The sequence below is a fragment of the Pagrus pagrus genome (genome assembly GCF_965226575.1).
Source record: "Pagrus pagrus genome assembly, chromosome: 6".
Classification (NCBI taxonomy): domain Eukaryota; kingdom Metazoa; phylum Chordata; class Actinopteri; order Spariformes; family Sparidae; genus Pagrus; species Pagrus pagrus.
Genome location: NC_140190.1, coordinates 16,424,818 through 16,483,856, shown reverse-complemented (window position 1 = coordinate 16,483,856; position 59,039 = coordinate 16,424,818). Strand labels below are relative to the sequence as shown.

The following is a 59,039-nucleotide window of genomic DNA, read 5'->3' as shown; positions in this document are numbered from 1 at the left end:
CATACTGTTTCCTCTGTCTTCAAACTGGCATCTGTCGGTCTCAGGGACCGTGAGACCGTGTCAGGGGGATTACCCCCATCATCTAAGTTTGCGGTCCAGGCCGACTTCTGCAGCTCATAGCTCCACAGTTAACTGAGCTACTTGCTAATGGCAGCTTATTGCTACAGCCAGAGATAGCTACAGCAAAGAGTAGCACGTCCAGTATAGTGAGCAGCAGTTAGCAGTGATGCTGCCCCCTATAAGTTTGAAGCTACCTTTGAATTCTGACCATTTCTTACAAATGACACCTTTAAATGTAGATCAGTACTATTTCCTCAAAAACAAGAATATCGTTACTCCAGGTATCTCATCTCTAAAAAAAACAATAATGAATCACTCTTGCTTGCTGGTGTTTGGACTCTCCTTTGATATATGTATACTGTATGTTTTAATGCACGCTATCATGCGACATAGCAACTATGGCCACTCTCAAATGACAACAACATACCTCCTAAATGTAAACTTTTCATGAAGCTCTCAGCTTTGAGGTTTTTCAGAAAATCCAACGGGTTTTCAAACAGTTTATTTATAGAAAAGAAAATCTCCCAAACCATAAAAAAAGCACTTAATCCGCACAATTGCAGATACATGAATGTTGTGCTATTTCTGTGTGTAATTATATCTGCAAGCTTGAAACAGTATCTACAGTGTCTTGTGTCTCGGGTTAGCCTGTTAAGCTCTATAAGAATAGACTGCATGCTCAGTCTAATTAACACTGTCTGCTCCTGCACAGAATTGTCAGCTGGAGTTGGGAAATATTTTATTATTTGTGAGTGTTGATCCAGCTTTATGTCTGCCAAAACCTTTATAACTTAACAGATGACGAATAGGTGAGTTAAATCACTTTAAGGCAGGATAAATCCCTCTCAAAACGCCATTACTCCAAGAGGCCTTATTATAAAAATACGGTCTAGCCATTTTAAGTCGGTGCGAAATTGTAATCAATGTGGGTTTCAGAGGCAGCCTGTTTGTGCAGACGTTTTCATTTGACTCTCTCTCCACCGGATTAATGTCACTGCTTCTATTTTGGAGCGTCTGTGCAGCGAAGACCTGTGGCTTTGTCAAAGAGAGAGAAATGTGAGCACTGTGACAGGAGAGTGCTTTCAGACTTGCCAGGATTCGGCCACAGTAATAGCTGTTTACACAATGGAGTAATTACCCAGTAAATTGCAGGGGGAAGAAGGAGAGGAGAGGAGAGGAGAGGCGAGGAGAGAAGAGGAGAGGAGAGGAGAGGAGAGGAGAGGAGAGGAGCTTTCTGCTGCTGGCAGGCACACAATGCATTAGACAGTCAGAGAGTTGATTGTTCAGCGTTCAAGCCTTTGATGAGCTCGGGTTGTGTGTTAGCGCTGACACTCAAGCTCAAACATGCAAACACACATCTAATTATTTATTCTGCTATTTGCCTGCAGATTCAAATTCCAGGTTGCCCATAATGTTGACAAGGAGGCTTGTTTTCTCTACTGTTGGTGGAACCAGTCCGAGATCAGTGGTGAAGATTAGCTAAGTACATTTACTTTCAGTGCTGCACTTAAAGATATGATAAGAATTCTGTGTTCTCAAAACGATCAGACTTTTGTTATAGATTTTGTTGAGTTTTGTACTACTACTTCTGGGATAGTCGACGAACGAGTCTAAGCTAGAATGAAACATCAGTTAAACTTCAAAACGTTACCTCGTCTGTGAACATTTGTGCCTGAGTCACACCGGATAGAGTTTTGGTTGTTTAACGGTGTGCAAGCAACAGCCATCAATCTCGTGTTTGATGCAAGGTCAACTCCCACCGAATTTAGCACTCACCAGAGAGTTTCTCTCATGTCACATTTGCAGGTCGATGCTCCATACACGTTTTGTTCAGGATGATAATCTTCACAGATGAACACCACTTTTATGATTTATGAAGTGTAAATGGAATTGCCAGCAGTAAAAATCTACCACTAAGCATCTTAGTGTACACACTTTACAATGAATGAATTAGTCTACAAGTTGAGAAGCTAGAGTTAGTTTGTGTGCAAGTTAAGTCCGCCTGTAAAGACAGACTAGTGAGTAGTTGAGTGTCAGTGTTCGTCGTGATGTCGTTTCATTTCCCCGACAACCTCTGTAGTCTCATTCAGCCACTTGTTAGCAACCGCCTTTTTAAGATTCACAAGCGGGGTTTTTACTGATGTGTTTTATGTTGTAAAACAAAACATAAAGATCTCTTCAGCTTGTGGAAACCACAGACCTTATTTCAGACACCTTATCCTAAACCCATTCAAAAAAGCCATTGACTTTGAGTTGACAGAACTGGAAGTTTGAATATGCGAACTTCTGTCCAGGTTTTAGGACTTATTCCTGCAGTGGAGTACTATGAAGTGTTGCACTTGTCCTTTAAGGAAAAGATCTGTGTAATTGTTCCACCCTTGGCCTCGATTTCATGAATGTGTAGTTGCGTGCCTTTCCAACAAATGGCATTTTCAAGATGCCTCTCCCCACCCGTGTTTTTCTCCCCCTTACAAACAGAGGTGGGAGGACTCATCTGAAATATGCAGCCTGGTAGAATAGCCATTGTGATCTCCCATCACGTCACAAAGTCAACACGAGGACAGCTTCATTCACAGGGAAAGGACACAAAGGCTTCGTCCACTGGCCGTAGCCGATGAGCAACAACTGCGGGCAGAGCAGGACATTCCTGGCATACTTGGATTCATGTGGTACAAAAAGATACATTTCTCTTCCTCTTTGTCTCAGAGACAAAGAAAAGCCTTTTGTTTTTTGCAGGAACTGAGATTTTCTTTATATAATTGACACTTCCTGTGACTCATTAATAAAACATTTGGAGATGAATTCCCGGTGGGGTTGGAGTGAGGCTCAAGGAGGGGGTTGCTGGAGGTTGGGCTTGCATGTAGGGGTTTGATATGTTGCCGGAGGTAGCACATTTATGCACACACACAGACACACACACACTGCTACAAAACCCCCATTGCTTCTCCATTCAAAAGCCCCTTTCCACTCGGAGAGAGGGGGGAAAAAAACTTCAAAAGCATCATCCGCTGCTTGATGAGAGGTCCTCCGAGCTGGAGTGTGGCAGATGTAAACCCGCCCTTTGGCACATGCACACACTAACAGAAAGACACACCAAACAGAATTATGAAAATACTTGCATGTGTGTCTCTGTGTGTGTGTGTGTGTGCGCGCGTGTGTTTGAGACGACCCCTTCTGTTGCACCGTGTCCGGCTGACCACTTCGGATGAGATGTGACACTGAGGATGAATAATACAATAGAGAGATACTCGGACGTGTCAGCAGCATCTGTCTCTGTCTGGGGCTGACGTGTGTCGTCCTCCCTCCTCATTCAGAGCCGAGCGCGGGGGCTTATACAAAACTAATGAAGCAGACACACGTTGTATTAACACACGCACACTCATGCATGCACGAGCACATATAGAGACAGGCACAAAGTGCAGCTCTGATTGAACGAGGGCGATCTCAGATTCCTCAAATTCCCCCGAGAGCCTCACTCTGCTTTTGATCCACAAAAATCAGACTTGAGTCAAGAGGAAAGGTGGGTCACAAGGAAGACCAAAACACTGAATCTTTTATGACACGACTGCAGTGATTGTTGTGTAACTGAACTGAAGAAGTCAACGGCCTGACCGCTGTGCTCCCATTTGCTGACAGCTGCCCGTTCCCAGGGAGCCACGGTCCGAACAATGGTGCAGTCTGTCTTTGTTTGTGGTGGAACAGGTTTCTTGTGCAAGTCACAGTCGATCCGACTGCTTGTGTCACATTGTCATGTTATCCCACTTAATGCACGCTAACACTCTGCGAAGCATGTTTGACATGTTAATGGTCTGAGATAAGACCCCTGATTAAAAAAAGAAAAACACAGAGTGTGTGTGTGTTTGAGTGGGTGTATTTGCAGTATGTTGTGCATGTGTGTGAACGCCCAAGAGTGTTGCATTTGGTTGGCAAATAGTTACATAAGTTTCTTCCTCAGACGGGATGAGAACCACAGCCGATGACTGAAGGCTTTTAACAGTGAATGGAGTCAGAGGTGAATCAGAGGCAGTCGGCATTCAGTGTTATAGAAACAAACCGGGTTTAATATCCTCCAGCTGAACATCAGACCTGAGCCTTTTCTTTCAGCAGACATTGTACTGCTAATAAACTACATTCACTCAAACTTTGTTTTTGGTACATTTTTTATATCCTTACCGTTATACTGCTGCTCCTCCACACTTTAGAGGAAATATTGTGCATTTTGCTGCACTATATATAATAGATAAACTTAAAACTTCAACTTAAAATGCATCTAATTTAAGTGCAGTTTTGAATGAAGGACTTTTACTCACAATACAGTATTTTCACATTAGCTGTGTTTACATGGACACTAATATTCCACTCATAATCAGAATAAACGCCCACTCAGGATAAAAATGTCTCAATCAGAGAGACTGATCCGATCTTCATCAATCTGAATGAATTTTTAATCAGGTCAAGATCCTTTCCATGGAAAAATATTAGCGCCTGATAACAATTTAAATGCTCGCCTTCCAGTACATGGGGCTGAGGGAGGGATAGAAACATGGCTGTAGTTCTGGCACAGAACCAGAAAAGCAAATATTGTTCCAAGGATGCAGTGTAGGTCCATCTCAAACATGTCATTAACAAATGGAGCAAATGAGTGAAAAAAGCTTCTTATTCTACTTCTATATATTTTACAGTGGGCAGAACCACTTGCATATGTCATATTCTGATTAAATGCTTTGGGGCATGTAAACAATCGGATCACTGTCATTATTTAGTACACATGTAAACACAAGTTAATCTCTAATCAGAATGCTTTTCAATCAGACTGAAGAAATATTATCCACAGTAACAACAGCTAGTGTTGTATTTCGGGTATTAAAGGACCCGAGTAGTTTAATTTAACTGGCAACATAATGAGGAAACATTTTACTGAACGTACTGTATCTATAAATGTTTATGTGGAATGTATCCTGCAAAATATTCAATGACAATATCTTCGTTTTAAAGCGTGATTAACATTTCATGGTCATGTCGAGGCACTCAAGGCCCTTGCTTAAGGTTGGGTAATGGCAGTGGCCCTCATTAAATATTGAAAACATCAACAGTGACTTGAGGCATGAGACACGATGTGTTTACTTTATTAATATTTAACTGAAACCTCAATCCTCCTCCACCAAAGTGCTTTTGTTGTTGCCTAAATCAAACCATGTCCTTTGACCGTCCACTCAGACCACCATGTCTTTGAGCTGTCTCGAGTACAAAAACATACCACTTGCAAAATGGCCCAATCCAACAGCACTTCTGTTTCTTGGAAACTTGTTTCTTGGTATTTGGAAAACATTTTTTTTGTGTTTTCTTTACAAAAGAAATGGTTTCAGAGTTTGAAGGCCTTTTTCCATTTGATTTCTGGGCCAATATTCTTTCTTTTGTTAGGAAGAGGGATGCGTGTTGTGTGGTAAACCTCCCGTCTGGGTGGGCTTAGTTTACCCATTTGGACAACATGAAAGACTAAAGTTGTATGTCGTGTGCTGTGTTGGATCCACAGATCCAGTGCAGGTCCTGTGGATGATGGTTAAAACCTGACCAAAAGATCAAAAAATACCTTTTATCAAACAGTGGACATTGTAGAGATATAGATTTAAGTGCACTTTAGAACGAGTTTTAAATATCTGGTCTGCTTTTTATACATACATCAGTGTTTGTTGTCTCTGGTAATTCATAAAGACCTGTCTGTGTTTAATGGTACTACCATTGACTAGTTAAATAAAGGCGTTTTTTAAATTCAAATTCTCTCTTTCTGCACGCTGGCACACAAATCCACCCAGCTTTGTCTTATTCTGGTGTCTGGTGTTGCAGCAGTTAGTGGCCTTTTGGTCGTTTGGCAGCGTCTTTCCTTCTCCACTCCTCCTCCTCCTCCTCCCTCCCCCATCAGCAGCAGCCAGACAGCCATCCAACCCTGCCAGCTCTGGTGGGAGGCTGGCGACTGCTCCGTTCCAGCTACTAAATCAGAGAGGCTGTGTTTAGATCCCCCCTGTAGCGCTACACTTGTGATGAGCACTGCTGCGCCTTACTCTTGCAAGATAAAAGAGGGAAGTGCTGAAGAAGCGGTAGCTATTCTCACCCCTGTTTGCCCATTTAGAGTTTGGATCTTTCAGATTTTTTTGCAGCCTGTCTGTCCTTCATCAGCTCATATCACATCCAAGGAAAAGACGGTCGAGGACAAAGAGTTTTGCGGCGGTTGCGAAGTTGCAGAAGCACTCAAGGAAAACATAAACGAGCGCACACAGATACAGGACACAAAGCCATCTTATTTAGACAGAGAAAGCAACTTTTCTCTGCTTTTGATGATGTTGAAAGGGGTCGTGCTGGAGTGAAGTGCACCACCTCGGGCTACGTTCATCGAAAGGGACAACAAATCCTTACAGAGAGTTCCTCAAGATAATACAGGGAGGTTTAAGTGCAGCATCAACAAAAGTGCACCTGATATAGTGAGACCCTACAGCTCCCATTTACTCACTTTACATTCACATCACTCTGTGAGGTAAAGGGCCTCCTGCAGGCGTTTTGTTCCCTTTCACTCTATATTCGCATATGCGGAGATTTTCTTTCCACTTCCCATTTTCTTAAAAGCAGTGCACATACTCCCCGATGTTTGGCAACAACTCTGATGATGGTAAGAAACTTCTGCACAAAGCCCCTATTGGGTCTTTCCAGGCAGTAGCTACTTAAATTGCCCACATCTTCACATTCTGACATGGAGAGGGTTTTCCATGCACGCTGCCAGGAGGCTGTTTGTCTTGGCACCAACAGCGTTTGACTTTAGGTATAAAAAAACGTGTGTGTGCGTTTCAGGGAAGCTCTTTCTACTTGTTTGAGAATGCCACAGAGACCTCCCACACCGCATCAGCCTTGAACAATACTGCATCCTGAAATACAGATGGAAAATAAATGCTTAAAGCTGTGAACAATGTTCATTATTGTACAGATGGAGAATTACCTTGTAAAGCGGTGAATGGGTGCTTGTTTTTCTGATCAAAGAGCCGAGACTCCGACTACAGGCTTTATATTTAGTTTGTTAGAAGTGAACGAGGCTTGGTGGGCGACATTTGTAAAGGTATCGCTCAACACCTTGGGAAACATATGTATGTGCTTTTGGAGTTAGATAAAGATTGATACCACACTTACCTTACGCAAACTAAAGATAAAGCTACTGCTAGCCGCCAGTTAGCTTCGCTTGGCATGATAACTGGAAACAAGGGAACAACTAGCCTAGTTTGTGCAAAGTAAACGAAGGCAACACTGCCTGGTCAAGAAAAAGGCTTATCCAGCACATTATCCTTTTGGTGAACTTCGGAGGTGCTGGTGTGTTTGTTTTGTTCACCTCTGAGACAAAGCCAGGCTAGCTGTTTCCCCCTGTTTCCATTCTTTAAGCTAAGCTAACCAGCCCTGCCCTACAATGGCAAAGAGGAACTGCAGTGAAGTTGAAAAAAAGGGTTTAATGTTTTCAGGCTGGTCGACAAACTGCGCAACAGAGAGATTGTTTTTAATCATTAATTGTATTAATAATTAATTGTATGTCTTTTTAGGCTATTTATCGTAGACCCATACACCCAAAAATCATTGTCATCGAGCCTACATAGTGCTTAGAAATTGAGCTGGGGAAAAAGCACTACCACCAACAAAATACGTTCTTTTCAATTTATTGATTTATGTTAATACATTTGTTAAATGTGTCTTTCTTTTGCTATAAACTCTTTCCCACAATAGCCTAATATTTAGTAAAACAGTTGCCAAAAATCCAGTTCAAGTCAAGTGAAATGTATTTAAATGACGCCAGTTCACAACACAAGTTATTTCATTACACTTTTCAACTGACGCAGGTCTCGATTACAGTCTTTGATTCATTTCTTTACAGAGAAACCAACACTTCCTCTTGAACAAGCACTTGGCGACAGTGGCGAGACCAAACTGCCATTTACCCGGACTGATGGTGGGCGGCCATCTGCCTTGACCGGTTGGGTAGCCTTATCTATCTTCTCATCCAAGTCTTGAAAAGGAAGCAAATAATTGCATTTCCAACGACTCTACCTTTAACCTTAGACTAAACATAGTTTTGTAATCCAGTAATGATTTGTCTCCACGAAACTCAAAACGGCACGACTACATGAGTATCCGATGTGTTTGCTCTTCTCTGGAACAGGCTGATCTATCACAATGGTGGCATTCATCACTTCCTGATGCCGTGTTATCAGCACACAGGCTCCTGGGAATAAAACTGGAAAGACCAGACAGTCACCAGGCTACAGCTGACTCCAAAATGTAAATGCTGTGAGCACAATGGGCGAGTCAGCACAGAGCACACTTCCTTTATAATCCATCTCCCCCTTTCAATTCACCTGAGGCGTCTCTTCTGGCAGAACAATAGTCCTCCACCTGCTCTGATTTCTACTTGGCATAACCTTTCTGTGAGGAGGCCTTTTCACCGTTGCCCCCACACAGGGACTTCCTTTGTTGATGCGAGATGGAAGATCAGTTGAGCAAGTTTGGGGAACAATGACCCTTATTCATCCGGAGCAAAACTATGAAGCAGGCAGCATGAAATCAGTCAAAGTTTACATATCACACTTTACGACCCATGAGAAATATCTAGTGTCTGAGGAGACGAACTGTAAATATGTAACTACGGCGTTGTTGCAGGCCATAAACATTTACTGCCCTGCACTTTATCATCGATAAAGCTCCTACCCGAGAAAATCTAAACACCTTATCTTGAACAAGCTTTCCAGAAAATACCGCAGCCTGCCAAGGAGGTTATGTAAGCAGAGTTTGAAGCAGCCTTGGCTGAGAGACATGTTTTCCTGCCGCCTATCTTCCCGTAATCACCTTGGGTGTTAGCAAAGAGGACAGATAGGGTCCGCTTTGTGTCTTTTCAACAAGAGGATCTTTGTGTCAGCCAGGAGCGATGAAACAGCACTCAGATAAGCAGCCATGAAGCACATTCCTTCAAAACATCACTTGCAAAACCTGCGAGATGGAGGTTGGGGAGGATTTGGAGGATCTGGGTTACAAACACTGCAGATGTTGGTTATGGTGGTTCCCAACATGGGGGTCTGGAAATGTGCAGATTTTACAGGTTAGTAAAGGAGAAAAAGAAAACAAATCAAATCTCTGCTGCATTTTTTCAGGTATTTAATTTTTCCTTTATTTTATCCATGCAAGCGGTGTGGGTCTATGGCATTGTCAGTCAGATAATGGTCCACCACTCATCCCTGCAGCAATCTCTCTCGTGTTACCTGCTTAACACATTGTCAACATGAATATTTTTATTGTGCGCATGTTAGCATGCTGACATGAGCATTTAGCTAAAAGCACAGCAGTGCTAAGGCTTTGCAGAACTGCTAGCTAGCTGTAGATTCTTACCCAGCGCTCCAGTCAACGTCAGAGGTCGGACTTCCCTAGTCCGACATCCAACAGTCCAGGTGCACAATGCCACAAACAACAAAATGCTGTGTCTTTGGCATGTGGACACACAGTTGACTCTCAGCTGTGTGGCCTCCTTGGGTATATAAATGAAATACATGAGTAAAAGCGACACGTGGTAACAGACGCCATTATGCATTTTGTTTTACGGCACTATTATTGATTGAAATGTTCCACTCAGTAACCTAATACAAATACTGTAGTCTACAAATACATCCGACCCCCTTCCAGTGGTTGCTGCCGTTGTTGTGTGACATTCAGACAATGTAGATGTAGATGGTAGATGGATCGGCCCTGAGTTTACAAGTTGGTATTCCCACTTTGAGTGGCGTCCATTGTACATTTTCTAGTGGAAGGCTGGAAATTTTAGCGTTTGAGTTGTTTGGAACACATCGTCAGTAAAACAAATATTCTAAGAATAATAATAAGATGGCATATAATTACTCAGATAAGACAAAGAAATTGCAGGAAGACACATCTTCATTTTGAGGAGTCACAAGCCTTAAAAGTTGAGCTGAAGTTGAGTTGTTGCTCAGTTGCCAGGCTGAACTCTTCCAACCTGCTTGGTGCCAAAGTGCACACAAGCTGTTAAATGTGAGTGAACGAGCAAAAACAAACATGAACCAACTGCTGACACAGAGTCTATCAAACTAAAATTTGTCTCAGCGTTTTATGAGCCTGCAGGGAGGTTCGTCTGTCTCGGTGGAGCATCTATTTGTTTAACTTTGCGGTGAGAAGGGCCTCCGACACGGAGTAACAACAGCCAAGACTCCTGACTTCCTGCAAAACTGCATTACATAAAACGCCTCCGAGCTGCGAGGCGGTTGAGTTGAGGAGGGCCGGAGACTTGGGATGAGAGGGGAAGAGACAGGAGGGAGACATGAAATGGGCAGAGGAGTGGAAGGAACGAGACAGAAACAAAGACGGAGTAAAATGCAGCGTGCCTCCACGGGGGAAGCAGCCTGGAAAAATAATTGTTGAGAGGAGACAGAGGAAAGCCACTAATGACAGCAGACAATAAAAAACTGGCCACTACTGTAGCGTCTTCCCAGCCAGGATGACAATAACACAGGAACTAACAGCCCTGCTCTCAGCGAGGTCTAAGGGGGATTAAACGGCCACAACCGCAGCACCTGAAAATAGAGCCTTGTCTGGGGATAGACTGTTATTAAGTCGTCTAAACACAGGGTCAATATCGCTGTTGCTGCACCTCCTAGACACTGAGCAAAGGCGAGGGTGCGAGCTAATTGGGTGGTCAGGATTATTTTGACAAGCACTGAATAGAAATCTAAATAATGAGGCAGAATTATATGTTACACACGCATGTGGCTGTTGTTGAGGGAGGAAAAATTCTTGTAAATACAAATTCTCTCCAAACATTCACTGCATGCTTGACTCTTGGTGAAACAGCAATGATCCAAATATGCGGCAGACCAACCAATCAGTGTTTCCCGGCTGTGATTTTAAGACTCGAAAGACAAAAAAAACACACACATGAAAACCTCATTTTAAGACTTTTATTACTAATCTCTCTCTAAGGCAGCAGTTTGTGTCCATAGGTCCTTCTAACATCTCGCAGTGAATAAAATAAAACGGTACAAAAATCAGTTTTGCTGTGTGCTACAAACGTCATTAGACAGCTCTTGGTAAATAAAAGTTCACAGACAATAATAACAAGCATTACAAACATTCATTTTCCCCTTCAAGTATGCTACTATCCAAAGTGACTAGTGTAAAATTGGCAGAGGAAATAAAATATGTTCATAATTATTTACACATTACAGGTCCAACATGTGTGTATGAGTGTGTATGTGTTTAAGAAGAAACACGACTGGAAACGGGTCGGCAAGAAATGTTTCTGCTGTTTTTGGTGGAGAGCCTACACACACACACACACACACACACACACACACACACACTTACACAGAGACACACACACACACGCACAGTGATATGACTGACTGGCTTCCATGTTTTTCAGCACAGCAAAAAGTTTAAGCGTTTCAGTACAGCAAAGGGACATTTAAGACTAACAGGCAGCGTCCACCCCTCTTGTTGACGTTCAATAAAATTCTCGTACCTGGAGCAGAAGTAAAGTAATCATACACCAGTTTTCTTGTTGCCTGACATCTCTCAGGAGACACTTGGAACAACAGGAATGTGGACAGACGTGGAAAACAACTGGCAACTGGAGCTCTTTTTTTTTTTTTTTTTGTCAAAGCTTTCGACCACATCACATGGTCTTCGTAGAGACATGGAGTTTATTAGCGAAAAGTTGCCATGATTACGTCAACAGCACTTTTAGGACTTCTCAATCACATTTCCAATTTTTACTCAAACCCCTGGTTTTTGAATGCCCCCTTGTCCCTCAAAACAGAGTTAGTAGGGGGTACTAGTAAAACATCTCCCCTCATGAAATAGGACAACCCTTCAAGACGCTCATACGTTACCAGTTGTCGTCAACGTGAGCAGACATTTCCAATATAACTGTTGCAATCCTGGTATTATCACAATGCCAGTTGTCGTTTATCTGATGGAGATTGAAAAGCATGGATGCCCACAATTCATTCTCAACTTCACGCTACCGATCAAGTTATCAAATAAAAAGAGAAAACTGCCTATTTATAGGCGGGGAATGCAACATTGAAATATGTCAAAATGCAGGACTGTAATGCACAAATCAGCAACAACAATGAAACGTTAGCTAGCTCGCTATTTAGTTACCAAGACACCAGGAAACTTGTAGCAATTATTTTGTGCTTGTTATAAAGAAAAGGACCACAATACATTGAAGTGATCATAACCCTTAGTTTGATGTGTGCCTCTGAAAATCAATTTTCAGCAGCACACACACTTCGCCCCTCTATCCCAATAAGAATCGGGACACCCTGTCCCCGAGGGGGTAGGGCTAAGTGGTACAAGCAAGGCACAGCTGATTGTGAGTCTCATTCCCAGGTCATCAAATACCGAAGTCGGTGACTGGCATGACCCACCAACCCAAAGCCCAATTTGGGAATGAGACACATCAACCAACAATCTTTCTCCAGAATGACTTTGGTGTAACTATGCTGATGAAGACCATGAAATGTGGTTGAAAGCTCTGAGGGAAAAGAAGCTTGTCATTGGGATTGTTTGTGTTATTTGTGTTACCAAAGTCTGGAAACATTTTTTTGAAAGGGTTCCACCCACTGAAAACCTCCGAGTACGCTCACATGCAAATTAATATTCCATTGTTGTGTTAAAGAGATGATGTGCATGATGGATACAATATGATGCTACAGAATCCTGGGGAACTTCAACGCCTCATTTGACAAATGTGATCTGGACGTGTGGATGCAAAAAACAAACAGCAATTCCCCCCAAAAGAAATGATCAGACCTGAAGCAGGATGTGAGCTGGACTACAATGTGCCGTGAACACACTTCTTATAAACACTCCCTGGAGGATGTTTTCACAAGTAATAACACTTTGTGGACGACCACACAGCCAGCACAGCGTCATTTATCCTTCATACGAGAGCGCAGACAGGAACCCAGTCAGTCGAATGTGTCTTTGGTTTAACCGACCGAGACAAGCAGATGATTTAGTTTTCATGACTGCTACATAATCTTGGTGAAACATCACTCATGGGTTGCGGGAGAAAGACGACAGACAGTGCACCTCGACTTCAATGCTACGACGTCGACACACAGGAGGAGATTAAATATGCGTACCTTCATTTTCAGTTCACTTAAAAACAACAGCACTGACTGATGGTGGTTTCACTGAACTGCCACGAGACTATCAGAGCAAGGCGTACCGTATTGTACATACACACCCACGTGTGTATTTTAAGTGTATATACACATATCCACAAATAGGCTGACTTTTGCCTCTCGATTCATGTCAAATATCTCTGTTCCTAATACAAGAATGCGTGTACATACAGTATGTACAACAATATACATAATATACATAACAACCTGCTCAAACTCCAGCTAGTGATCGATAGCTTCAGTGACAAGCTTATTTGGAGAAAGACAAAAAGCTCTTCTGACATTTTTCCCTCCAGGGACACAGAACACATTAATGTGTCCACTACTTCATGACTTAATGGGTCCTCGCATGTATAGAGACAAAAAAACAAGATTGACACTTCCATATTTCTTCTGTGAAGAAAGATAACAGCTGATAGTCGTTTCTGCTGCAGGACCACGAGGCCCGTTACAGTACTGCTTTTCTGTCAGGCACAGAGATTAAAGACCCAGCTAATGAAATGTCATCAGGAATCAATAAAACAACCTGTCAATGAGACCTCAGGGCAGCAATTTAAACTGACGTCTTCGTAGATATCTCTAAGATATACCGGCCCAGCTAAAATGGACCCATCCCGAAAAATTCACAAACTGTCAAGTCCGCAAAATGAGGTCCAGAGACACGAGCTTTCAATAACACGACACATCAATCATGTGAACTTTGCATTTCCGGACATGTGATTAGGACTGAAGAATTATCTGGGAAACCACAAACTTTACATTGTTTCAATGTTCTGCACATTGTCCTGCGAGTCTGTGCATCTGTATACTGTAGATGAGGTTAAGGAGGAGGAATGATTATTATATAGACAGAAAACAGATTCAATACTGTGCTCCTTTATGCACATTAAGGACTCATAATTTTAACTCTTTATGTTTGGGAATAACAGAGTGTTTTATTCTACTGGGTCGACTAGTGCAAAATCAGTATGATGATGGATTTGAATATTTTTACTGCATACCAACTCTGTATTAAATGTTCATGTTGTGCTTATTATTCTCTCATGTTTCTCTTTTCCTTTCTCTGCTGAATCAGTTAAATGTTAATTCTACACTTAAAACAGCATTGAGCTGGACATGTCATGAATTGTACAGTACACTACAGTAACATACGTTTCTCACAGAAGTGTCTCTTAAAGCGATGGGCTTTGTGAAATGTAACCCAGAGTGAGACAAACTCAGCGAGGCCTTTCAGTCTTCAACATCCAGCATGCTGAACGGTGTACCGTTTAGCTCATTTTCTGGATGTCTACGGGGTCATGGCAGCTCTGCTAAAAATTGAGGAAATGTGCCTTTAAACTCCACGGTCTGAAGGCTAATTTAGGTACATATTGGAAAATTTCTAGGTTTGTTCCACCATGTTGGAAATGCCTCGAGCACTGCCTAAAATACTTGAATTGGGATCGGCGAGTGCACCAGTCGATGTCCCAATCTGACACCACGTTATTTATAAATGGGACCCTGCTGCTTCCCAGCAATGTCCCGGTCAACTGTGTGCAACTTAACAGAGTATTTACTTTTTTACTCGATAGCCAACATCCATGAATGGCCAGCAACTATATACAGGGTTAGTAGTATGCAGCTGTTAAAAAACAATGGTATACATACATCATCAGTCAGCTAACCGGCTTGTTATTAAATTAAACTGTATGCACTTGTGAAATTGTGTTTTGAAATATTATAATCCCAGTTAGGTTGTTTTTTTTAAAAAGAGCTACTGCTAAGAAATGCAATAAAAGACCTGAGGTAAACTAACCTCACATAACCTTAAACTGTATAAACAAGAAAGGCATCCCTGAGTTTGTCTCACTTTGCACAAGTTGGAAAAACAGCAGAATTTGTCCCAAGCTGAACTCTCCCTTAATTGACATGAAGCGCTGTTACACAACAGCCTGTCTGTTTCTAATGTGCTGACTAAAGTCAGGTTTCACAACCAGCTGCAACACTAGAAATATCCTCCACAAGTTCAGCCTCCTGTAACAAGCATGGTTAAGAAGAACAAGAACAACAAAATGAAATGAACCTTCACAATTTTGACAGCTGTACAACCAAACACGTTAAGTCCATAAAAGTTCATTCATTAGTCTGAAATGGACTATTTACACTGTGCAAATGAAACACCGAGCTGAGAGTGTTCATGTATTAAGAGTTGGATCATTTCAGAGTTCCTGTTGAATCATCTCTTGTGATTCCAGGTCCAGTAGAAGCAGACGGTTAGGACCAGGGGTGCCATCGCTGCACCTTTCACTTGTCACTAACCAGTCTGATCAAAGTCAACACTTTTCCTTCAAACGGCTCCTTTCAGTCAAATCCCCTTCAGCTCTCGTGGCTAATGTCTTTGGATTGGTATAACTTAATTTAAACCTTATGAGAAGCCTTTGTTTGCCAAAGGTTTCCTCTTAAAAACTTCCTCTTGAGTTAAGAAATTCAACTTAAAATTAAATTACAAAAAGAAAACTGTGGCAGCTTAAAAACAAAGATGGGATAGCAATATTAAATCAGAAATGTCCTCTTTCTTGAATGACATTGTTCCTTCAGCATTGGCCACTGTAGTGCTGACGAAGGCTCTGCTCTCTGCTCCCGACCGCTGCAACTTTGTACAGGTATTTTAATTATGTTACCTTTTTCGACCCTTAATAACTCTTTTGTGATGAGCAACCATCACATAATTCTTCAGCTGGTGTTTAGAAGAAGATGACGTCCTCCTTATTTAGGTCTTCCGTGTTGATCTTGTAGGGTGGCGGCATGCTGTGGCTGTGGCTGAGCCCGTGAACGTTTACCTGGACGTGGGCCTGGGCGTTCGGACTGAGGCCTTGTGGTGGCAGGTGTGCCTGGAATTGGAGGGAGCCGGCGCTCTGCGAGTGGGGAGGGATGGTGGGAGGCTGCATGGAGGGCTGAGGATGAGACTGTGCTGGAGGCATGGGGGGTTTCTGAACATTCGGAGGGTGGGAGGTGCTGATGGAGGAGGTGGACTGGGTGTCCGGTCCAGCGTTGTCTGGAGGACTGAGTTGATCTGCCAGAGACGTGCAAGAAAGGTTGTTAAGAGAACAAGGGATGTTCCAAAAATAGCATAAAAACCTGCCGGTAGATTAGTCATTAGTGCCTGTTAAATACAGCTGGGCTTACTCAGCCTAACTGCAATCTATCGCATGAAATCCTGCCAGTGTTTTTCTTTTGTGAGGGCATGGGATTAAAGTGTTAAAATGTCTCTGTTAGCAGTATAGCATGCCATTAATCACAGGGAAGCATGCGAAACTGATAGGTGTTTACACAGGGTGCGGTAAGCTTTAGAGAGGGATGTGATCGGGTGGGGTCCGGCTTGCCCAGGTGGAGAATGTGTGCGTCTCATGTTTGTGTCTGTGAGAACCGAGTTTAATAATGCAGCAGGCAGAGACAGATGAGAGGAGGCTGTGTTTGGGTTGGAAGTGTGTGTATGTGTGTGTAAAAGTACCTGCGTGGAGATGCAGGGAGTGAGGCAGAGGAGGGGCTGACAGCGGGAGCTGCTGGTGGGGGCTGATGGAGCGCTTGGCCTTGAGGGCGGTGTCGTCTCGGGCAGACAGCTTCAGCGGCAGCATCTGCTTCATATCCACTGAGGCTGTGGCGGAGGATGGGGAGGGGGGAGGGGGAGCGAAGAAAGCAAGAGACAAACGGAGACAGAAGGTGATTTAATTGTGAAATTAGATTTCACTGGTAAACTGGAGCAGCCGAGCCACTCTCAGGCCGCTATTTGATAAATCAGAGGGCTGACCCAATTTAGACAGCTAATGTGATCTTAATGAGCAACTTAAATCACGCTGATCAGGTCAAGCTCGTGTCAGGCACAGATGGCTTGCATGTCAATGACAGTGAGCAAGAAAAGATCATTTTACAACAGAGAAACGCGGCACTGTTATAACGTGGTGAGTGATCTGATTATTTAAGATTGTGATCGATCTTAAATACATTCACATTCTACTTTTGAGGCAAATATAGGGATTGCGTTATTTACCGCCTTCTTACTTATGTTTCCAAAATTCATGTGAACAAACCAGTAGAGCGATGAAGCCAAGTCAATGGCCGAATAAACAAATGACTTCACATGGCTTTTTTCTTATTGCAAAGAATGCACCATGAGGTACAGTTAGCGGCACGGTGGAAAAGGAGCTTGTGCCAAAAAAGAACTCTGTAACGCAATGTTTTGCTCTTATGTGCAAATGCGGAAAGTCGTAGGCTGTTTCATGTCCGGCCACAGTCGACAGGGCATTTCAAAATTGAGAAAATAGATTGCAATTGAGATTGTGGATCGGGATTGTGATTAAATAGATTGAAACCCAATTGTAAAACATCAACTGCAGGAGTACGAGAGGGGAGAAAACCTGAATACAACACTCATGAATACATTTTTAAAAAGAGTGATGATGCTTTACATCAGTTTGTGTTGGCATGTGATGCACAGTCGGCAGCTGCTTACACAAACATCAGAAAACTGTGTGCTTGTTGAATGACAGGACGGTGGAAAGAAAGACAGAAGTGTTACAGAAAAGTCACACACTCCACACACTCCACCTTCTCCACGTGCTGTGACACTCTCTTTGTTTCCTGTGTAAACACAGTGAGGACGGTGCTTTCCGCATTACAAGCTACTATTTACACTTTATGTAACACTACAGGACGATTACAGTCCGACAGGTTCTCTATTCAAAGATCAACTTGTATATTAAGTAAAGAAACCATTCATTTCATGGTTCTCAGTTTGTTGATTGTCCCATCTAACCCCTTACCAGTGCTGTCAGTGCGATGTGAGGCTTTGCCCATCTTGCCTCCTTTCCCTTTGCCGCTGAAGGCGGCCAGCTTAGTGGGGATCTGCTGCTGCACCCCCACCGGTTTGTGCAGCTGGTTGGTGGTGCTGAAGAGATGAAGGGGCACCTCCGTCTTCAGTGGTAGGGTGGATGAGCTCATCTCCCGCCGCAGCATCACTTCAGGACGCTCCGGATAGTCGGCCGGTGCGACGGACAGGCTGCCGCGCACCAGGGGCTTCGGAGGCAGGGGCAGGTCGGAGATACTGGTGGAGGTGGCGTGGCCAGAGGACATGAGGAGCTCCCCGTTCAGACTGCCGGACAGAGGAGCCACCTTGGGGAGGAGAAGGCTGGATGTTATTTGCTGAGAGGTGACTGAAGTCTCCTTCAGTTGTTGCAAACATCATCACATAAGACATAAAAAAATCAAGTTCAAAAAGGACGGTTTCCCAACTCTGTAATTATCCATATCTGTGGTTGGATGCAGTTTGGAATCTGAGTTGTGGAACTTGTCATGTGTGTAAGCAGCCTGCTCTGAGTTATGTATGAGAGTCTTTTAAGTATCTTTTTGAAGAAAAAAAAAACTTAAAACAACTTCTTAAGAGTACAGAAAACACACACGCACACACACACACGGATACAAACTATAAATCGTCTGTGTGCCGCCGTGCCTTTATAGACACACAATCTGTTGAGGAGCAGGGTATTTATGGGCTGAAGACGGAATCAGAAACACATGCGACTCTTTCTGCTGAGCACACACTATGGTAAGTTTGGTAACAGGCTTTTGATGTGTTCCAAGAGGCTCAAGGACAATGTGCGCACACACACAAAATGAGAAACATAAAACCCTTAATAGTCCCTGTGCACATAAAGGCGTGTCTAACACAACAGCAGCAGGGCTGTTAGACAAGCAGGGGAACAAGAAAATGGCTCTCATGACATCAGTGGATAAAAGACACTGACTGCATTGTCCGCTAATTACTAGACTGAAGGAAAGATGATCTACAGATCGAGCCAACGTGACCATCCAATCTGCATTCAGTGAGGCCGACAATGGAGCGGTGTAGTGTTTGTTTGCTTTAGTAATCCCATATGTGCTGCATTACATGATCTACAAAAAGCATCTTTTGTTTGTGCTAATAGAAAGACATGCACGACACGTTTCAGCCCTTCTCCAACAGTTTGACTCAATGTGTTGCAGAAGAATATGCATCACACAAGCAGTCACAACATAAAATGGAACCGGTCATAAAGTTTGAGTTTGGGTTGTTCAGAATCAGCTCTGCGTGCACATGAAGGAACACAAGAGTAACTGATGTTTTGGCTGATTACAGCCAGGAGACTAAGCTCAATGGACTGGAAATCCTCCTCAGCCTCATGATTTCAGATATAGATTGCTGAAATGAGTCTCAATCATAAAGATAGAAAGAAAATTACATCTGGAAGAAATTATTCTTTGAGAAAAGTCTTTATCATTCAAGTCTCATTCTTCTCCAATCTAAACAACTGTAAGGTCTGAATGAGCGAGTACTATATCACAGCTTTTTGTCCGTGCTGCTCGTTGTGCATCATCTGTGCATCACGTGTCTTTTCGTTAATCTAAATGACAAATTTTCTAAATACATTTAAAAAAACGTGGTCAATTAATGTATTCAATCGATCTGTTCATCAAAAAAGTTACTAGCAACTATTTTGATAACTGATTAATTGTTTCAGTCATTTAGAAAAGGAAAAATGTCAAATATTTGCTGTTTCCAGCTTCCTAAATGTGAGGATTTGCTGCTTTTCGTGGTCATTTATGAGAGTGAATAAAGAGTCTTTTTGTTTTGGAGTGTTGGTTGGACAAAAAAAGCTATCTGAAGACGTCACTTTGGGCTCTGATGAGCATTTTTCGCATGACAGTTTACAGACTAAACAATCAACTTAGTATAAAAAAAAATCAGCAGATTAAACAATCATGAAAAATAATTGTTCACTGCAGCCCTCGAAAGAACTAGTTTTACTAAATAGTCATGAGTGAATGAAGAGGATAAGAGATGTAGGAGTGGACCTACTGTAACTGCAGCTCAGTTCTATTAAGTTCCCATATGTGTTATATCAGACCTGTTTCACAACATTTCCCAGAGATGGTGTATGTTTCTTTGAATCAGCCTGACAGTTAAAGTATCCACGAAAAAGACATGAGGGTGAATAATACATATTCATTACTGATGAGGAATCATAGCTTGTGTATTTACACAGAACTAAAGTAAAAGGTTTCCAACAAATAACTAGTAGTTATTAATGGGGAACGATGGCTCTGACCGGTAATACAACATACTGGTTGTTCAGATGATAAATATCTACGCAAAGCATCACGACACAACTGTTTTATATCAGATACTTCAAAAAAAAGTTAAATATGGCCATAATTCAGTCCATCACCAAGCAAAAACACAAGTCTACCACAAGTTTTAACTGTAAAGTCTTTGACTACATGTCAGGCATCAGTCTGTAACTCTTCCGTTTGGTATGCAGTCCACATGCTGCATGATTGATTATAATTCAGAATACTTCCTGTGGAGATGGGGAACACATGATGACTGTGTTTTACAAGGCGTGAAGGGCAAACTCATCTGACTGTGACTGTATGTGTGAAAAAACTGTAGCTTCCCTCAGTTGTAACAGCAGCGCATGACAGCACGACCCGAGGCACAGAGGGGCCCTGCAGTGGGAAAAGTCTTCCCTAAATTCCCCTTTCTGCTTTCCCTCCATCAATTTTCCTCTTTCAGCACTCACTCATCTTGGCACACAGATGTTCCATTGTTCCCAGAACAAGGTGATCGGCTTTAAGCGGCAGTAACTGCAGGTTTCCAGGGCAGTAAAGCGTGCGGAAGCTACAGAGCACAAACAGGCCTGACTGACAGCACATAAACAATTAGCACTGGCTGCCTTCCAGAGGCCACTGTTAATGACAGGCTTGGACTAGCTAATTATACAGCCAGGTTCCTCTCATCCTGAAAACTGCCTAGATACTCCCACATCATACATATCTCCACTAACACTGCAAGTTGCCTTGTACACAATGCACACCAGTGGAAAGGAGATACCGGTTGTTAAATCTTACCTGGTCTAGATGATGTTTGGAGCAGTAACGTTATAAATATTGACTTAAGAATGAGTTTCTTTGGGCCATGTGCAGCCATGCGTGAGTTAAGCAAACCCTGTAGGCTTAATCCAGAAGTCAAATTGTGTCTAAGTAATAACCACAGGGTAGATACCATTTTTTATAACGCTTGGTGATGACTCAGATTTTTATACAATGACTCAGTGTCGGGTCCTCTGAGGCTAAACATCGCGCTGGAACTGAAACGAGCCATCGATTGACGGGACATTATTCAGCAACCATTCCCATTGTCATTTTAATCCTTTATTAAATAAAAACACCAAACGTCTCTGATTTCAGCTTTTCCAATGTGAAGATTTGTTTCTGTTTAACATAACTGTAAATAGAACATCTTTGGGTTTTGAATTGTGGGTTTGACAAAACAAGACATTTGAAGCCACATGGACTCTTACATGAAGAAATGGGTATTATTCACAATATCTTGGACATGCTTTTAGTGACATTTTTTTCGTCAAATAAAAAGCTGGTCTTCTTGCTGTTGGACTACTAAGGAATAGTAGCTGGCTTGCTTTGTCTTGTCTTGTTGCACTTCATTCGTTTCAGTTAGTTTTCAAGCAAAAACAACAGATGGTTTTTAGATTCTTAAATTTGATTTTTCCACGTTTTCTTAACGTTTGGGTAGATTGAATATGTTTGGATCAAAATGGTCGGTTGGACAAAACAATTTGATGAAATTTGTTGACATCACCTTCCAATCTTTACCGCAATTTTTGGATGTTATCACAAACTTAATGATCAATAAACTGCAGACGAATCAATAATGGTATTAATCGTTTGTTGTAGCTAGGGCTGCAGGATACAATTCAATGAATTGTTGGATTCATTGTGCAGCCCTAGTCGTAGTCCTCCTCCACATTAAAAGTCTGAAGACTTGATGCAAAGAAAAGTGTTTTTTCTCTCACAGAGCAAATGATAAGATCTGAGTAATTTGACAATGTTTTAGCTGTTGGAAGCTACAGAACAGCACACAGTGAGTGAACAGCAAACAGGTGGGATAGCTACAGAGACAGATGGCGTAGAAAGAAAATATCTGCCCTCGAGCTCGGTTTCTCTGTCAGAGCTTCTCAAAGCAACTGCTGCCAGCTGATTATAAAAGAAGAGAGTCACATGCATCTACAGGCATCTAGGTGTGTGCGTGAATGTGCACAGTGAGGGTGTTAACGGATAAAGAGTTGCTCCTTACGTTTTTTTTTTTCAGACAACAGCATCGTAAATCAGCCTCGAGGACTGAGGCCAAAGAAGGGAAGAGATAACTCAGAGGGGACGACACAGGTACAGGTCAATGTTTTCACACCGACCTTTAAATGTTTCCCTTGAGTTTTTCCGACCTTCACCTCTTTTTGAAATGTTCCCTGTCATGTTCACACAGTTACTTACACCAGGTAGCAATTCAATTTTACAGTTTTCTGCTCTTGAGCAAAAAACCAGGAGAAAGGGGCAGCTGTTTAACTGAGTGCTTCGCCTAAAGGCATCTCAGGACGTTATTGAGGGAAGAGCGATGGTTATTTATTGATGCATTTCCTCTTCAAGACTTTCCCTGCAGCCCGGGGACTAAACCTTTGACCTTGCAGCCAGTTCATACCCTTAAGGTTTTCCATCGACTCTTTCTGTATTGTGAAGGGCATTTCTCTTCTTGACTGTCAATCAAATCCCTTAAAACTCCAGTTCTGTGCTTGATTATAAACACACCATCTGACTTGACATTCTCCGGACTATTGAGCAATCAGACCCGAGGCTCTGTCCTGGGAGAGAGCCAATAGAAAGCCTGAGCCCAATGTGTTCCTTATCAGGGGCCGACTGATCAGATAACACATGAAAGAGACGCTCCTCTGAAGTCCGGACATGCTGCAACTAGCTCCGCTCTTGCGCAAACACTCACATATGTTCCGAAACACACACACAAACGCACGAGGAGGCATGTCTTCTAGTTTATGAGGTCTAATCATAGCTGTACGGGTTTGCTGATGAGTCTTAATGTTGGATGGTGGTGATTAAATGTCTGTTGATATCAGGCTGGCTGGGAGCCTGGAACAGATCCTGAGGTCACAGCTGATGAAAAGACCGTTTGATGTGTTTGACGCAGAGGGGGAACAAACCACGTCCAAATCTCCCATAACCGCAGCCAAGAAAGTCCCACAGCAGAGCCAGTGAGACAGAACTGCAGCCCATACATCGCTATGTGTACAAAATACACAAACACACTCCTTAGCTGCTTTATGACAAATATTATGGGTGTGATTTAATGGGGTGCCGAGTGCTGATAGGTCTAGATGTGGCCTGCTTCAAGCCCCATCTTGCCATCCATGTAACAAACAAACAAACCGTGCAGCAGTCTTCACCATCCCTGTTTGGGTGAAGGCCTCTGTAATTATCGGGTCGCTGCATTACTCATCAAGCAGATTAGGTCAATTCAGCCCGAGGCTCCTTTGCTTCACAACACCAGAGGCTGTGGTTTTCCAGGAGTCACTGTGAAGTGTTCTAGGTAGGCCTCACAGTCAAAGGCCTGTCTTCAGTAACCAGTAATGAGACGATAAACGCAATAACTCATGTCAGCTGGTTGTGTTGTGTACGTCTCGACTCAAGACTCCAGTTAACTGAAGGCTAAAGCATGTCGCTGAAAGGTGAAACCTCTGGGACGGTAGACAGGCAGCCAGATGTCTGAGGATGTAGTAGATGAACAATGTTTTGGGACAAGTCAGGGCTCTGTTATCTGTCAGTTACTCAGCTTGGTATGCAGGGTGAAGAGGCACTGACCAATCAGAGATAACTGTCAGACATAAAGCAGGTAGGAATGTCAGACAGCACAGAGCGACTGCAGACAGCCTCGAACAGAAAGACACATCTCTGTGTGAGCATCAGTATCAGTGCAGCACTGGTCGAAAGCTCATCAGGTGATTAATCCAACTACTTGGACAGCGATCCGGTTTGTACACATACTGATGGATTTTCTTTTCTTAGGAAGCAGGAAAGAAAGGAGAAGACACTGACTCACGTAGCAGAAACGTTTCGGTTTTCTTATACAGTACATAGCAGCATTAGTCAGAGTGACCAATCCCATCACAAGGTGTGTTTTACATCCTCCTGGCGATATAATTATGTGTGTGACTCAGGCAGTGGAGCTGACGTTCATGTTCAAGCTCCTCTCCTTTCTCGTTTCAGACGTTTTATCCAACAATTTTATCAAAATATCTCTTAAAAAAATGATCATGAAATAGATCAAATCCAAACTAACCATAAGTTCCACAATAATAATACAAACTATAACCGATGGAGTCAGTGGTAGAACAGCAACTTGCCTATTCTGCAAAGTAAAATGACTGTCTTTGTCAAAAGGAGTTTGGTGGCTTTGAAAAGAGTGATGCAATGGCTTCAGTTTCCCCGTCGGGGAGGGCTGTAAGGCGAGCAAGGTAAACTGGTGAAAATACTCTAAATATAGCTTGTTTTTTAAGTGGTCAAAATGTGTTTTTCTGCAGCCTCGGTTTTCAGCAGACAAAGGTTTAGTATTTCATGCAACCCCAGTTAAAAAAATCCGAACTATCCCCTTAAAAGGTTCATGAGCGGGGCATATGATGATTGAATGATTACGAATCAATTATGCCTTAAAACATTACCACAATATTGCAGGGTAGTTCAGCAAAAACTACTTATGGCAATAAGATACAATTTTGAAAAATACTTTTTAATTCATGATGAAATATGGATGCATTTTTTATCAATTTTCTTTTGTCAGGTCTTTCATTTCCTGTACTAACCAAAAAAAAAAAAGAAATTAGTCATGCTTTATCAAATAAAAAATTCTTAAATTATTTTACTCATAATACATATCTATATCTATATCTATATCTATATTGTGTTATAAAATTACATATACCACAAACTTCGATTTTCTCCATCTCACCCATTCCTAAGAATTAAAAACAACTCTTACACATTAGTCTCCATCTTCTTGTTTTGATATGCAGATAAAGTCTACAGTTACCTTCGCCTCCCTTCAGCTGGTCACAGAGAATGCAAATCGACCAACTGTGATGGTGGCACGCACCTTTAGAAAACACTAAAGGCTGATATTAAGTAACTTCACTGTAGCTCCTTGACAGATCTGTTAGCAGCGGGCATGAAATTACAGTCAGTGGATCTTTCTCAAAGCTCCTCTCCCATGAAACTCACAAACAATGACCCGCATTGTAATGCAAGGAGAGAAAGAGGGATACGAGTAAGGAAACACAGGCAGGAGAGAGGAGGAGAAGAGGTAGGAGAAAGACTGCTCCCTGCGTAGGTGGATTCCTGAGCCGAGTGGTTAGGGATGTATTCAGCTGTATGTTTATCATTATGCCCATCTATGAAACAGGCAGTGGGAGCGGAAATCAAGTTCGTTCAGCAGATGTGTCTTTCTTCTGTATATTATTTACTGGTAATGTGTGCAGATGTTAGAAAAATTAGACTGATGAACAATTACAAAACAGTTTGAGACTAACGTGAGATGAATGAGACAGACATTTAGTGCCTTGAAGTGAAGAAGACTGGCAAGATTGTAAGTGCGAACAATCTTGCAGCTCATGTATTAAATATGTTCGCTTCTTCAGTATTTCAGATGCTTCAGTACCTTAGAAGGGTGGGGACAGGATTCATGTCAAACAGAGTGCCACGGTAGGGAAGGGTTTGGAAAATGATGCAACTAAACAGCAAAAAGTGAAGCCAGAGCAAGACGGGAAAGCCCCTTCCTATTCTTTGTCTTGTGAGTAATGGTCACCGGCAGCATTTTTCCTGGTATCACCTCTTTACCTCACTGTCACCCAGCACCCCGCCCTTGTCCTCATTTTACAATTTATTACACTCAACTTTAAAGGTGCCGCAGTTTACTCTTTTATGACCTGCAATTTAGTGTCATAATTTTCAAAAGCATTTTTACATCTGCCAAGGAGGTTGTGTTTTCAGCTGTGTTTGTTTGTTGGTTGGTTTGACAACAAGATTACACAAAAACTACTGAATGGATTTCCACAGAACTTGGATGGAGGGCGTGTTTTTCAGCATTGTTGTTAACTTGCCAGGGGAATAATGCATGGACCTTGGTGAAAAAAAGCAGACGTATTTAAGTTTAGGTTGTAGCTATGAGTGAGTACAATTTGTTTAGCTCAAGCTTCATTTCTAGTTTCTGCTTGTACGTCCATTTGCTCCTTTAATTCTTAAAGCTAAAACATTTTGAGCAATTGAATTTTGTCCACCTGCAACAGCTAGTTGACTAGTCTTGTATATACAGTGAGCCTTTCCCCCAAACATAAGGCATACTGTGAGTGTGTATTTTGTTATGGCCATCATCGCCACCACAGGATCCCTCACCTCAATAGTCTTCCTCTTGATCTTCTTCTGGTGTTCCAGGCGTTCCTTTTCTTTCTCCACAGCTCTGGTGGACTCTCTCAGTCTCTCCAGGTCTTTCTGGTATGTCTCCCTCTGACTCTCCAGCTCCTTCCTCTCCTCTGCCAGATGCTCCTGCATCAAAAGAGCACGCCATGTTGAGTTGAAATGTTTTTAGAGGTACCTTGATATCTTAGAATATAACCTGTATTCGTTTAAATTACTTGTCAGTGGAGACTGTGTGAGAGCCAGGATGCTAATCATTGGCCTATCTTTTTGGATGTTCAGTGTTATTTCTGGTCAGAGATGCAGAATATTGGAAAGCACATTTATACGAGAAATACCATTCCAGTTTACAACACTTCAGGAAACTTGAATGAGATTATTTTTTGTAGTTGGTGAAATGTTCTCAATTATCCTCAAATTTTTTTTTATTTAAAAAAAAAAAAAAAAAAAATGAAATAACTTAAACGACTTCAATGAACTTGAAATACAATTTGAGGCCCTTTGTGTAGATGTCAAAAAACACTGCAGAACAGCTTTTTGTTTCATTACAAATGACACACAGAACAATGATGACAATCATTCCATGAAATATAAAAATATATAAAAATGAAGTATAAACCAGAGAAGCAAGGTCATCAAACCATCCTTCCACATATATATCAAGCCATTTAAATCTGTTCCACAGCCCTCAGGTGGGACAGAGAACTTCACCTCCAGTCGTCTGCACTCCTCCTCCCTCTGTCGGAGCCTGGCCTCGGTGGCCTCGTCTTGGTGGCGGTGCCGCTCCCTCTCCCTCTCCCAGCGGTGCTGCTCCTGCCGGTGCTGAGACTGCAGCTTGTGGAAGCTGGCCAGCTCCTCTCTCTGCAGGGCTAAAGTCCGCTGTTTCTCCTGCTCCAGGAGCACGTTCCCTCTGTGGCGGCCCGGCACGGAGGCCCGCTGCAGCTCAATGTGACTGTCCCACTGTGATATGATGGCCTGAAGACGGGGACAGGAGAAAAATAAATTAAGAATGTGTGTATTATTTTAACACAAACATACAGAATACACCTCATGTTTCTGTGAGACATCAGTGACAGTAATACCTGCAGACTGTAGAGCCTTTGGGAGAGCATCAGCACTCTGTCAAAGAACTATAATGGAGACAACGGGAAAAGTTAGACCATAATCAAATAAACACAAGCATCACCAAATCAACATTTTATTGAATTAGCAAACTTCTCATTGGTGCATCTTTCCAGTCCAGCTGGCATGGCAATGAATACCAACTCTGGCAGTGTTTTGTAGCACAAGGTGACAGACTTTACCTCAGCCTCGGGGAAGGAGTCGGACCAGATGCGGTTCCATCTGGGAGGAGAACAGCAGCTCTCATCAACCTGGGCAACAACAGTCAGACAGCGTGTCAGGAAATAACATGTGTCAGGCTACAGATCTTATTTTCTGCTACAATCCAAAATAAAAATAATATAAAAATGTTGTTGAGGGAACCAGGGTGATGCTAGATTTTGGATTAGCCGACGAAAATTCATCTTCCCTGTCACAGTCTACTGTGCAAAATCTGTATGAACCTTTTCATCGCACTGTTACTCAGGTATCCTCAAAACAAGTCGTATCTTATTAGTTATATTTCGCCTGCCCGATCATTCTCAAAGAGCAGGATTTTCTGGAACATAAGTTAGTTCATTATTTTATCAAAGTTTGATCTATTCAATTACAAAGTGACGAGAGCGAGGCTAAAGTAAACATCACAACATGGAAACCTTCCAGGTGACTTTGTCTTGTATTACAATTTACAGGAAATAACAGTCTGACTCATCCTACATATACTGTCTGTGTGTGTGTGTGTGTGTGTGTGTGTGTGTGTGTGTGTGTGTGTGTGTGTGTGTGTGTGCGTGCTTGTGTGTGTGTTGAGCCCCTACCGTCTGCTCCAGGGTGTGGCTGTCGCAGAGGTCTTTGAGCTGAGGGTCAGAGCTGGCTCTCTGGCTTCTGTCTCTGTTTCTGGACTCGCCAGAAAAGTTCTTCTTCACACTGCCATCTGGCACAGACACACCGACACAGACACCAACACACACACACACACACACACGGACAAACACACACAAATAATGAAATGCATACATAGAGATGTGGACAGTTACAAACATTGCACAGAAACAACACACACATATACATGTAAAACTGCACCCATAGCTGTCTTGAAATCCTTTTGTTTTAGTTAGAAAAACATACTCATAAATTCAAACAATTCAAGGAATAGTCAAGAACAGTCTTTTATTTATTTTTATTTAAAATTCATAAGTTATTAATGGGATAAAAGCCACTGAAATACAACTTCAAATCCATTAGCTGGCAGACTTCTTGAGGGCATGGATTGTGCTGGACTCACTCTTACTGAGGATGGTGGGGCTGCTGTGGCTGCTGTCATAGCCCCCAAAGGTGTCCGCTCGCTTTGGCAGAACCCCAGAACCGCTCCCTTCCTCCTGCCGTGAGGTCGGAGACGCCTCCCTGACTCCAGACTGCAGCAGGTTCTGGAGGTTCTCCACTGAAGTGAGAGAGTAAACAAGTTAAGGCTGGACTCAGTGAAAGGTTAAGGGGAAAAAGAGGAAATTGAATAATGCTGATGAATTATTAAAGAGCTGCAGTGAGCGGTACATGAACATAGAAATCTGTGTGTAAAATTCACACAATGCCATGCCATGCCACTGTATCCAGTATCATGCAGCATTGTCCTACCCTCAGTGATGGCTCCTTTGAGCAGGGCCTCCCCCTGCTGGAGTTCTGAGGCGTCTCCTCGTAACAGGAGTCTGGACCGGGAAGCTGCGTCCTCCGCACCTACCACGGACTCTGCCAGGTCTGCAAACAGCTGCAGCTTCTCAGTTAATGCCTGCGCAATCACTGCATCCTTCTGGCTCAAACGTTCTACAAGGGGAACCATGACATAGAAAAAAAGAAAGACTTCATTCCTTAAACAATGGACGTGCTCACCTCTGCATCTTACCGAATATTTTTGAGCTTTGCTGCAAAGACATAAAATCTTTATGTCCTAAAACAGCTTCAATCTAATGAAATGTAATGCAGAGAAACAATTACCCACAACTTAAAGCGTAACAGTTTCAAGGTCAATATGAGACATGAGCACCACCTTGTGGCCAACTATATCTAGTGTTCCTTATGTACGTATGCTGTTAACTCGATCTGCAGTTACCTTGAAATTCTTTGAACCTGAAGGCTCGAGCCTCTTCCTCCTCACTGAACAGCCTCTCTTCTGTGTGAGGACAACTAAGAGGGGACAGGACAAGAAGCCATTACAGAAGGGGAGACAGAGAAAGCAAACTGAGTAAGAGGTTGACACAGTTTATTTATAAAACATTCTACAAAATGTAAACAATAGCAAAACACGGTTGTGTATTTATCCCGGTGTGTATGCAGCTACCTCTCAACAGCTTGTCTTATTTGTGTCATCCAAATGTTTCGCTCCTCCTTGGAGGTGGTGTGGATCTCGTACATCTCTGGTTCATTGGAGGAGGCACAGATAAGAAACATGGCCTTCTCCTCATGGGCCACTTCCCTGACGATCAGCTTCTGAAGAGAGATCACTGACGGCTTGTTGTCCTGAGCGGATAACAAGAAGGAGAGGAAGAAAAAAAGAGCGGAGAAAGCTTTTTATTACTTGTTCTTAGTAGTACTTAGTTGTTAAATTTGATGAATGACATTGACGAGGCTACAGTAAATTCTGTTCCCACTCACATCTTATTGCACATTGCTCGAGTGTTACTTATAAAGACATATTTTTTGTGTTTAACAGTACCATACTGAGAGAAAAGTTCAATCAGTTAAGTCACTCACCACTGTAGCAAATACATATCTCTGATCCTTCTCTTGTAGCAAGAGCAAAACATCTGACAAGAGAACTGCAAGAATATCTGGAGGGACAAAAACAGAAAACAAAAAAATAAATGACACATTATTTCGACTTCTGTCTGTGAGCCGGAAAGATGGAACATGACAGTAGATGCATAAGTACGTCTTGTTTTATCGTGCAGTACCACCTTTGAGCCTGCCAGAAGCAGCTTTCCAGTTGACTGTGCCCTCATGCAGCATCCGTCTCCTGCCCTGTGCCAGATCTTCCCTGCGAAACACTCGGCCATCTTTGATTTTCCCCAGTGCCTTTGGCTCCATCTTGTTGTGTATGTCTCGGAGTCGAGAGTTCTTCTCGTGGAGATTAACCAGCGTGTCGACCTGAACGATGGTGTCTTTAATCAGACCCAGCGACCGAGTCAGGTCCTCATGCTCCTCTGTACCGGCTAGAGACGGAAAATACATTTGATGATTTAAAGATACAGCAACATGAAAAGATAATTAGATAAGAGTACTCTCTTTAAGAAAAATATATTTACCTTCAGTGTTTTGCAGAATGCGCTCCACCAGTACTGGGTACTTGGTAATGCGCTGTGTCACTAACAGGATACACTCCGTCACTCCTAACCTCCGTACAATGGACAGGTTGTTAATTTTCTGAGAAGAAAAAAAATACATTGTTTAATTCACATTTATCAGACTGTAAGTGGTCTTCACATACTCTACTGGAGAGGTACTGTGGATCAAATCTGATGTCATGAATCACAAGACTGCTCAAGCGTCTCACCCGTATGATGTTTTGGAACTTCTTGTTGTTGTGCAGCTGTTCTTTGTAGTAGCTGACAGCCTCAGTGTGGTGACTGCAGAAATCTCCATAGCAGTCTTTCATCCTCTCGCCTACTTCACCCGAAAACTGGAGGGCAGAAAAGATAATGGTCAATCGGACAGCTCTGTGGTTGTGTGCTGGCTAATACTGCGCCTCTGCTGCTTACATATAATTTGTGCATCATATTGTGCACCAGTGCTCAAGAAATCAGTGCTGGGTGTTTGTTAGGGCTGATGGATATGATACCTTTACAAGAAATTGCAGCCTCTTGTGATTTGGATATAGCACTTGCCATATTATGATACTCATATATTTCAATTAAATCTGCATCCCCAGTGTTTGTCTGAATGCATGTTCTTGTTGGACATGTTACGCATCTCCTCCCCACCTGTGCGATCAGAATGTCTGCCACTCTGTTGACAGTGTAGTTCCTATCACCGGGTGAGACAAGGTTTTCTCGCTGCCGCTCTTTTAGACGAGACAGGAAATGTGTGTGGAGCTCAAGGAGGTTTTCCAAGCGGGGGAACAGACAATCCAATCTGCCCGCGTCCATCTGGAGGTTCTCCTTCAACTCCCGGACGTACACATGCAGCATAATCTTCAGCGTTCGCACATGGTGCATCTCGGTCTGCATCAGCTCTGTGCAATGACATTAAGCTACATGTTTATGTTCTGACATGTAAAGCACATATATAAAATTCATCGCAGTGTTTTGGATTGGCTCACAAAGGGTGCCTCATTCCCTCCAAACCTTCCATAACCTATTTTTCTCATATTTCTTCCTTGTACATACACCTGACTAAGGTTGCTCCTTCAAATAGTCTGAAAATTTAAGAAGCACTTTTACACTTTGCAAATCAAAGTCTGTTTACTGCTTCAGAGGAGTACGACTCCAATTGCAAAAAAAGTTGTATAAAGCCTTTTGTGACTCCAGAGGGCGCTGCAGAAAATCTGATATATTGCCTTGAGTGATGTCATTTGAGTCTGTAGAAGATGGAGCAAAAAAAAAAATGTCCACCATGAGTCTGACAATGTTAATCAAGTGCGGTGCCATATCAGCGGAGTACACAGGTGTGACCGAAGATCTAAGAAATCACACTTACCGTATATCACATCCTGTCTCTTCACCATTTCTTTAGAGAGTTTCTTAACATGCTGCTGGTCAACTGCTAAACTCCACGACTCTGCCTCCAGGTCCAGAGCGTCAGACTCCAGATCAGCCCGCACTGCTGCATAGTGAGCGTCTGAGGAGAGGAGCAGAGGCATTACAAAAAACTACTACGGATATGGATGATAGTTTAACAAAGTTAGGGGCCTGTGCTTAGGTCAGAGGTTAAGTTCAGCAACAGCACCCATGGGAGAATACAGTCTTGGCTGTGCAGCTAAAGGTTGGTCTCATCAACAATAAGGAGAGGCTTACTCTTAAACTCCTTCAAAATGATTGATGACACAAAATGAACAGATGTTGTAAACTCAAGTCTTCTAATGGCTTTTACTGAATTTTGTATCATTCATAGATGAACTTAATGTTTCGTCTTTTTATGTTTTGGCAGGGCTGAAAATGATAGATGGATAAAGTGACAAGGCAATATGAACGAAGTAATCTTGACTCAACAATGCAATTTGTCCATCTTTTGTTTGTTAATCCCAAACTTTTTAAAGTCTTAAATATAAGGCTCTATCTGTCAAACTTTGGAAGAATCAGCCCATGATTATGAGACTACTGTGAGTGTATGAGATTAACAGTCTAGTCATAACAGCAAAATGCTCTGTAAGAGTCAAAGATCTGTGTATAAATAAAAGGAGATTTAGCTCAGAGGTGGTACAAAAGAATGAGGTCTAGTTATTTTTATCTATTCATTGCTTTCGTCTGAGCACATCTTAACCTGGGAGTTGCATAGTTTTGGAGATATCAGTCATAGAGATGTCTGGATTCTCTCCAATATAATGGAACTGGATGGCACTTGTGCTGCTCACAGCAAAAAAAAAAACAACATTGGAAAAACTCAACAGCAATGTCTCCAGAAATCATTAACCTGGTACTCAAGATTATCCACAGAACTTGTTGTGAGCAGTTTCATGTTCTTTCTGTATCACCGTGCCGAAGGAAACATTAGATGAGCTGCACCTTTAGCTAGCTTAGTTGGCCAATTGTCCTCGAGCAAACGCACACTTCCTTCTGCGAGGTGATTCAGTTTGTGAATGTAGTTTGGCACAAAGACAATAATTCCCACATGAAACTGTTCACATCAAGGTCTGTGGACTATTTCGAGTAACCGGGTCATGATTTCTGGAAGAGACATTGCTGTTGAGTTTTTCTTAAGTTATCTATTGGCGCTCTGGTTCCATTATATTCCAGAAAAAGCGGACATCTTTACAGCAAATATCTCCAAAACTCAGCGACTCACACCAAAACAATCTAGATGGATAAAAAGCACTACAGGTAAGAGGAAAAATATGTATTTTTGATAACTGTCCCTTTAAAAAAAAGTGTTTGTGGCCAAGATTCTGTACCGATATCATCATTATAGTGCCTATAATGGAAAGTACATACAAGACAGTAACCGTAATGTTGTGCTGCATGCTTTGGTTAAGTGTCCCTCAGACATCGTCAACTTATTTTTTATGCTCTTGCTTCAGTAATACACTGTAAAGCACCAGAGAGGGAAAATAAGCTGCTCCTGAGTGACAGAGTGTGTGTCTGTTAAACAATAAACCACAGAAAAGGTCAGCTGGGAGAAAAAGATGGTGCAGTCGCTTTTTGTATGTGGAAAGCTAGCACCTGGGTAGCCTGTCTCTCTCTCCCACACACTCTGGAGCTTAATGAGAAGGGTGAGGTCACCCCTGACTTCACAAAATACTCTCCACACTCTCCTCCCTGCATTTAAGAAAACTCCTCGAAAACAAACTATCACTCTGCACTCAGGCGAATGCTTAGATCATAGAGGACTGAAGAGGCTCAGAAAAAGTAGTTGAGTTTCAAGTTCCATCCACACCTCGGTCGGTCAACTCACCTTCAACGATGATGGACTCGGTGGTGGAGGGAGCGAGTGAAATGGCATCTTCGTTGCAGCGTTTGGAGCGGAGAGCATCGGTCTCATCCATCTCCCCGGGGAGGGATCTGAGGGACGACAACCACAGGTCCAAGGTGGCGTACATGCTGACACTAATACAACTTAATCCCACTTGGCTTTGCTAGTCGAAATAATCATCAATGTTCAAATTAGACAGAAAGAAAGAGTCCAACATTTTTCTTTCCGCTTTCCTACCGACTCCCTGTCTTCTGCTCGTTTACACCTTCCCTATGCCTTTGTCTCCCTCTCCCTCTCCCACTGCCTTACAATCTCCCTACACACTTTTCTTAGCGATGCAGCGGAAAAGTGGTCCACTTCTAAGACACGTCTAGTCTCGGTTGTTCTATTAGAAAAGACAGCTTGCCTTGATATGTCAACTATAAATACACACCTTACGATGGCATACAGAAAATAGTACTTCAGCAGCAAAGAAACTAAAAATAACCAGCATTAATATACAGCAAATGCTGTAAACATCTACAGTATCATAGATGTGAGAGAGCTCGTTTTTGTGGTGGTTCATAAGCAATCTTTTTAAAATGAAGTCACAAAGAAAGAGAGAAACCCAAAAAAGGCCTTCAGTGGAGGACTGAAAAAGTCAGAGATGCTCACCCTGAACTGTTGTGGTCACGGAGGCTGTAGCCAAGGCTGGAGGCAGGGGCTGCGGTAGAGCTAGTGGTTTGGGTGGCAGTCGGCTGAGTGCTAGGTCCCCACGGACTAATGGTCATGCCTGGGGTGCTGAGAAAACCTGGGTGGCCATCCAGGGCCTGTAATGAGGCTGGGCCCAAATGCTCTCTGTCCCGATCCTTCAGCGCTGTGGAGGACAGACGAGAGAGGAGTGAACGGTGGAAATGAGAAGATGCGGAGGAGGAACGTGAGGAGAAAGGAGGACAGGACAGAGAGAAAGGAGAAGATGACTGGTGAGGAAAAGAGGAGGAGGAGGTGGGTGGACGGGTGTTTGACTCCTGTCGACACCAGTGTCTTTTCTGCCCAGATCGTGGCAGGGATCGGAAGACTCGGCAGGTGATCAGGTCTCGGTGCATCAACACTCGAACGCCGACACGTCTGGACAGACCCCACGATAAGGCGGAGGAAGATGGGGAAGAGGACGAGGATGGTTTAGCAGTCGCGGAGCAACCGCTGGAGGTGCCTGTGGTTCGGGTAGCAGCTTTAGTAACAGCTAGCTCCATTGGAAATGTCTCAAACTAGCAGGAGTTGCAGAGGGAGGAATGCAGCAACCCAAAGTCCAAGGTAAGGTAGAATGGTCTCTGTTGCATTATAACTAGATATTAATAAAATTTAAGTGATGTGCCTCCGCTGGTGTAGAGAACGTGGACAGGCGGAGGATAGCATGGAGCCTGCTTTTATATCCTAGGTCCCTTACGTCTGGTATCTTCTAGAAGTACACCCTTGTTACATTTCTCCGACCCCCTGCACAAACTACTGATTGAAACCAGGTGTGTCTCGGCGGACTCCAGCTGTTCAGAGGAGAATAACAACTGCTACAGGAGATTAACTTAAGCTGCTGCTGCTGCCTCCTGTGGGTTCAATTACATGCAACAGGAGCTGCTGACTGTTAAAGTAGAAAACAATATTACTTGAACTGAACCAAGGGTTAATGACTTTACTGGTCTCAACAACGGCTAATTATCACCTAATTATTATGTAAGAAGACACACACACACACACACACCAAAGAAGATCCAGACCCACGTATCACTTATCACACAAATACAGTCGTGTTCATCTTTTTTAATCCTCTCCAAGCCACCAGAGAGTGAACCAGCTTTTTAATTTGACACATAGGGACCAAAACATCTAATCAATACACCTACCTGCTTCAAGTGACACTGTAGTTAGTGGGATTCACAAGGTGTGTACTGTTCTTACCAAAGTGAGGAGATCCTGATGAGCCAGTCCTCGGTACAGAGTCTCTCTGCGTGGAGAAAATAAAGTAAGAGCATTATTCCAAGGCTTCTCTGTTGAGGTGCAACTGTATATGTGGAGGCTTTGTTGCTACATGGACGGTCCCCTTAAAGCTAATGCTCACCTCCTGAAAGATGTAACTGTAGAGCATAAAGTAGGGGCTAATGAAGAGAGTAAGACCTGTGGTTGCAGGTGCAGGAATTGCTTGTTGATGTTGAAAACATTTTGTAACGCAACCAAATCCCATTTCTTTCAACATATGATTAACGAACAACAATGTCTGACAATAACACGTGCATTTAGTGCCATAGTGGTGGGTTAAATCTATCCTATTAATTATGCAACTACAAATTCGATGTTGTTGGCACCTACTTCTTCCAATATATTGTTTCCTCTTACCTGTAGTGCTATTTATTAATCCAGACTGTTTTGGTGAGTTGCCAAATTTTGGAGATATTGGCTGTAGAGATGTCTGTTTTCTCTCCCGTACAATGGAACTAGATGGCACTCTTGTGGTGCTCAAAAAAATACATTTGAAAAAACTCAACAGCAATGTCTCATAATTAAGATAATAGACAGAGCTTGTTTTGAGCAGTTGTATGTATCATGTAGGAGCTATTTTCTTTCTGTATAACCACACAGAAGGAAGCGTGCATCTATTCACGTAGAAGAGGCTAGCTAACTAGGCCAACTACACTAGCATTACGTTACAGCTCACCCTTAATGTTTACATCCCACACTGTCACAAGTACAAGCCTCTCGTTCATGAGTAGATTCAAAACAAAATAGTTCCTACATGAAGCTGCTAACATCGAGGTCTGTGGATTATCTTGAGTAACCAGGCCATGATATCTGGAAAGAGACTTTGCTGTTAAGTTTTTTTTATGTATTTTTTTTTTCTGTATTCCAGAAAAGACATCTCCACATCTAGATGATAAATAGCACTACAGGCAAGAGTAAAAAATATGTATTTTTGATTTTTGGGCGCACTGTCTCTTTAAGCAAGTGTCACACCAATATTGCCTTTGTTCTTATTAATCGTTCTTATTAATTATTATAAAATATTCTTTTCACTCAATTAATTGTCAGTGCTACTGATCCAATGTCTGACCATGTAAATGTGTATATACATGGTATCTATGTCCAAAGCAATAGGACACAGTGGAAGTTAGGGTACTAGCGTGACATCGCTGTAGCCTTAGTCCTTGTTTTTCTGTGCTCCAGTGTTGTGTTTACCTTATTCCTGCTGCTGGTGCACTCGCCCAGCAGAGACTTGCAGCTCTTGTGAACGTTCACAGCACAATCTGAAAAAGAGCAGAACAGGAACACAGAATCAGTACTGCGTAAGACACAGAGGACACAGTACACAGAGACAACAGATGGGATGCTTGGATTGAATATGGATGGGAACTATGGCACAGCAAACCAATATTGAAATTTCAAAACCAATCCATCAGCCCCCGGAGGAGCTGTTCAAAGCAAAAAGGCTTTTTTAGCTGCCGCCATCAACAATCACAATGTCAAGTATTTGTTTTCAGATAAGTATTCTCATCACAAAGTGAAAGAAACACGTCTAGCTCCAGGAGGCTGGTGCAGCAGTAACACTGTGGCTACTGTTTGTTTACAAGACACAGAGTCAACCTGTAGGCAGGTCAGGAACTCCCTTTTTCTCAGTAATAAGTTTCTCATTTAGTCCACTTTCCTCCCTGTAAGGAAAACAAAGCTCCTGCTCAAGTTTAGATAGAATGACTGATTTTTATCTCTGCGGTTTAGCAGGGATACAAAACAGAGTTGTTTTGGAAAGCCTGGCTACTGTATAAGGTAAGCAGCAGAAGCCCTTCCTGAAGGACTCCAGGCAGCCCAAACAAATTAAGTTATCACTATGCAAATGCCTGATCCCAACCGAGGCAGGTAAAACCAGACTGACGTGGACAAAAAGCACATGGCCTTCAATGCAAAACATAAACGGTATACAGATGTACGCAAGTACAGAAATGCATATACACTAAAAAGAGAGTCGCCTGATTTGTTGCAACAGACTTCAGCTGGCTGCAAGTGGGCCTCTCAAAAAAAGGAAGAACATGTCAGACATTAGACTCAGTGTCGTTGTTTTTCATGTATTAAACTGCTCAGACTTATTATTTTAAAAGGAACAAGGATCTTAGTGTCTTTATTTCCAGTTTAACAATTACCATGCATTTTCTCAAACATGCATTTTGTTCAAACTTGACCAGTAACTCCTGTTTATAGCAAGTGAGCAGGTTTCCCCGACACTGCCCCCTTTACATTTACCATGTTACACAGTGGACAGGGCAGTAAGGTGATTGTTTGGATCTGGTTGCATAGCTTGTTGACAAAGGTGGCACAGCTGTGAACAACACAGTTTAAACAGGACCCACACTAGCAACTTCCACTAACTGCTGCACAGGCTAATGTAAAGGCCTCTGTTGCTTATTCTCCTTCTGTGTGCTGGCACAATGGAGACAATGACAAAAAAAATCTTCTTCCTGCGCAGTAAAGCCATGAAGCAGTGAGAGATTATTTGCGTGTGGAGGAATAAATGACAGATGCATATATAAGTCCTTTATGTTAGAGAGTGTAAGTGTCATCTAATATTTCCTCTGTGATGCAGTTTGACTCTACTGTTTCACTTCATTCATAATCTTTAACCTACCCCCTCTGTCCTCTCTCTGGTAATAAATGAACAATTGCTGGCTGAACCGAAGGATAAGAAAACAGAAACTGGCCTCTGAATAATCTTCACCAGCAGCGCAGCTCTGTCCCTTCTTTTGAGTTGGATCCAGCAGCACTCAAATGCCACATTTTATTCTGGATCAGTGCAAGCCCACTGAATCCTAATGTAGACACAGAGCAGTGCAGTTTGCCCAAAAGCACTGAACATCACACACAAATGACACGAGAGCTGCAAAGATTAATCGATAAGTTGGTCAAAAGATAAATAGTTCACAACTATTTTGATAAAAGATAAATTGTCATTTTTCAAGCAAAATTGTCAACATTTGGTGGTTCTAGCTTCTTTAATGTAAGGACTTGCTGCTTTCCTTTTCCCATTGATGATGATAAATGAAAAGTCTTTAAGTTTTTGAATGTTGGTTGGACAAAAGAAGCAATTTAGAGACATCACTTTGGGTAAAATGCGATGAGCAGAGATTTCCATGAGGACGTGGAGGAGACAGCCAGTCAGAGAAAGTAGCCAGGTAGGTGGTCGGAGTTTTTGCCCTCCTGAAGAAAGATTTTGGCTGTAAAAGCCCAAATCTGACGGCCTCGGGCACATTCCAGTGCTACTTATTCATCAGAGAGACGGATCTTAATTATTGCATATTCTAATGAGTTTGCCTCCCTGCTTGTTAACTTGTAATACACTGTTGTGAGAGTTAGGCTTCTTGTCTGTTTAGGCAGAAAGAAAATGACTCAACATCTTTACTTGATCATATATATTCCTGCAGGAATAAATCATAAGTCATTTCTTTTTACATGATTTTGGGGTGTCTGACGTTAGTAAAAAAAAAAAAAAAAATCATTCAAGGATATTTTAAACGATGACAGAAAAATGACAGCGTGAGGCTGAGGCACAGACTACATCTTCTTCATATGACTGTGTTACTTTACTACTTTGTGTGCAATGTGTCCACAGATGGCTCTGCTTTACAAAGCACAGTGTAACAGAAAATGCATTAATTTGTTCATTCAGGATTCAGTAAATGAATTGATAGCACTAAACAACACCTTTTCAGAGCTGACTGCCTCAGACTGAACTGTCCTCATCAGATCTCACTCAGTTTTGAGGCTGGAAAATATAATGTTTTGTTTTTACCCCTTAAGAGAAGATAACAGGCACAGAGATAGTGGGCGAACAAACTCACCAGCAGTCAGGCAGCAGGATAATTTCCCACCTCGCTCCAACTAAAATTCCACAAAATTCCATCTCTCCGCCGGCCTGGCTCTTTCAGACAAAAGCACAACAAGTCTTCAACGTCTCATAAAGTTGACCAAGCCTTTCAGTACATCTTCAACAAAGCTAAGACACACTGACGGGGCAAGGCTGGGAGAACGACTGTGAAAAACAGGAAAAGATAAGACGATCTGGTAGGTAAGCAGATCTAAATGTAATGAAACGCCCATGTCATTGCAATAACATCACTTCCAGTCATCACTGATGAACTCAAACATAAGCCGTTTCTGTTAAGGAATGTGTAGTAGGAGTGATTTTACCCAAACTCCATTCAAAAGAAATTTTGCTTATTGGAAGTCCAAAATGATCCTTAGATAAGCAGGAACAGTGTGTTTTCTGTTTACTGATATCACAGCTTATCAGCAATGACTTGTTGCAGCTACAGTACAGACCACCTCGACGTTTTCGGTGATGGCACAGCGTGTGATGAAAATATACGAATGCTGCACCACAAAATAAGCCACAGCCAACAGATCATCACATACAGCTTAGACACAAGGCCGGTATCACTTCTACCATAGTGGTTTACATGAGGGAGATCAACCAGCTCCGCTACTCTTGACCGGGGTGATCAGTTCCAGTCACTCGGTCATGTCAGCAGCAGCTTGGTTTGCAGTGGATCCACGCGACACCACCCCATCAAAACCACGACCACACCCAGAATCTGCTGACTGGTAACTACCCTATCACACAAGAAGCACACTTGCGGCGGTACAGCAGTGCACAGTTCAGTGAGTCACTCAGCGAACTAGAAATGCAAACGAAGCCGAGGTCACCGCTGCGATCAGCAGAGTGATAGAAGAGCAGACTTTCCTTGGCCTGCCCAGGGTGGCAGAAAAAGAAACCACCCAAAAAACTAAGAGATGGCTGAAAAGAGATTTCAAAAAATAGTTTCACTCTTAGTCTGAAGAGAAAATGTGTTGCCTTGTGTTATCTTATGGGACAAGACTGGAATCGGCGGGGCTCCTGATAAGATAGGGGGTGTTATTCCAGGGAAACATTAACTCGACAGTACACTTAAGAGTTGTTTTATCATATATACTACAAACACTGTTGAACTCGAGACAGTGTGGGTGGAATTGGAGTTTCCCAGTCAAGTGGTTTTGTCACATTAACTAGGAATTGTGCAAACATTTCTGATGACCATTCCCCCAGCATGACAAAGATTATTAGGTTTTATTTTTTTTTAAGTTGGTTGAGATAACGTGTTATGAATGTACAGATTTTATAACCTGTTTATTCTTTTTCAGTCTTAAGTTGGAGTTGTACAGTAAAACTCTCCATGACACTCCAACATCTGCACCAAATAGCAAGAAAAAAGAAAAACATAATCGTACAATCCTTTTTTTCATCACATATATGTTTTCTGTTTGTTAGACCTTCAGGTTTTGCTTTTATTTATTACCTATATACAAGATTTGATTCAGAGCTGTGCAATACGACCAAAACCCCTATCCTAACTTGGGGGGGGGGGGGTTATTCAATATATAGGTTACAGCTACAGCTATTTCCTGCAATGGTTTTCTTTGTACTATTGTTGGTGAAGAATAAACCACATACCACCTCCTTCGACCCTATGCAGTTCTTAGAAAATCCCCCACAAATTGTTGTAAAGACCAACTTGAAGACAAGTAGGTCATAACAGCTGTTTTAAAAAAAGGTCTTCATTTCTTAAAACAGCAGCCACGAACTGACATCACCTGCTTCCTGTGCATGCGGGTGTGTCAGACTCTTGGCTCTCTGAGAGGAAGGACAAAAACATCAACACTTGGGGCAAACTCTGAAGCAGCCAGCCGACCTATGACATCATCTAGTGAAACAGGAGGAACTGGGGCTCAGGGAGGTGCTTACTCAGTGAAGCGAACCATCTCCCCCGGCCACATTTCTCACCCAAAAAGGAGGGCCATGATCACCACTTTTGGACCAGATACTGCTAGAAGATTAAGCTTGAGGAAAGCTGAGGAAGAAGTATCAAGGCCCAAATAAATGTTTTATACTTTAAAGTGAAAGACACACATAGACTTAGATGGGGTTTTTTTCCTCATCTGCCGTTTACTCCCCTTTAGATTTAGTGTCCATCACCTGACTAATCAGGCCAAGAGATGCAATGAAAACAACAATTTAGAGGTGGAAATCTACTGAGAGGAGATGTTAACCTTACATCTCGCAAAAGTCAGACACCCAGAGAGTCAGGCATGCTGGAAGGCAAATCAGTGATGCATGGAGAAGTGGTGTGCTAACAGGGTGAGATGGGTGAGACCCAGAGTCAGTGGAGTGGGCTGTTATGCACCGGCGGACCTGCCAAGCACAATTAGCACCATGTGACCCAACCAGAGAGAGAGCTCAGTCCGAACAGAAAGGTGGAAGAGTAAGAAAAGCACGAATTTGACAGTGAAGAATGACATAATTTAACACATCGAGGATTATGGCGTTTCATAACACCGATCCAGTGAGCTGCTTCAGTCTCTGAGCCAAATACAACGGCCAGGGAGCACAGTGTGAAAGACAAGAGACAGTTAAACACCAGCAGCTGGAGAGTAGCTTCGACTCACACCACTAATCACAATCTAAATGTATATAATAACCCCCCTTTACATCTAAATTATAACAGCTGAGCTCGGGTCAAGTTATCTTGCTGGCTAACGTTAGCCAACTATCACCTGTTGAGCCTCAAAGTCTGCAGCAACAACAAAAAAAGGCAAATAAAGTGAAACTGAAGGGCAGTTGTGCAGCATTTGGATTACAAAAACAGGCAGAGTTAGTGCGTTTGCCTGCTCCATTACATTAACCATCACTTTAAGCTAATTAAAGCTAACCCAGCTAGCCTTGTTTTTCAAATAGAAGCGGTCGTCGGCAGGCTAACGCGCTAAGTGGCTAACAGCTAGCGAGCTACGCGCTACAGAAGTTACTGGGATTTGATTCGGGCCAGTTCGGGATACGTTAAACATCGAGGAAACTTAAGAAGGTGGTTTCCCCTTTGTTAACACGCCGACTCAAACCAAAACACCAAGCCTTCAGGAGGAGAATTCAACAAGTTGGCTACGATTAGCATGTAGCTGCTTAGCTAGCGGTCAGGATGCCCGAGAAGTCCATTGAAGGGAAACAACGGGAGTTATCCACCTGATCCCGCTTGAGACCATCGCTACTGTAGCTGCCTCTTACCGTGGCGACGAGAGCCGGGTTTATCTGAAGCAGCCGCATCCGAAAGGACATGTAGTCAGCCCGAGAGCTCGATAAATCAGTTCGGCCATTGAGATCAACAGCAACAAGTATCCCACATTCTTGTTTTTGTCCAGTTTTGTGTCCTACTCTCACTGGGAACAATCTCTGGCATACAAACGACGCATTCCACAGGCTGATTCTCGGCTGAATCCCCACAGGGCTCGGTGCAAATTAAAGGGGCACTCACTTGTTTTCACACGCCTGTGTGTGTGTGTGTGTGTGTGTGTGTGTGTGTGTGTGTGTGTGATTGTGTGTCAAAATGTAGGATTTGTAACTTTGTCACTCTCAAGAGCCACACTTGATGAATGGGGGATCCTCTCAGACAGATAGATGTGTTATTGGTTTCTGGTTAATGTCTAAAAGAAGCAGTGCAGTGTGAATCCCACTGGATGCGTGGTGCCCCGTGCCTGGTGAAACATGCCAGAACAACTTTGTTTAATAAGCACACTATTGGAAACAATCATACATTACATCCCCCCTCCTGCCAGACAGCATTTATAAATGTTGTTGAGGCATTATGGTCCTCGTCTCACACAGAACAGAAGGATCAGGGGGAACTTATGAGGTTACAGGCATGAAATAATGAAGTGGGAGCACAGGGTGACTAACTGCTCCTCTTCTCGGACAGCTGGACAGAAAATGAAAATGGCACTAATTTTTGAGAACAGTTCTGTTTCCTCGTTCTTTGTCTGAAACTTTATTTGGTGATGTGAAATTCTCCACCAACAGACCACATGTCTTGTGAGAAGTCAGCCTCCGAATTACGAGAATGTCCACGCAACTGATTAGACAACAGGCGGCCTGTATCGTGAGGAAATACCCTGATGGAGGATGAAAGTATCACTTCTAAATTAACTTGTATGCACTTATAAGGGAAGATTAATACAATCACTACAGTATGCAGTTTAATTATTTATTTAAACTTCAATATAGTATAGTAAAAAGTAAAAGGGCCATTATTTAAAATGTGTTTGTTTTTCTCCTGACGATGAATTGGAAGGAGCTGACTCTGTGTGGTTTATTTGCCCTTTGTTAACCTTTATTTCCATCGGGATCAATAAAGTATCTGTCTATCTATAAGTACATTTACACTACTCAAGGCACATTCTGAGGTACTTTTCCTAATTTATGCTACTTTATGCTTAAACTCACAACCTTTAGGAGGAAATGTTATAAAAGAAATTGTACTTTTTATTCCACAGCTTATCAAACAGCTACAGTTTCTAGTTACTTTGTAGATAAAAAAAAACATTTCATATATAAAACACATGAACAATTTATAGAATATGAGGTGTTGGTATTGATTAACATTTTTTCATTGTTATTGTTACGGTACATATTTTGCAATTATCAGTTTACCATCTTATTATGTATTTTCTATTATTTTCTGTATGTTAATCGTGTGTTTTCTATTTCTTTGTGACATCTTAACATTATTTCAGTTTTCTGCCTCTTCCTGCACTGTATATTATTTTCTATCCTTCTTATTTGTGTGTATTTTCTTAAAATTAAAAACCAACCAACTAAACATAAAACACAACGTAATAATACTCAAATGATATGATCAAATAAGTACATGTCACATCAGAAATAATGCATTTCTGCAAATTGAGTCCTTTTTACTTTCAGTATGTTTCAGTGTCAGTGCAGCAAAGTCGTATGGAGACATTAAGAGACATTTCACTGAAAGGTTCTGCTAAAGGAAATGTTAATGGATGTTATAAAATGGATGTTAAAGCAAGAAATTAGAAAATCCTATTATTTTCCAGTAATACTATAAAAAGTTTGGCCTTTAATTTTTGCATTACTGTATTTCCAAATCTCTAAAATCAATCTACACTAATCCACGACCTCATGAAATGGTAGGAACTATAGAGCACAACAATCAATTTCTTTCAAATCTTACCCGACTCAGTTCATCAGTTTAAACTCTTTTGATTATTTTATTTAGTAGACTTCTCCTTCAAATATTTTGTATAATAAAAAGGTATTCCTTTGCCTAATTCAAGTCTGACGTGCGCTGGACTCTATTCACAAACGGTCTTACATGTCTTTCATTGGGTATTGCAGGCTTATCAGCTGACCTGCAGGCTGTCAGGAGTGGCGTAAGAGACGACGTCAGAAAGAAAAAAAGCAGCTGTGAGGTGCTGAAATGTCCTGTACAGGTCTCCTCGGTGAAGCTGTGGTTGCCCCCAGACAAAGCAGGGCCCACTTTCTCATTGCAAGAGTTCAACCAACACACAAAAGACACAGGAAATGTGAAGAATACTTCAAGCCAGACGAACAGAGTTAAGGCGTGCTGCAGATTCGCATAAACAGCTGTCTGAGGATGGTGTTAATACATCAGATAACACATCTAAACAAGTGAGAGGAGTTGCGCAAAACTAGGACCCAGGGTACTGACGCAGTGTGAAATGCTTCAGAAGTTTAAATGTTGTTTGAAGAGGAACTGATACGCAACAACATCTTCCTTTCAGCAGAAATGTACGATAGAAAAGCCACTGTACTTTATGATGTAATTATCACACTCTGAAACTGGTGCAGAGACCGAATGCCATAATCAGCCACATGTCAACACGTGTATTAAAATAACATACAGTCAGAAATAGTCACTTATTGCACCCAGCATTTGAGTATTTCCTGACTGCTTAATGAATGCTTTATTATTTCTGGTTAGGTGTGTGTGACTGTGTGTGTGTGTGTGTAGGGACGGGGACACACACTGTTTGCTCCAACAAATGGGCGTGTGAGCATGCGTGCAGCAGCAAGTGCATAAATAGATGTGTTTTTGTGTGTGAGCGGAGCACCTGTGAACATTCGCTGCCTGTGTCAGGCGGAGAACAAGCGCGTGTGCGTATACACCTGTGGTTGTGTAGGTGTAACTCACTCATGCACTGCAGGCCATGCTTTTTCTGCAGGGTCTTGCTGCACAGTGAACAGGTGGCACAGCTGGAGAAAGAGCCAGGCACCAGATGATGCCTGTTGCCGCTCTCCTTGGCCTCCTTCCCCTTCTCTTTCTGCTGCTCTTTTTCTCGGTTCTTACCCTGCAGAGGAACAAGAGGAGCAGACACAGACGGGGTTTTATATGCAAATCTGTGTGTACTCTTTCACTGCGGCGTATGTTGCACTGGCTGGGTGTGATGTTGCACAATCATGTCGGCGGAGTAACATGTGACTCTTGTGTGCAGCAACACGCACACCAGGATTGGTCTTAATCATATAAATATTAGTATTTTTAGCTCTTCAAATATTTTTCATGCTAATTAGATCTTATATGCCGTCGCAGTTCAGGCAACATGGTTTTTTGCACAGTGAGTTCAATGTGTCTGTGGTATGAGTTTACCCTGTCTTTATTGAAGGAGCCAGTCACCCTGTTCCTCAGGGAGCTGAGAGTCCTCTTCACCTTGGTGCCTTTCTCCACCTTCTCTGTACGATCCTCCTCATCCTCATTCCTGTTCGAGGGAGCAGAGAACGAAATTCACACTTCAATATAGAAAATGTAATCATCGCGTACAGGGCCCGAGTAATAATCTGAGCTAAAGAGATAAATAGATATTAGCATAACAGTTGCGGCCCCTTCACACATCCTGCTCCTCTTCTGAAGTGTGTGGTGGTCCCACATTCAGCATCGTCCAGTCGTATAGCAAGGCGTAGGTCTTTAGGAAAACATGTTCCTTATAGCATATTTGATCACAAACGTTAATTATTCTTGAAAAATTTGTGATTAAAATAATGGTTGTTGGTAATTGGACAGGAGAAACCAGCAAAAGCAAGCTTAATTTGGAGGTATACAACCAAAAAAATCCTGCGTCCTCCATTCAGAGCCAGTCCTCCAAAACACAACGCGCATTGCCTAACCACACAGACTCAGAGCCGTATTAGCTTCTAGTGCGCTCTCGTCAATCATGTAAACATAACAAAAAATAGCTGTCACGAATGTACCTCAGTCCAAAAAGGCTACCCAGCACGACAGTTACTCCGAGCGCGTGCTTTATGCTAACGTCGGCCGCTACATGAGTGTGCGCTGCTCTTTTATTGGGCTCAGGGGTTGTGTGCTTTGTGGTAGTCGGTAAGCGACTGAATGAACATGAGCAAAATGTCATGAATGTGCTTAAGTCCAAAAGGGCTACCCAGCACGACAGTATCTTTAAGGTTTATGCTAACATTAGCCGCTACAAGAGTGTTCTGCCACTGCATTTACATTTAGGGCATTTAGCAGACGCTTTTGTCCAAAGCGACTTACAATAAGTACATTTGTCACAAGAAAGAAACCACAACACATCACTGTGGATGAAGTAAGAATGAAAAAATAGAAACAACTTTCAAGCCCTCATCTGAGAATAGCAGCTGCTATCTATCAAGGGTTGCTTTACCACTGCTGCTCACTCGTTCCTTAGGTCGGGGGCTGTGTACTTAGTGCTACTGAGTTAGCAAGCTGCTGAAGAGCAGGCTCAGTGGCTGCGTGCTGTGAGCACAAGTAAACACATTTTCTACAAATATAACATAAAAAGGCTCCTAGAACAACTTACCAACCCTAACGTTATGTGAAGAGGTACGACACGCTGTATATCATCATTGTTACGCTCTTAATTGTCAGTCTGGAAATCAACACCGTGATAGTCGTTATGGGTAAGCGGTTGATTTTGTTGAATAGTTACTGTTGTATTATGAGAATTGGGTTCACGTGTACCATTACAACAAACCACATAATTGCAGAACCAAGAGCAAATTTCAAGGGACTGACAGTTAATGTTTTACCACTTTTGGTTTTGACCGTATCCTCTCATATACAGTACTGCTAATGAAACACATCATGCAATAGCAGAACACATATCCCCCGATAATCGAGCACCTTATTCTGCGGAAAATGTTTATTTTCATCCAAAACTACATAATTGTGACTGTTTGTGCAGCTTTAGCGAGACAGAACTTACTCATTAGAGAGGAACTCGTACCAGGTGACACTTCCTGCCCCTTTGGTCTCTGATCTGTTGTTCCTCTGCTTCGCTCTGTGGAGGAACAATGAGCTGATTTCAGTTTGGAGAATCTGGCCTGAACATTAACCAGAGCTAACCATAAGAAACCTTGATCACAGCACACGTGAAGGGTGTTGACAAAAATAAAGACAATCTGAGTAATGTGGTTAAACCAGCAGAGGAAACTTTGTTAGGTGGGTTCACCATCAACCGATGATTTTGTGGCATCTTGTGTTGTCGCAGAGCTTTCCAGGGATAATGTCATCGTGTTTCAGTGCAAAAACAAGCACATGTGAGCACACATGCAAGCACATACGTGTACACACACACAAATCCACACAGTGCAGTGCTCCCTGATCACAACCTGGCTCTGCAGCTGCTCCGAAGTGGCACAAGCAGGCAGACCTCCCTCTCCTGTTTACTTACCCATGATACAGCTTCAGCTCCTGCAGAACTTTCTGTACCATCAGCCTAAGACAAACAAGACACTGAGGCTGAGTGGGGGGCTGCGAGAGGAGGAGAGGAGAGGAGAGGAGAGGAGAGGAGAGGAGAGGAGAGGAGAGGAGAGGAGAGGACGGGTGAGGAGAGGAGAGGAGAGGAGAGGAGAGGAGAGGTGAGGAGAGGAGAGGAGAGGAGAGGAGAGGAGAGGAGAGGAGAGGAGAAGAGAAGAGAGGAGAGGAGAGAGCTAGACTGCTGGGAGCTGGGTGTCAAACTGTGATTTACAGATAAATCCTCCCTTGTCTGCTGCATCCACACAATCACCAGAACACACATATACCTTACACACACACACACACACACACACACACACACACACTGAGGGGCCATCTATGGAGCTGGGAGAGAGGACTGTGGGAGGAGGAGGTTGCAGACATATGACATGGAGCAGAAATGTCAGGAGGGAATGGGGAAAGCCCCCCTGTTACGTGGGAGTTAGACGGCAGGACCAGACTATAATGATTTACAACTCCAGAACAGTATGTGAACTATTGTACTGAGCCATTCAAAAGTTGCAGGTATAATTTACACGACACAAGTGATCAACAGTCGCCTCCTGTGAATCAAACCAGAGGAGCATCCTTTTATTTCTTTCCTTCAAGTATCATTAAAAATCAGACTGAAGCAGCTACTGGAAAGGAAACAGATATTCCATCCAATACTGCACACTAACTCAAGTCGCAGATGTACTTGATGACTGTGTAGACTCACATATGGCTCTGTCCTTCAGTAGAGTGAAGGTTTTCTTCAGGGTCGAACTCCTCTGCTGCAGAAGAGAAAGAATAAAGCTATCAGATACGGATATGGATATGGTGAAAACACAAACTAACGTGTACTCCACATGTACAAACACTCAGTCCCACCTCCTGCTGCCCGTGCAGCCTGTTTGGATGTCTGCACAACGCGAGAAATGTGCGCAGCACGTGAACATTCGTCTGTGGCGAGGATCTCTGAGCGGGAGTAGAGATGCCTGCCAGGCCTTCCACTGGCCTGAAAGCATTGAAGAATAAACACACATTTACATCACATGCATATCTCAACTCCCCAACATACAGCTGTGATGCTTATGAGGATAACTCTTATATACTGAGCCTCTGTCACTTCCACTGTGCACCCTGAGCGCCTGTTCTTGCACTATGTACCTTTACATGCTGCTACAATCCCCCGCCAGAGGTGTGTAACACTTTACGGCACTACGTCACCAACTACGTCGGTTAATCCGGTTGGTATATCGTGAGGAAAATGTTTTCGAATTTTCCCTCTGATGTCCTCCTGTCGCTCTACCTTAACTCTCAGGATTTAAAACGTTTCCTGATGTACAGACAAGGGTACATCTCTAACTGGCTTAAAGTTAATAGCAAGAGCTTCACACAAAGTAATAGGATGTAAGACTATGTCGGACTTGCTGGACACGATCAGCTTGTCATCAAGCCCTGCTGAAGCCTGATAATGACCCACTTATTTGAATCAGGGAGACATCAGGACCAGGATTGAAAAAGCCTGTCTTAAAGGATCAACACAATTGATACACCTGATACACAGTTTTGTATTCCTCTGTGCTATAGAGCTCAGTTTTTGCCCCCAAATCATTAAAACACATAAATGAGTCACTGTGCTGCAGTGGTGAACCTGTGCCTACATTACCACAAACACACATGCTGTAGTTCACTCCCACATACACCAACCTGAAGCTGTAAATACTTTTCTGAGAACCAGATGTGTGTTAATCCACAGCTGTAAATACCCCCACAAATGTACTATTTCCTCCTTTTTAAGGGACATTTTCTAAAAACTACAGTACCCAGCTTTTCTGAGAAATTACTGAGGCTTTTTTAAGAGTGGAAGTCATGCCCTGTTTTTAAGGATTTATGTCTTCAGTGGAAAGCAGTATGGACTTCCACAGAGGGGAAGAAAGTCGCAAAGTATTGAAGCACTGGACACTGACACTGTTTTCTGCCTGGGAAACAGACAGATATACTTACTTCAGCCATATTGGTCACAGTCCTTTCTAATATGGGGCAGGTTGGATACCGATGAATCTGAACATATATAATATTTAATATAATGTTTTATTACCATGCTGGTGACCCTGGCTCTTGGACGTGGGATCCTAGGACCATCTATCTCGTCTCCAGAACATGCTTTGTAGCTGTCAGATGGCTGCTGGGCGGACTCAAAGAGACTTTTCTGTTCCTCCTCATCATCCTCCCTCTCTCCATCACTGTCCATGGCCATGGTGTCCAGACTCAGTCTGGCAGTACAGCACAGCAACAAACACATACACACAGCAGAGGGTTAACCAGGCAGTGACATAGTACATGTATCTATTAACCAAACAAAATGTTTGAGCACGACGATCTATGACCTGTGTTTATTTTTGTGTTTGGTTTTTCATCAGGTATTTTGGTGCACTGTTCTCAGCCCAGAGCAGCCGTGTGTGCATTATTTAGCAGCTGTGAATTACCAACTAAACCACTGAGACGCTCTGCTCAGTTGAAAAGCACCTGCTTTTTTTTGAGAGTGACGCTGAAGAAAACACTTGAATTTCACTTTTCAGGTAGAAACATATGAAAAACTTTAGATGTGAGTCATAATTGGTGTAATCATATTCATCCTTTTGAGACTCCTCCCTCCAATTCTTTCCATCCATCCATCCATCTTACCTTCTCCCCAGGTTAATGGGGGACACAGGGACACCCCAGCTGTGCCTTCGAGACGTTGACATGGATCTGACCAGAATAGGAAAGCTGTCCAGGTCTGGCTCTCCGTCTAAATCCATACTGCATTGGTCCTTTACTTCCTCTGTTCCTGTTACTCCTGTTTCCATTGTTCCCAATAGTCCATTCAGATTAATCGTCAAGCTAAGCCCTACTGCAGGGCCTGAGGAGCCACCGCTGTCAATGACACAGCCGGGCAATAGTTTATGATTCAGCTGAGTGACCACAAAGTTGTGATGAGGCTCCTCTGCAGGGTGTATATAGTAAGCAGGAGGTGGTGCATTGACCTGAGGTGAGTGAAGAGAGTTCTGTACAGGCTGGTTGATGGCAGGACTGTCTGTGTTTAGGGACACCTGGACGCCAGTTAGGCTTTTGCTCTCTGGGACTGTTGTTACTGGAAATGCAGTAGACTGTGAAGCCGGTATCCCTCCCTCCAGGTCTTTAAAGTACTCTGAGTCTCTGAGAGAAGGGCTGATTCCCAGCAGGTCCTCCACACTGTTGCTCACCTCTGCACAGGGGCAGTCGTAGTCACTGACTACTGAACATGTATCCTACAAGTCAGCAAGGGAGGAGAGCAGGCAGAAAGGAGCAGAATGGAGCCAAGAAAACATTTAAAAAGAGATTAGAAAGGTCAGACAGTAGATTGACATGGAGACAGAGAGGAGATAAACAAGATATTCTGAACAAAGAGTCTACAGCTGTGCTAGTGGCTCTGTAAGGCTATATTTATATATGTTAATAGAATATATATTGTTCACCACGTTTGCCTAGAGTTAGTAAGTTATTTTAGAAGTATTGTTGTCATATTTGTAGAAAATCTCTTAAAGGAGTCGTATTATTCTCATTTTCAGGTTCATAATTGTATTGTGGGCTGCTACTAGAATAGGTTTACACACTTTAATGCTCAACAACACAGCTCAACTGCTGACTACAAAAAGCAGCTGTGTTAAATTAATTCTTAGCAGCCAATCAAATTGCTAGGCATAAATTATGCAAATGTATGACATTGTGACATAGTGTGATGTCACAGAATTAAAGGCAGGACTATTGACGAGGCGTTTCAGGAGCAGTGTTTTCTGCGGGAGAGAGGAGCTTCTGCGGGCGCTGACTGAAAACAAAGCACTAAAACTCAACTTTGACCTTGTTATGGCAGTGGATGGAAGGCCAAAGGTTAGAAGTTTTTACAAAATATCACAAATGTTACAGTAATTCATTCAGTATATTTGGATGGATTGTCTAATTAAAAAAACTAAAATGCTAATCTCACGGTACAGTGACGCTAACTTTTGTCAGGGGATCAACAAAGTCATGATCATTGGTAACCACGAACTTCTGTATAAAATTTAAACCCACCCAACAGCTGCAATCAAAGTGGTGGACGGACCTACTGACACACATACTGGGAGCATGTGTTTCAAAGAACATAAACAAGATCACAAAGTTTTACCTGGTCTTCATCAGGGCTACCAAAAAAGACATCCTCAGCGATAGAGGCAGGCGACAGTGAGGACGAAGATCCTGTTCCACTGGGAGCCTGAGGCTGGACACTGAGCTGGGCACTGGCAGGCCCACAGGGCTGACTGCATGGCTTGCACTCTGATGCTGAAAGATAATAGATGTGATGTTTGCAAGTTATAAACACAACTTCACCAGTCCCATAATGAGAAATAGAGCACAAATAAAGACAGAAGTAGCTGATTTCAACAGCTGTACAACACCTGTGTAATCAATTTGGGCGATTTTGTGTATGATGAAAGAAAAGCTGAGCTCCAGCCCCTGCTCCAGCCTCTCACTGAAAGCTCCTTTACATTTCCATTGCATAAACAGATTCCTTGATTCACACGATGCCACAAACCACTGCAAACTGCTCGGTGAGCCAGCATTAGTCTCCATGTCAGTGGTGAGAGCTGGAGATTATTCCCTCACTGACGATTCAGTGGCCTGAGAAGCTGCCTGTCGGGTCAATAATATACTACAGCTATATGAAGGAAATGTACAGACCAGAGAGAAGTATGGAGTTTGGTAACACATACTGTATTTAAGGTAAAAAGTGTGTAATTATAACATTTCTCACATTTTACATCAATATAAAATAAACATTACTGTCTGTGGTGTCTGAAAGGTCTGTTAAGGCGTCTGACTATGTCAAGTTCGCTGTTAGGGTTTCAAACACACCATGCCCATCTGAGGAGGGGAGAGCCACAGCTACAACAGGTTACATAAGCCTCATTTCATAAGGGACGCCTCCTGTGAACCCAAGCCTTAGACTAAGCCAGCCTGGCTCCACACGGGCTGACTCAATTCTCCTTGAATAGATTTGCTTTATTCCTGTTCCCTTGCGAAGGTGAATTTATTGATTTAACATATCAAAACAGTTGCAACTGATGCCATGTTGTGAATGTAAACTATCTGGGCAGAAATATAAACATGTTAGGAGTATATATGAAGTTGAGGAGCACAAGAAAGATGAAATAGAAACACTGAAATTATCAGATGAGAGAAGTTTCTCCTTTGGGAATGGGCCACCTGTTCATTCATCAAACGAATAGGGGGCAGCATATCACCAGAGTAACTGCTAACTGCTGCAAACTGTAGCTTCCATTAGCTAGTTAGCTCAGTTAGCCGTGTAGCTAACCTGACTCCTAGGGGAGTGTTGGTGTAACTCGCACACACAGGAGCTTTGGACTCTTATGCTTGTGGTGGTGCCACACGGCCGCCAAGACCGACGGAGTCCAGTGTGACAAAAGAAATATAGTATGGAGGCGATTTACGGCAGCTCTGACCAGGAAACTGACTTTGGGGATAACAAAGACACGCCAGTTTCAGGCGGAGGCTAGGTATTAGAGAGGCATCAGGGTTTGTTTTAACTAGTTAGTTAATCAATTTTCATTTTTTCATTTAAACCTTTATTTATGGGGCCTTCTTTGTTGCCAAGATTTTCAACATCCTCAGAGGAGTCCGAAGCTTATATCTGTGACATCACAAGACAGATTAGCTTTAAAAGTTCCTTGTACCAAAGCTCTAAACCTGGTGACAACTGAGTTACGACTTACATCCATTCAGGATCTTTTTCTTGCACATAATTCTTATACTATCTGTAATTATTTCAACTGCAGCGACTGTGTGTGATGATTGTTCTGTGTGGCTTCTTATGCGTAGGAGACCTCAGGTAGTGTCGTGCGGTGAGATGAAATGCAGACAGGCCACACTCTGAGTCCTGCACCATGTCCTGCTATAAACCAGCAGCATCCAGTCCCCTCTTCAGCGCGGCAGCCAGAGATGCTCTCACATAAACACACGCAGACACACACTGTAGATCTATTTTCTATATTACTAAATCACTGCCTGAGGCTGCGGGGATGGCAGCGTCCCCGCTGGAGGGAGAATTTGTTTGTGTCCAAATCCCCCTCGTGTTAAGTGTAAACTTAGACGCCCGGTGCAGACACCGCAGCGGCAGCCTGATGCTGCCTTGTAGCGCTGCTGTGGCCTTTTATGGTTGGCCTCTAATATCTGCTAATACATCATACAAGGATGAAACATCAGTGTGAGTGTGTGTCTGAGTGTGTGTGTGAGCTGCGTGCTCAGGTGTGTGTGTCTCCATAATGGTTTTGGCACCGTCATTGACAGCTGTTTTCCCCACAGTTTGGTTCCACATAACAAAGGGTGGTCTGCTACTAATACTATTGTTTGACTAATACATCACCAAATTACATTAACACCTTGCCCAAAACTCTTTAAGTTATTACACTAAATATTTACTTAGTATCATACTTTACGTGCGTTATATCACGTTAATATTGTGCCATTTCTTTTGTGAAACAGGGTTTTGATGAGTTTTGCTTTCAGTTAGCGAGTAGTATCAAACTGCTCTGTGTATCAGTGAGCATGATTTCTATCTAATGAATAATGTTGCAATCGATATGAGAGAATAAAGCAGTTTCGTTTTGGCTTTTGCAGGAGGATATTGCAAAAGAAGTTATAATGTTGTATTGTTATGAGAATAAAATTAAGTTATTTCCCTGTTTTTTACCAATAAACAGTGGTGGCACCGTGTCAGTGTCCTTTCCATTTGATTTCTTGTGTCAAAGCTAGACGTAAAAGTCTGCTTCAGGAGTTATGAAAATCTGCATTTTTCTGCCATTCTCGTGGACATCAATTCATGATGGCTGCCGAAAGAACCCATTGACCCCATAGACCCTGGCAACTAGAAAAATGTGTAACGAGACAGCATTAGGGCCGTAAAAAATCTATTTCTCTACATTGTAATTCCACTACTGTACTGTCTGTGCACTCTGTACAGTTGGCACGCAGAGTGTCTCTCCATCTGAGAAGAGGGATCCCTCTTTTGTTGCTCCTCCTGAGGTCTCGAACATTTTTTCCCTGTTAAATGACTTTTTCCTTCCAAATCGGGAGTCTATGAATAGAGAGTGTCATACAGATCATAAAGTCTGAGGCAAAGTCTGGATTCTGGGGCTTTATATATATATATATATATATATATATATATATATATATATATACATATATATATATATAGGAAAAAAGTAAAGCCAGGTTTGTTTGTGATTCATGAGATCATTTTAAAGACCCCCTCCAGTCCAAAATGTGTTTTCCTTCTTGTTCCTATAGTTGAATGTTTGAGCTTCATGTGCAGAATTTGACATTAGGAGACTGTTTTCACATTCATCTGCTGGAAGTGTAAAGTTTCTCTCGATGTTAAGAGGCGGGGCTACGAGCATGATTTGTGACATCACAAATAGTTTGGGAGTCAATCGTTGTCCTACAGTCAGCATACACAGGTGTGATGTGTACACTGAGAAAGTGTTCAGCATTTAAACTTTCCAATTCCACTTTTTTCCTGCAAAAACAACATCAGATACACTTTAGAGAAAACTGTACTGCAGAATAAAGCAAAAAAACATATTAACTTCCTTCCTGTTAGACCCTTTTAAGACTTTTTGAGAGGTTAATTAGCATTAGCAAGTTTTTTATTGTCTAGTAAATCACATATAATTTCTAGTTGTGAGTTTTGTCTAACTTGATACAAGGTTGGGCTTGTTATGTCTGATTAGATTACTTAAGGTGTTACAGTGATTGTTAACTGTCTAATAAAGACCATATTACCTCTAGTTTTTGTCTAATTTGCTATAAAATTCAGCTTGCCACGTCTTATTAGTTTACCTGGGAGATAACTGTATTTTTAAATGTTCTATTAAAAAACATATTATTTCTAGTTTTAGGGGATCTTAAATAAATGCTCTAGCGGTGCAGGATTTTGTTATTTAATTTTCATTTCGTGAAAAGGAAGACATTTGAACAAAAGTGACAAACAGGAAATGAGGGCACCACGTGTTCACCACAAACTGTACATGTGTTTGTAAAGCTACATCATGACAATCACAAGAGGAACTCGGGCCTCATATGATACGGTCAGTTGATAATTTACAATGACGAGTTACTACACCGCACACAGATTGAGGAGGTGTTTTCAACAATAGCACAATGAACAACAAGTATCCTTCTGATCACACACACTAACATGAGGCCACATATTAGCCAACTACAGAAACCACAGATGACAGGATAAAAATCCCACTTGTAACTCATCTTACGTAAATACATTATTGATTCCTTTGCCTCGGGGACGGTGTTTGGATTAAGCTCACAGTGATCATTCAGTACCAGGATGATTCCCGGACAAGTGTACAAGTGTGTGTCTGTCATCTAAGTGTGTGTGTGTGTCTGTGTGTGTGTGACACAGATGAAAACAGAGCAGAGAGAGTCTTTCAGATCTGAGGTCGAAGCGCACATCAAAACAACTGTCATCTCACAGATCCTCTTTGATCAGAAATTCGTCTGACTACTGTTTCAAAGCACCGAGCGGCACAGATACAACGGCTGAAGCAAAATGGAAGCAGGAGCGAGGCTTCTTCATGTCTAAAAAGACGTCATATTCCTCTGAAGATAACAGCATGGGAGCAGAGGGCGTGAAATAATTCAAGTTATAGAACGAGCTGTGAGAGGAGGACGAGTTGTTGCATGTTTAAAGTGTATGAACTCAATTTATCAGGCTTTTTCTTCATTGATTCAATTAGAAAACTGTAAAATCACACCAAACATCATTTAAAAAAGCCTTCATTTAGGCTCTGCTAGTCACAGTGGCAAACACAGAATGATGATTGACAATGAATAATCAGAGGCTGCTTTATAACTGACTATGCATGGTGACTTTTGTTCATTCTCATACCATATACTGTGAACCAGGGTTAGAAATGACTCACACTCATCAGATACTCTGCAACCGTCACACACCACAAACCCCAAATCAGGTCAAAATGGTAAACAACATCCAGCTCATCCTTCAAAGGTCACATCCAGTCTTGACCTCCACCAGGACTCCCTCCTCTCTACCAGTTTTACCCACCCTATCCTCCCTACGTACTGTCCAACAAATGAACTAGATACTAAATGTAAAGCCAGATTCCCACCGTACCTCTCTTGAAGGACCATCTCTTCATCCAGAGTTTGGAGAAGGAGGGCCACGAGTGGTTAAGAGGAGAGTCCGCCATAACCAGCAGCGCAGTGGGAAGGCCAGCTGGAAACTGGAGCTCGCTCTACACTGGAGCTCCTCTGGCACCCAGCGAGAGGAAGAAAAGCGGAGGTGGGGGGGCAGGAGAGGGCAGGAGGGAGGAGAGTCGAGCAAGAGACAGACAGAAAGAGGGAGAAAGAGAGAGCTGCTGGTTGGGGATTACCTCCTCAAAGACTCCAGTGGAGAGAGAAAAAGAGCAGGAGAGCAAAAAGAGGTGACAGTGGGAAGTGTTTTGCTTCTCCTAGTTTCTAATAAAACGTTAAGGCTAAAAAAAAATCTTTACCGTTCACATTTTATAACCTGATTTACAGTAAAGGAAAGAAAATAAGCACATTTACCCAAGTGCTGCACTTAAAGGTGCGATATGTAAGAATTTCAGCTGGAAACATTCAAAAATTAACAAAAAATAAAGAAATAACAACATGTCAAAGATGTCTATGTGTTGTGTTGCAGAGATGTCTACTGAAGTTAGCATACGAGCTAGCAACAGCCTGTGGTAGCGCTAGTGGTGTCAACAACAACACTTCCCTGGTTCTCCACGGCTAATGTACGGCTAATTGCGCTAACTAGCTAAGAGCGGCTGCAGTTAGCAGTTACTCTGGTGATATGCTAATTCTGACCACAACAATTTTAAGATAATTAACTTGAGTTTTTTGTTTTTATGCTACTTTGTCATGGAAACAATGTGAAATACAGCGCAGAACTCCTTACAAAGAGAGCGGTATCTACTTGGGGCTCCTGGTCACAGGTTTTCAGATG

The 59,039-nt window shown here is 42.5% G+C and overlaps 1 protein-coding gene across 2 annotated transcripts; it reads right to left on the bottom strand.

The window, feature by feature from the left end:
• Positions 1-11,030: 11,030 nt before the first annotated feature.
• On the bottom strand, positions 11,031-58,265 carry arhgef18b (rho/rac guanine nucleotide exchange factor (GEF) 18b). Of its 2 annotated transcripts, XM_084355940.1 has the most exons (32): positions 58,185-58,265; positions 53,139-53,293; positions 51,638-52,242; positions 51,051-51,225; positions 49,838-49,964; positions 49,686-49,740; positions 48,903-48,947; positions 48,435-48,509; positions 46,844-46,952; positions 46,388-46,544; positions 37,542-37,609; positions 36,270-36,315; positions 34,992-35,193; positions 34,320-34,426; positions 32,409-32,549; positions 31,694-31,944; positions 31,267-31,392; positions 31,019-31,136; positions 30,671-30,925; positions 30,468-30,544; positions 30,055-30,233; positions 29,827-29,900; positions 29,355-29,540; positions 29,008-29,163; positions 28,541-28,656; positions 27,929-27,997; positions 27,707-27,754; positions 27,336-27,599; positions 26,604-26,753; positions 18,083-18,431; positions 16,774-16,917; positions 11,031-16,335 (listed from the first exon to the last, which is right to left on the bottom strand). In XM_084355940.1, exons 1-32 carry the CDS (start codon positions 58,258-58,260, stop codon positions 16,007-16,009), a joined length of 5,034 nt encoding a protein of 1,677 aa, XP_084212066.1. In that variant the 5' UTR covers positions 58,261-58,265; the 3' UTR covers positions 11,031-16,006. The 2 variants fall into 2 exon arrangements, with proteins under 2 accessions (XP_084212066.1, XP_084212067.1); XM_084355941.1 differs by lacking the exon at positions 48,903-48,947.
• Between the last annotated feature and the right edge of the window lie 774 nt (positions 58,266-59,039).

Coding starts and splice junctions, on each gene's coding strand:
- arhgef18b (XM_084355940.1), bottom strand. CDS start 58,260: ATGGCGGACTCTCCTCTTAACCACTCGTGGCCCTCCTTCTCCAAACTC. Junction 31,945..32,408: donor GAGACAGGATGTGATATACG/GTAAGTGTGATT, acceptor GTCATTGCACAG/AGCTGATGCAGACCGAGATG. Junction 29,901..30,054: donor ATAAGACAAGCTGTTGAGAG/GTAGCTGCATAC, acceptor GTCCCCTCTTAG/TTGTCCTCACACAGAAGAGA.